The sequence below is a fragment of the Trachypithecus francoisi genome, unplaced genomic scaffold, assembly GCF_009764315.1.
Source record: "Trachypithecus francoisi isolate TF-2019V2 unplaced genomic scaffold, Tfra_2.0 Lachesis_group21, whole genome shotgun sequence".
Classification (NCBI taxonomy): domain Eukaryota; kingdom Metazoa; phylum Chordata; class Mammalia; order Primates; family Cercopithecidae; genus Trachypithecus; species Trachypithecus francoisi.
In genome coordinates this window covers 3,606,006-3,677,426 of record NW_022681467.1, presented here as the reverse complement: position 1 = coordinate 3,677,426, position 71,421 = coordinate 3,606,006, and the positions used below count along the sequence as shown (strand labels likewise).

Below are 71,421 nucleotides of genomic sequence, written 5' to 3'. Positions count from 1 at the left end.
TTTATTCATTGTTAGATTCAGTAACCTCAGACGAGCTTAAATGTCCATGGCAATGTGATTGTCACAGCTTCAGTTCTTACGGCAGGACAAATCCACACTTGCATATTTTAGGATCTTTGCACTGACAAATGTTAATGGCTGTTGGTCTATTGGTTCAGCAAGATTTTGCAACACCCGATGTTCATGTACCTCCTTCCCTTCTCCTGGGCTCTGTATTCACACACAGCATCATTTGGACTGGGACCATTGCCTCTTGATTAGCAAATCTGATGCTGTGTTCCATTCTTCAGTTTATATTTGTTGAAAACTCTGAGGAAAGCATCCAGAAGCAATCCGATGCAGTGTCATGGCCTTTGGGGAAATGCTTGGGAGGGTCAAATCTCAGCCTGGGGAGAAGCTCATGTGCTTTTAGTCACAGAAGACTCTTAGGACAATCAGTGTGCTTTCTTCGTCTCACCTTTTTGTTCCAGTAGCTGTAAATAAGCAAATCTAGAGAAAATGTAAGATGTGGTCAAGAAGAGTTATGCAGTCATTAGACTTTTGTTTGAAAAGGGAACACCGTCCTGAAGGCATGTTTTGAAAAGGTCCTATATTTTTATGATAGAAATGATGCCTTGAATGGCTACAGCTTTCAGCCTTGGTGAACCCCAGGCTTATTTGATCCATGTTTTAATTACTCTGTGATTCAAGTCTGCATCATAGGGAATCAGTACAGTGACATAAGAGCTTCAACCAGCATAAAGAACACTTTCAGGAGCTTTGTACCCCCTAAGTTCCCCAAAGAAAGACAACACACCGGAATAGGGTCTCACTATTTCCACAGAGAAACCTGCTCATGCTGGAAAATGTCTTGCTAAGTGGCCTCAGAACCATCTTCTTAGGCTGGAACAGTGCTCCACGCACATGCAGAATCCTGACACAGTGGAACGCAGCCCATGTTGATGAAATAAATATTTACTAAACAGGAGAAACTGAGTTTTTCAAAAAGGTATTTTTATAATATTTTTAGTGACCATGTCATAGTTGAACTATCTTGATGCCATTTCCTAGGGGAAGAAAAATGGACAGTAAGAAGTCCAGTAAATATATGTGATGCACACGTTTCAATAAATAAAATCAGATGAAAGTTGTCAACTTTTGCTAGCTCTAGCATTTTAAAAACTGTACATCAACAGTTCAGATCTTTAAAAAAAATAGATGAAGGGTATAAAATAATTTAAAGTCCAATATGTCCCTTCACACCAGGCTTGATTGAGAAATGAGAAACCCATTTTACAGGTGAACTAAAATGAGATAGGTATTTCATTTACCCTTTTACAGAGGCCAAATGGGAATGCTTTCCAACATTGTTTTTATATTGGAGGGAAAGAGTGGGAACAGGAATTGGGTGAAACATAGTGCTCAATCAGAATCTCTTGCAACTCTTCTAGAAGCATTCACTCGAGCTCAGTGAATGCCTCCCATGGCATTCCAGATTACTAACACAGATATCCGTTCAGAAGAGGATGAGATCTCAGAATGCGGCCAGAAGAGGACTTTGCCCTAAAGACACCGCAATCTTAATGTGTCCTTCAAGTGGTCCCTGATCAAGATATTTGTTTTTTAAAATGAAAAGAAACATGACTGTCATTTATCCATGATGACAACTTGAACAGTGAATTAAAATTGCATTTTGAAAGTATACTGTCACTGTGAAAAAATTCCTGAATTATAACACTACAGAATGCTATGAGAGACACTTATCATTTATTCTGTCTTATAGTCGATCTCAAATTGTTATAAAATGTTTTAAATGCAGAAAACTAAGTGAAAAATCTCTAAAACTAAATTAACATTTGCCTCATAAAACATTGCTTTTATCACAGGGGACATGCAAGAAGGTGGCTGGTCACTCCTCTCATACATATCCCTGTTTTTCATGACTTGAAAATGTCTCAAATATATTTCTTAAATATGTCTTCATTATTTAACAATGAGAACTATGTATCCTTACTCCATTTCTCTTACCATGTTACAGAACTCAAAAGCACATGATACCAGGGAGGGAAACAGATTTCTTTTAGAGAAATAGGAAAACAGTTGTTCTATTACACAACTGGGGTAATAACAGTATTATGGCAATTCCCTTTAAATGGCATTTGATACACTTTGACAGAGGGAGTGTCAGGCATTCTGCTTTGTACAACTTCCGGCTGCACCAGCACCAGTTGTGTCAAACATGTTGATATAACGTGGGGTTCATAAAAGTCAAGTTAGGTGTTCAAATGTACTTTATTTTCCTTTTCCAGAAATTCTACAAGATAGAGATGTGGATTCACAGCCAAACACAGAAAGGATACATAGTTCTCAATGAAGCCCAGGGGAAGGGGGTAGTTTATGAGAGCGTCCTTCTAAAAGGAACTGTCTGCTCCCTGCAGAAATGACCATTCCTTGTCCCAAGCATCACTCAAAGTTCAAAAGAAGCATCTGCAGCTCAGCACAAGAAAGTGCTTTGCTCCCAACCTCCTAATGCCACTCGCACTTTAAAAGTGGTTAATACCTGCTGTGGACTGACTCAGATAAACCAGGAACAGCATCCCAGAATCTCTGCACACTGACCTGTGAATTGCTGAAGCCAAAGAACACCAGTGAAGTCCATTTCTCTCCCTTCGCTTTCCTCCAAGAAAAAGTAAAAGAAGAGTAGAAAACACACTGGGAGTTTTTTGTGGTTGTTTTCTTTTATTTTTTCTTTTCTTTGAAGAAGAAGAAGAAAAAAACAATAAGCATCCATTTCCAAGTAATTTGAAGAGAGATAATTCTAGTTAGTGAAGAATTTCAATAACGGCTTTAGTAGAAACTCAAGACTGATTCAAACGCAAATATTGAGATGTGGTTCCATCCCAATTTATGAGATTTTCTTTTTCTTTTTTGAGTAAGTAAATAATTTTAAAGAGCCACAAAAGAAAGGAGGCAAATTATTAGATATTTTGCTTGACATCAAAGTAATTTTACATTTATAAAGGCATACTGGCTTTCAAAACTTTTAATGTTCCAGTCCTAGCTAAAAAGTCATGTCATGTCCCCCAAAATGAGCCTGAATTGATGTGAGGTTTTATGCAGATTTTAGGTCTGGTGAAGGCAATTTTGTGGAGCTGTGTGTCATGGTTTGGGGTGAAATTAAACCCTATGCTTGATTCCAGTGTCCATTTTGAGCTGGTTATGATTGCATGTGTTTTTCCTGTTTGTACCCGCCTTCTTCAGCCCTCTATGCACATACAGATGGTTACATTCTCATACTGGGTACTGGGAGAAGGTCACATGCTTTGCATCAATGGCAATTAGTTCCCTTTTTAAAATGGAAAATGTCATTAAGTTCTTGAATAATTCAAGAGTAGGGGTCACAATACAGTGTCCCTTTTGGGGGTCTTTATGGTGCAAATGGCAAAACAAGGCGATCCTATCAGTAAGAGTAGATCTAAGGTTTACAATGTAGCTCTATTTAGTGTGACAGGAAAATTAAATTACAGGAGGTACTCACTCATTGTCACCCGTTAACAGGCTTGGGAAAATTGTGAATCCCTGGGGGCAAATCACTGACGACGTGCGAGGGGAATAAAAATATTGCATTTTAATTGGCTGTTGTTTCCTTTTCTTGATTTTGAAAACAACAAACATAAACATGTGCCCCACAGCTCTCCTTGGAAATGGGGTCCCGACTCTCCCAAACACGACCCCAATTACAGTCTCTGCCCAGAGGCGGGCGGGTTAACCGCTCTGGGGAGCCTGGGTCTGTTTTCTCAGCCATGGCTGAGCTGGTCTTTTTCCAGGGGTTCCTGGAAAGGAAAATATAGGGACAGGTTTCAAATAAAATGGGCTTCCACTACTCGGCCTCCCGCCCCCATCGGAGTCAGCTGGAGTGCAGTTATTATGTTTCTTGAACAAGGGCAGCCTTTCGATTCTATCAGGACTGAGGAGGAGGAAGGGAAGACAGAATGACGCGGAGGCCACCCACTCTTTCTCCTCCCTAGAGGAAAAAGAGTTCGAACTCCTTTTGACATATTGGGTCGGAGATAGTGCAGCTTGGGCTGGAGCAGGGTGGACGAGGGCTCGAAGAAGAGAAAGTGCAGGCTAGGGGAGCGAAACGAAAATCCTGAGGTCACTAAATGGGATGAAAGTGCCAGCACATCCTAGCCCCCTCTGGTGTCCCCAACTAAGACTGATGGGCGTGGCTGCCTGGGTCCCGCTCCCACCGCAGGGGTCGCGCTTCCAGTCTTGTCCCAAGGCCGTCTGCCTGTTCGCCCGGCCCTCCTCTGCGCGGTGCCCAACGGGCTCTCCCGGACGGGGCCGACCTTGGCACCTGCAGGAGAAACCCCGGACTCGCCAGTGCTCCCGGAGGCGGGAGAGCGATGGGGAGGGCGGGAGAGGAATACGGCTGACAGAGTCCACGGAGACTGGGGTGGGATAGGCCGGGTCGGGTGGGGACTGGCTGCCTAGGGTCGGTTCCCCGTGCTCTCTAGAACTCGTGGGGAAAAAGCGAGAATGACAGTCCGTCTGCCTCATGCTCTTTTCGACCTCTCCTCCGACCCCCAGTGACATTTAGCAGGCATTTTCCTTTCGTGGTCTCCTCCACTAAGACCCTTGGAAGTCCTATGTCAGCGAAGTGAGCGTTGGGAGGGGGCGAGGAGAACCCCCCGGAGGGCCAACCCGGGTTCCGCGTTTGGCGCATCTCGGCAGCAGGAGCTCGCCAAACCCGGACAGCCCCACGGACCCGCGAGGACTTGGGGGCTCGGCCGGCTGCTCTGCCGACCCCAGCGCGCCCGATCCGCCCCGGCTGCCTGGCCCCGGGTACCCGGGCGCCCGCCGCCCTCCCGGAGCCCGAGCACCCGCTCCCGCTCCCGCTCCTGCAGCCGGAGCCCGAGGACGGCTGCTCCGAAGGTCCCCGGGCCACTCGCAGGGAGCCTGAGCCAGGCCGCCAGCCCGCGGCTAGGGGCTCACCCAGGAATGAGGAAAGCAGGTGCTGCTTTATTTCGGAAGCTGGTCCGACTCTGTGAACACCTAGATAGAGGGCGGCATTTAATTTTTATATACACACGTATATATATTCCAACATTATTTGTCCTAGAGCGAGTTATTTGTGCCTCAACTTTGATACATTTCCTACTAGAATTAGAGAACAAGGTTCGTGCCTGGGGTGGGGGCGGAAGAGAAGAGTGAGGGGGCAGTTTAGATGTTTTTTCTTTTCTAAATGATTCAATTTAAGCAAACACTTGGGGGCTCCAGGCCGCTGTAATTCCAAAGGCAATTTTCTCTGGTTTTAATTTGATTTGCATTTTTTCAACTTTGATAATATTCAATTTCATGGCTGAATACACATGTAAACACCGTTAGGTCGTGTTTTTCGCCCCTTGCACCAAACAGAATGTCTGTTGTCTCGGTGCCATGGGAGGTTACACCCCGCGTCCTCAAGATATCTGCAAGTTTCTCCTAAATTATTTTTCAAAACTTAGCGCGGCAATTTGCCTGAGCTTCAGAGGTGGCGAACTAAAATATATCTAAACCGAATGTATTTACTGAACTAGCCAAGGTATGGGAAGACCTGCACAGACATTGCCAAAGGGAAGGCAGTAAAGGAAACAAATTCCTATTTGATATAGAATCAATTCTATTTTTACCCAGCATTATTTTTCCATACTGTATTAATAGTTTTAAACAATCCAAAAATAACAAATAATCTTCTCCCAGAAATGTTTTTAATGTGGATTTCATTGCTAGAAAGACAAGCATTGAGAAATACAAAGATAAACCTTTGTGAGGAGAGGTTTAATTACTACTATTGAGCTATTTTATCAAACATAAAATTTAGAAGAAAATGCGAGGTGAAATTGGGAAATAAGCATTAATCACATCAAAATTCAACAAAACAGCACTGCCAATGACAATGAAAGTAGGATGATGTGACTTGCCTGTGAGCAGCCACCATAAAACTGTAATGCAAGAAAATGATACATCGTTTTGCCCTCAGGACACAAACTAGACAGACATTGTGCAAAGAAATACTTGGCACGTAATACATTTACCAAAACTCCAAATACATTTATATTCCATTTACAAAACTGTGCTGGAAAAAGAAAGGACATACTTTTTTGGTTTGTCCAAGAATACCTTATGTAATAAAATGGCTGTCTAATTTCCAGAGCTACCCCTCATTTAGAAATATATATATATTTACCTGCTCGCTATTCACTAATGTGGAATACTTGATACTGTGAGCAATATTTCTATCTCACATCCTAGGAATTTACAAATTACAATATTTGTTTTATTTTAAAAATCCTAAGAAATGAAAAGGATCCATAAACTTCTGAACCCTAAAAAATAAAATAGATCTCTGAGACTTCTTAAAATGCTTTATGCTCCAGGCTGGCTGATAATAGGTAACTGTATTTTAGGTTGAGGTGATCTAATTTGAAAAATATCTTTTATCATGTGAAAGGCATTTAGGCAAACAAGAAAAGAATTCCATTTGAAAGACAACAGACTTTGAAAGAGAAAGTCCCTTACTTTTTTTAAAAAACACAATCAAGGCAGGCTGACTGTCCAATGTCTGCAAGAAAACTATTCTTTATCACTTGGCTTTAAAAAAAAAGAATTATTAAATTTTAAATTATCATTGTTTAGGATTTGTACTAAGGTTTTCTATTGTTTTGGAAGGCTGGCAATTATGCCTACTTTATTTTACACAAATAGATGGCAGAGTACGCACGTTCCTCACAATTGCTTCACAGCAAACCCATTCTTAGAGACGGAGCTAATGAGGGGGGCTAATTGTAACACACAGTCTATTCAGAGAATGCAAATGGTGGACAATAGAGTACATCTTTCTCTTTTCCTATTAGTAATTGAGGAGTAAACGGAGATCTTGTTAAGGACCTTAGAAGTTTGATCATCACTGAATGAGTTTGCCATTTTAATTTGCTTTCACCTCCAAAACAGATCTGTATTGAGACATGGCTACCTCAGCTAGAAGCAGAGCTGCTGCACGGCAGGCAGAATCTGCCCTCCACCCTCAACTTCATTGAACTGGGTCTGAGCTGCAGCAGGAAACAGTGAGCGGGGCTGGGGTGGGGGAAGGGAGGCAAGGGAGGAATGGTCGGGAAAGTCTCTGGAAAGCATTCTAGACAGGTGGGGACTTCCATATGTGGCATGGTTGGGGGCTTGGGAACTTGAAAGGGTATGCACCTTGGGAGAGTCATGAGTCCTGGGAAGAAGTCACAGAACCCACCCCAAACCCTGCAAAACGTCCAGCAGCTGGGAGTGGTGAGGCCCTTAGCTAAGAGTGTTATACAGGGATAGTGATCTGCCTGTTCTTTTATGATGACCAGGAGCGCAGAGGCCTGGGCCTGAGAAAGGGAAGGTGTGCGTGTGTGTGTATCTCGCGTGGTGTGTGAGAGAGAGGAGGGAGGGAATGAGGAGAGAGATTGCGGAATGCAGGGGAGAAATCATGCAGTTACTTTTAGTTGTTTACTGAGCAAGGGCAAAATCTAAACAGCGCTTGCCACAATCAATGAAGGGATCGCCTCAGCTTCCAGAGTTGAGCTCCCTAAATGAGTCTGGCATTCTGATAACTGCAGGTGAGCACCCCTGAGATCAACTCTTTCCCACTGCTCGATGCTAGGAAGTGATAGGGATGCATTTGTTCCTGAGCTCTGGGAAGGGAGAGGCGCGAGGGGGATTTAATTGTGTGCCTGGGTGAATCGAAATGTCCTTTAAAGCAAAGAAATCAAGGGAGGTTGGCCTTTAATTGGTAAACTCTGCTGATTGGGGGAGGTGGTAATTAAAATGGAAAGAGGACAAAATATAGATTGGCTACTCCTCCGTCTGCTGTCTTACCCCCATAAACAGCCCCCAAAATTGGCATTCTCCTCTTCTCTGGCTGTGTTCACAATACTCAGCACACAACCTGATCGTGGGTAACTGTGTCATTCTTGTGCCCCCACCTTAGTCTAACACTCAGTTATCCAGTTTGGAGTGAGAATACAGTTTTATCTAGAACTCTGTTCACTTCCAATAGTTGGCCATACACATGCCAATGCATGAGGAGCTGGTCTTAGAATCCAATTGTCTGCCTGTCTCTGAAATGCCGAAATGAAAGACGCAAAGTCTGCAGGGAATCTCACACCACTAAAAATGGACAGGACAGAGAACTTAGCTTCCCGGATATCAAAAAGTAAAGGAGACCTCCAAGCCAAGCCTGAGCCCTGATTTGAGGAGGGCTAGTGCTCGTTTCCACTCTGTGTCCCCAGAGCCTGGCACAAGCTAGCCACTGTACTCTCCTGGAGTGGCACTCTTCTAGTCGACAGGCCTACTGGGTGCTGGGCAGCATCCTCCCTCCCTGAGGGCTGCAGGCTGATGTGCCTAGGCCAGCATCCTATTCAGGGGCAAAGCCCAGAGGCAGGTGTTTATGGAGATCTGCACTGGTATATATGTGAGGAGTGGGAGGAGGAGGCTTGTCATTGGGGCTGGGGCCAGGGCGTGCTGGGGACTAGCTGTGGGCAGCGTGTGCATTCCAGCTATGCTGTCACCTGTGTTGTCAGGCCACCAGGTGCAGGTCAGGGGGAGGTCAGAGGCAAGAGCCTCTTAGGACATTCCTAGCCCTTGCTCCCAGAATCCCCCAGTAGGGAATAAGGCAGATAGGCTGTAGCTCAGAAACGATTTGGCTATGTGGATTGTTTTAAACTTATATGTCAGCCCTTAGTCTCTGCCCATGGCATTTCTCTCTTCTCTGGCATTTTTTCCTTCTAATCACAATGTAAGAGCCTGCTTGCTGCCTCCCCGTTTCCAGCACTGGCTAGCTGGCCCTGGAAGCATCAGTGGGAGAAAAGCATGGTCCAGGCCTGAATGAACTTCTGGTGAACTTCGAGGGACCATGGCCACATAAGAATTCTGACTGTGTTACCCCAGTAGAGAAAATGAGAATCCAGCCTGATACCAAACATCACCCATCCTTGTCTCTTCTAGGACAGTCCCTCGGGTTTGTGCCATGCTTCCAGGGGGTACCGAAGCCTGGCTCTTCTGAGATCTTCCAGTTTCTTTCCAGACTTTCCCTAACACTTCAGATGTCCCTGCTCATTTTCCAGATTCCGGAGTTCTGGTGAAGGCCGGCCTCCTACTTCATTGAAATAGGAATTTTCTGTGGCCCAGAGTCCTGGGAAGCCAGAATAAGTTGAGGGAATATGAGTTGAAAGACTCCAGCTCAAAGCTGCGCTGTGAAATTGGAGCAAGTTCCCTAACTTCCCTCAGTCCCAAGACCATTACCTGTAAATTATGATTTCCACCAACAGGACATGGAGAAGCTTAAAAGAGATCCTGTTCAGGAAGATACTTTGCATGGTTCCTGGCACCTAGAAGAACCCCACTCAATGGTCATTGGATTGATTAGTGTTTCCATTCAAAATAAGAGAGGGCAGGACGTGGATGGGGGCATGAAGGCCACTGAAAACACTAAAATGGTAAAACAAAATTTCTGCCAAGAAATAGACTAACTTTTCTGGAGAAAAAATCTCTCTTTTCTAGAGAGAGAATGTTCTTAGCTAGCAGGGGATAGATTTGTTGAAGTTACATCTTCTTCCTGTGTGTGAACTGCCCCAATTAACGTAGCTCAGAATCACAGAACAAATGAAAAATATATAGTGAAATTGATCTCCTTTATTTGAAACTTAAAATGGGTTTGTGGAAGTAAAGCAAGCAAAAGGCTTGAGCAAAGCTGTATATTTTATACCGAAGGGCACACATGCTGATATCCTGACGTTTCTGCTAAAGATGCTTCTGACTTCCATATGAAGCTCTGTATAACCCAGCTCCTGCCCTGGAACCTCACCCCGTTCCTTCACAGAAAATGTCATGCAATCATCATCTGTCCTTTTCGATTATCTAGCTATCTACCTCAGGCCTTAGTGCCTTCCAAGCCCTCTCCTCCAAATACTTCCAAAGATTGTTTTATGTTTTCAAATAAAGCACTTTTAACATTCATGAATTCAAGTTAGGAATTATATATATGCTTTCCTTTCAGCAAGCAACAATTTCCAAACACAATTCAATATATAATTACTTCTGCTTTGTAAAAATAGAAGGAATAATAAATTGAGATATTTTTCATGAAATACCAAGTCAAAATGTACATGCATGCAATCTTATTTTTATTTGCTCAGATCATTACCAATCCTAGTTCAAAAATATCCCTGCTTAGTTTTGGACCTGTGTCTTATTATTTTCAAATAAATGAAACAATGGGAAAGTTGATTTACTTATTAAAAAATAAATTAGGACCCAACCATTTAAGGAAGCAGAACTAAAAATCAGCAAACAATTCTCGTTACAAAGTTATAATTGTGCATTACATGCCAGTATTTTTCTGTTGCACTTACTTTTGTGAAGCTGAAGTATTCTCTCTCAATAAATTTAATGATGTTTAAGTCAAGAAAGTATAGTATTGCCAGCATCATCTCCTGACACTGCTGGGAATATTGCTGCCTCTAATTAACAAGAGAGGGTTAAACCCCAGGCACTTGCCCTGGTGGGAAGTGAGACCTCTAGTTTTGCATGAATGAATGTAACTTAATTTGTGGCTTCTTTTAGCACTCCCAGCTATCAGTTGTGTTATCTAACAGTGAAATATCACCCCTTCTTTAGAGAGAGAGAGAGAGAACAAGTAAGTCAATGCTTTTTAATGTGAACCTGTGGGGGGCGGGGGGGAGTGGTGACAATGACATCTGACCAGTCCATGTGAATGTTGGCAGTGAGCTCAGAGCTCTGACAAATAGCAACTAATGTAAAAAGTAAGCACACTTTTGTGAAGGTGTGCTTGTAAAAACTCCCTGTCCTCTCTACCTTTATATGAGTGGTACTTTAGCACAAGGTGGCAGCTTCTTCTGCAGAGGATACAAACGATCTGGACTAGGCCCCAAGGGTGCAGGGGCTGAGGGGGAGGGGAGAATAGGCATCACCTCCAGTCTAGCAAGAGGGACTGCGACGGAATTACAGCTTGTAAAATAAGCCTCCATCAGTCTCCCAGGAGACAGCCGGCCTCAACTTGGGTGTTCCCTGCTTGTTAGCCTCAGTCATAATTGGTCTCTCCTCCCATCCCACGTTGTTGGTTTTCTGTGTGTGGCTTTTGGTGTGAGCGTGTTAGGTCATCAACAAATACAATAGCGGGAGGGGGCAACTGGGGACACACATGATTGTTTTAGAGAAGAAAGGAGAAAAGGGATAAGAGAGTGGGCAGGAAGGCTGTGAACAGAATAAGGAAGATGGCCCAGGATTTAGGCTTCCGAGGCACCCCCTGGAGTGCTCCAGGGTAGGGAACTCCCTGGGAGTTTTGTTAAAGGGAGAAGAGGCCTGCTGGGAGCTGGAGACCCTGCTGAGATCTGCTGAGGACATTCATCCATTCTACCTTATTTTTGTTTGCTTGTCTCTAGGGGTGCCTGTAACATCCTGCCCACATCCGGTGCCTCTCATCAAAAAAAGAATTTTTCAAAAATCCCAATCAGGATGATTTGCTCTAGAAAGGCTGCGTGTGTGGAGCTGAAGACCGAAAGAACAGCCCAGGACCCTGGTGGGGGTGGGGTGCGGGTCACAGGCCTTCATCCTTTTTCCATCCATTGTTAAAATAGATTCCCACTATCTTGTCTCTCCACCCCCATCTCCTTTTACCTCTTCTCAGAGGAAAGCCCGTCCTGGGGATGGAAGCTACAGTAAATTTCTGATCTAAAGTTAGCTATAAAGCCTAGAGTGGAGAAGTCTTCACATTTAAGGAAGGCTGAAGATACAGTGCATTGTTTTCGCTCAGAAGGGGACAGATAAAGATAAGATCCCTAGACCCTTGAATCTTTATTTAATGTAAAAAGAACATTTGACCAGGGAAGGAAACAGCAAGAAGTGTGATTAAGTCAAGTTGCAAACTTTGGGGATTGATTTTTTTTTCTGTGTATGTGTTTTAAAGTTTTACATTTTACTGGACAACCCCTGGCTGGCCTGGTTGCCATGGTGCCGCCGCCGCCAGGGTTGGTGTCCATGCTGTCACCCACCCAGCAAAGGATTTCAGGTCTAAAACCTTGTTCTTTTGCTACAGCAGGGACAACAAACTAGAGCTAATGGCACTAGGGTGTGCGTGGGAGTGGAGGTGGTCTATTCTGTATGGCAGGACTTGATGTGCACTACTTTGCTAACATCAGCCAGAACCAACTGCTTGCAGCAACTCCAGGTTCCTGGTGTTTGGGAGAAAAATGTTTCCTTTCCTGCCCTCTCTCGCAGGGTGAAGGTACATAGTCAGAAAAGGCCTTACTGCTTTTTTGAAACATTAACTGCATTCCAGATATCATCTCGGCCACCCCTCCCTCCAAGCCAGGGCCACCTCCAGACCCCCGGATGTGTAGAAGCATGCACTGCACGGAAGAAAACGTGTTGCCCCCAGGTAACTTCAGGTACCTCCTCGGGCTAACGCCTCCTCCTTTGCCCTATTGAGCCTTATCTCTTGCTTCTCCCCGCCCCACTCCCACATTAAAAGGCCCCCAAAGCATTGAGGAGCGGCTTCTCTTTATGAAGCCGGGGAGAAGGCGGGCGATAAAGATCTGGCGTTTAAATTGGCCATTTGGAAGATTACATCTCTTCAGCGAGGGTCTTTCTTTCAAAACTCGCACTGAATTAAGGGTCATGGCTACTCCGTACCCGGCTCTCAAAGGCACGGCACCTTTGAATTCGGCCGTGGAGTGGCCTGGGCGAGGGGACCCGGGGCCATCAAAGGCCCGAGGGAAGGCCGTGGGGCGACACCCGTCTAATGACAAGTAATTGACGGATTCGACGCCGCGCATTACCAGCGGAACGGGAGGCATTAATTATTTAAAAACGATTAGCCTTGTCGTGTGTCCTGCAGGCGTTCCATCATGTTCAGTGAAGATAACCAGCCACGCGAGGCGAGCCGGGGCTGGGAGGGCTGCGGGCGCGCTCCCCAGCAGGCTTCGGGTGCGGTGGACACGGGCGCACAGCCCAAGGCACCAGGGAAAGAGGAGGGGCCACCCAGGGTCCCCACACAGGAAGGTGACTACATAACACTGACCCTGCTTAACAACGAAACAGATTTCTGCCCACTTGGGCTCGAAGTCTGGTGACTGCGGCGCACATGGGAAAAGCTTTCCGGTCGGGGTGGTGGGCAATTTCCATGTGCCAGTTCCCTGTCGCGTCAGACCAAAGACCCAGAGTAACCGAGTCAGGCACCGGCCTGTCACAGTGCCTACTACCCAGGCGTTAAAATAAAGACCCCAGGCAGAATGTAGATCTGGCGTGGGGGCGGGGATGGGGGGTGCTGGTAGACACCTAGAGAAACACACCTTTATCATGCCCTGCTCTCGAAAACCGAGAGTCCTGAGGTTTCAAGGGGCAGCAGCAGAACTATTTTTCCGAGGTCCACGCCTTTCCGCAGGTGGAGGAAAGACGCGGCTGGTTCTGTTGTGTCCTACGAACTGGCGTCGTCCGGAACCGCAGAGGGCAAGCCCGGCACGCGCGAGCGTGCTCCTACCCGTGGAAGGGGGGAAATCGGCGACTGGGTTGCAGGGAGAATGGGATGATGAATGGCCCCGCGTCTGCTTTCTGACTTTCTCTCCTGGACCCAGCCCATGACCCCACAGGCTCCCCAACCTGCTTGCAGCCAAGCACACCGGTGCGCAAAGGCCACCAGCCGCTTCCTGCAGTCAGAGCTGAGGTTCACTCGCTTCTTGGAAAGGCGCGGCCCCACCCCTGCTGCTGTTTGATGCTGACCCCCACCGTCTCCTCGGCCTGCCAGTGTCCTAGAAAGAGTTGAGACTGGACTCAAACCCCTGCGCGCCAAGGGGAGGGTGTCACCACGCTCGGGCCTCAGCCTCTTCAGACTCCCATGCACCACGCACATCGTTTTCTGCTGACCCCCACCCTAGATTCTGAGGCCAAGGGGGTTCCCCACACTCCACCCTCCACTGTTCCCCGGAAACACGCTGCTCTCAGATCAAATCCCCAGACCCGAGCTTTTCGAGGGGCCTGTGTGGCTTCCTCTGGGCCCTACCAAACTGCTCTGAGCTCAGAGCCTAAAGCGGTCTGAGTTCGCAACTCTATGACCCCTCATCCTTCCAAGTCATGCACGTTCCGAACCCCCTGCAAAAAAAACCCAACCCCTTGAGTCTCCGTTGGCTGAGCTTACCACCAGCCAAGCCCGCCCCGACGTCTGAGCCCAGGAAGGGAGAAGGACTGGCTGGGGGAGGGGCAGAGCGCGGACAGGAGTGGGGTGCGGACGGTGAGGAGGGGAGCCGGGCGCGGCCCTCGGGTGGGCGCGCTCCCTACCTGCGGCGGCCGGCGGGCAGGCAGGCGGGCGGGCGGGCGGCGGAGCGTCCAGCGCGCGGAGGGAGGAGGAAGACTGCTCCGAGCCGAGGCATCCCCGCATTTATTTGAGCTCAAACCAAGCGACTGTTGACTTTAGCACACAAAGCAAAGATTTCACTGCCCGCTAGTTTAAAAATGAATATTTTACCAAGATATCGATCAGCGTTATAAAATTCAGTTAAGTACAATGGGATCCTGGCAAAAAAAAAAAAAAAAGAATAATAAAGGAGGGGGAGGCAATATAATATCTGTGCAAATTTGCTGAAGTGTGACGTGGCATGGAAAGTTTACCCTCCTGGAATTCGGATCTAGAATGTTTTTTTCGGTTGTTTACAGACTTTGTTTATTCACAGATCATGGTTGCTTAAACCAGCGCGCGGAAGGCGTGGGGAAAAAAGGAAAAAAAGGAGGGGGGGAGAGCCTCTGCACCCCACAATGCGCAGAGTTGGGGAAAGCGCGCAGAGGCGATTTGTGAGCTCCTAAGCTCGGAACCCGGGCTAGGGGAGGGATTTAAGCGGGAGGGGGACGTGAAAGACACAAGAAGCCCAGAAAAGCCTCCGAAAGCGCCTGCTCCCCGACATCCTTTTTATGTATTCGGACAGAACTATATCTTATCGACCGGGATCAGTGAAGGGGGGCGCGCTAAGTAGTTTAAAACGACCCTCGCACAATGGGCGTGCCATACGAAACATAGCAGGTTAGGGCAGCGCTTTCAGCCTCCATTGTCCCCCACTCGGCCCCCGGCCCTGCCTCTCGGCTCCTTCGCCACGGGAGCCTTTTATGTGATAATGAAACACATTTCAGGCCGGGCTCACGACGTGTGTGTCCTTGCTAGGGGGAGAGACGGCCTGATTGCTGGCTGTGGCCTCCGGATCCCCCCCTCCCCAATTTCTCTTCCTTGTGTTCTTTGGGACAATGTGGCAAGTTAAGAAAGGGATTTGGAGGCGGGAGGGGGACAGTGGGGTGGGGGGAAGCAGAGGCGATGCCAAACCCCCCTCAAGCGCGTGGGAAGGCCAGGCTTGTGGGGATGACGGCGAGGTGGGGGATGGGGTAGCACAGACCCCAGCAAGGTAGCAAGCAAAGCCAGTCTCCGGGTCTGGGGCGTAGCTGGGACACTCCAGGTTTGGATGGTCAAGAAGCCCAAAGATCTACTCTTGAAGAAAGGAGCCTGAACTTAGAAACCTGAGGCAAAAAGTCCTCCAGGCTTTCAGAGTGTTTTTACCCACCGCAAGCTAACTGCGCACGGGAGTGGCTCCCGAGTCTGCCGAACCTGCGACGACACTGATCCTGCCCTCGCCCAGCCAGCAGATGTCCTGGGCAAAATCAACACCAGGCTCCTCTTTGCGCTCTCGGGCTTGGTTTTCACTGCCGTTGGCCGCCCTTTTAGGCCAGCGAGGTCGTCTGTGGGGAGAGGCAGCATGGTGTATAAGAATTCATTCTGGGATTTTTCGTTATATTTTAGAGAGTCCTTGAAGGCTCACAAAATACCTGCATATCCCCTGGGCCCTGCAAACCTGGATTGCCAACCTTACCTAACTTACAAGAAGCTTTGCAAGGGCGAGTTTTGGAGGGAGATGGGGAGCAAATTTGCCAACAGTGGCATCTCCACTACTGTCATGGTCGATTCGACAGACACCCCTTACCTCCTCCTCACTCCCAAATATACCCTATTTTTAATAAAACAGACTTGGATTGTTACCCTGATTTATCCTTTCAAACCAATTCCAGGATAAGGTCTTCTAAATGTTTCCCTACACCAAATGTCTTGCCATTTCTGGGTTAGCAAGGTCTTTCTGGGTTAGCAAGGTCTGCCATGGTTGTGCGCAATACCTGCTTGAGGGAGAAGGGTAGGAAAGGGTGGCGGCCTGTATAAAGAGGAGATTGGAAGATCCAGGCAGAGTCCCAATTCCACCACTATTCACAGTGGTGAACAGGCAAAGCGCTGCACCACAAATTTGCAAGTTTGATCCAGGCTCACTGACCTGAAGGGAGGCCCAAGACCAGAAGTACAGCAAAATCATGAAATCCAGGCTTCCCCCAAGAGAAGCCAGCTGTGGGGCCCAAGAGACCACAACAACAGGGCACATTCAAACAGCCAAGGTGGAAAATTGTGATATGTGGAGAGTTATCTTCTACTGGCGTTAAAAATAAACCTGCTGAAATGGTCTGCCTGGGATCTGTGTATTTCATTGTGTGTAAAGTTAACCCACAAATTCAAAAAGTAACCATAAACCATATGAATTCCATTTAATAATGTGCTTGCTTTAGTGTTTAGGGGGATGTATACTGGTATCTGCAAATTTGAAGTGGATTTAGAGAAATAAGATGGATTGACCAATAGAGGGGAGAATGGACAAGTATGTGATAAAGCAAATATAATGAAATGTTAATTGCAGAATTTCAGGAGCGGGGTCCCTGTGTGCCTACTGTAAGATTCATTCAATTTTGGTATGTCTGAAAATTTTAATAATAAAATGTTGGGAAAACAGCAACACTCCCTGGACCAAAATAAAATACAACCTGCAACCAGTCAGGGTATCCCTCCTTCCTTCTTGAAATAATTTCCAAGCTTGTATATTTTTTAAGCCAAGTGAAGAAAAGAAAAATCTGGAAGAAAAAGATTCAAGGGATAAAACCGGGTATAACACTTTAATATAGATTTGTGGAACTCTGGCCCTTGCAGCCAGAATACACATTTATAAGCCATAAATAAAGCACGCAGAAACCATAAATTAATCAGACCCGAGACCTGGATTTCACCGTGTCAAGATTGGGAATGCATTTTTTTTTTCTTTTTCTTGGTCATTTACAACAGACCCTCACATTATTTTTTTCCTGTTTTTAAACAATAGTACAACCCTCTGGTTCTGTTAAAACTACATGGTTTTACACCGAGTCACTCACAAAAGTTTTTTTTTCTTTTTTCTTTTTTTTTTTAAGTAAGACTTCCCTGCAACAACAGCAATGGAGGAGAACAACAACAAAAAAAATCAGAATCTGCAGGTGCTTGAAGAAGCAGGAGTCTTTACACAGTAGTGGCAACCGGAGGCTTTTTTTTTTTCTTTTACTTTATATTCTTTCCCGTTTTCCTCGTTATATAGAACGTGGGGTATCAGTGTGACCCTCTGTTTGGGACCAAAGGGCTGCAGCGGGTGAGGGGAGACTGCTGTCTTGGGGGTGTTGGGGTGGGGTTGTTATTGATTTCTTCTCCCTTTCGTCTCTGCAACATCGTCTCCCCAAAGTCTCGACCCCCACTTGCTCTCTCGCTTATCCTGGATCCGGGCTGCCAGAGTTATCCGGGCCTGAAGCCGTCGTCTTCTTAAGAGGAGTTCATAATGGGCCGGGAGTACACCCCCTGGTAGTAAGAGGTATCTGCGGCCAGGGGCGAAGCGTCCAGGCCCGTTTTGTTCGTGACCGGGCCCATGGCCAAGCTGCCAGGCATGGGGGAACCGTAGCCGGGGTAGTGCATCACCTGTTCGTAGGCCTTGAGGTCCATTTTGTGGGGTTGGTGGTGGTGGTGACTGTGGTGGTGCTGCTGCTCCGAGGACATGAGGTTGTTGATGGAGAACGGGTGGTTGAAGGCGTAGTGGTGCTCCGGCTTCAGGTGGGCCTCAGGCGGCAGGCCCGGGTGGTGGGGCGGGCCCAGCAGGTGGGCCGCGGCCTGCTGCTGCTGCCCGGGAGAGGGCGCAGGCTCTGGGGGGCTCAGTGCTGCAGCAGGCGTCCCCTTCAGCTCTCCCAGGCCCCCTCGCTTGTGCTCCTGGCACGGGGAGGCGCTCGAGTGAGGCGACTCGGTGCCCGCCGGAGTCTCGGAGGCCGGCCCGGCAGCCTCCCCAAGTTGAGCCTGCGAGGCCTGGGCCCCGGCGGCCGCCTTCTTGCCGCTGCCCGCGGCACCTGCGGCCTCCTTCAACGCCAGCTGCTTCTCGCACTTGAAGCGCTTCTGGCGGCGCAGGTAGCAGCCGTTCTCGAACATGTTGCCCGAGTCAGGATGCAGGGTCCAGAAGGAGCCCTTGCCGGGCTTGTCCGGAGAGCGGGGCACCTTCAGGAAGCAGTCGTTGAAGGAGAGCGAGTGGCGGATGGAGTTCTGCCAGCGCTGCTGGTTCTGCCGGTAGAAGGGGAAGAGGTCCATGATCCACTGGTAGATCTCGCTCAGTGTCAGCATCTTGTTGGGGCTCTGCTGGATGGCCATGGTGATGAGCGAGATGTACGAGTAGGGAGGCTTTGCGTGCGTGTAGCTGCGCCGGTAGGTCTTGGGGTCGCGCGCGCGGCTCAGGCCCGCCTGCCCGTACATGGGGCTCATGGAGTTCATGTTGGCGTAGGGGGCTAGGCCGCCCATGGCCCCGGCCGCCTGCCCCCCGAGCGGGCTCAGGCTGGGACTCAAGTGCGGCCCCATGCCCGCCACGCCGGCCGCCCCGGCCGAGCCGCCCATGCCCGCCATGGCGCCCGCGCCGGGGGACATGCCCGCCAGGGACGGGCTCATGCCTGCGCCCACGTACGACGACATGTTCATGGAGCCCGCGCTCATGTTGCCCGAGCCGCTGCCCATGGCGGCCGCCGACATGCTCATGTACGTGTTCATGCCGTTCATCCCCAGGCCGGCGTTCATGTTGCTCACGGAGGAGTAGCCCTGCGGACAGAGCCCCGGGAGGGAGGCGACAGCGTTAGCACCGCGGCTACAGGGTGCCCAGATCTCCCACCCACCGCCCAGGCCTCCGCCTCCGGGGAGGCCTCCGGGGAGCCCTTTCCTCCCTTGTGGCCCAGTTTCCGGACTCCTTGTCTGTTTCATCCAGGGAGAGCCATGATCGATCACCCTTGGGAAAGTGTAGAGCGGATTGCTGCTTGGGCATGTGGTCCGTTCCTAGCCCTTCTCCACCTCGCCCAGATTCTAGAACAGGGGTCTCATGGAGTACTCCCAAGCCAGAACCCCAAATGCATTCCCCTGCCCCAGAGTCTCCCCAAACTCTCCTACCAACATACTGAGCTGGCGCCGAGGCCCGAAGTCCCCGGACGCCACCTCCGGTCGCAGCAAACAACCTGCGGGACACCTCGCGGGGCGCCTCGGGCTGCCTCCAGTGAAGACTGTCCCTGGTCCCCTCTGTGCCGTCTCCCTCCCGGGACCCCCTTCCTTGTTCCAGGGAATCCGAAAGGCAGTGCCTGTGTGGGGTGCGGGGGCTGCCGGAAGCACTGAATGGGGCAATAGGGAAGGAACCGAGACCTAAACTACACGCGGCTGAGCTTTGCAGGCACAAACTTTCTTTCTCTTTGTCCACTAGTCTTTGACTCTACCTCCACTTCAGCCCCCAAATCCTACCCATCTTCTCCTCCTCAGCTCCCCACCCCCTCGCCGGCGACCTCCTACCCCTCCCCAGCCGCGCGCTGCCAAACATAACTCTGTTAGGATAGTGCGTGGCTCGGCCACGAAGAGGATTTGGAGGCGCCGCAAGTCAATATTTGATCACAAAGTTAATATTATCTCAAGGCTAACAGTGTGTCGTATAAAAAAGAGACCCATTTGATTCCAAGGAGGGCGGAAAAGGCGGCTGCCCAGAAAGGCTGGGGTTGTGGGGCGGGGGTGGGGGGGGTGTCAGCGAGGGAAGCGGTCCTGAGGTTGGGGAAGGAGCGAGCGCCGCCGCTCCACTTCCCCCTTGAAAAGACAAGCGCTTACCTCGGGCTCGGCATAGTAGCTGCTCCAGTCGGACGGCTCGTGCCCTTCCATCTTCACCGCTCCCAGCATACTGGAAGCCGAGTGCATGGCAGTTTAAAATTTAACAGCCACAACAAACGACCAGTAATCACCCCCCACCCCCACCCTCTTTTAAAAAAAGTCAGCCAAGGCACGGTCCCCTCCTCCCTCCCTCTCTCGCGCTCCCTCTCCCTGGGCTCCACTCCCTCTCTCTCCCTGGGCCGGCCGGAGGCGGTAGTTGGAAGTGGGCGGGAGTGGGGGGGGCGAGGAGCAGAGGAGGCCCCGGCCAGCGCCCCGCGTCAAGGAGCGCCCGCCGCAGCCGCCGCGCTCACGGGCTGCCGGGTGGCGGCTGAGGTTGGCAGTGCAGAGCTGCCCCGAGGCGGCGGGGAAGCGCGCGGCGCGGGGGCTGGTTGGGGGGGTGGGGAGGAGGAGGAGGAGGAAGGAGGAGGAGGAGGTGGTGGTGGTGGTGTAAGAGTAGGAGGAGGAGGAGGAGGAGGAGGAGGAGGAGGAGGAGGAGGAGGTGTGGACCGCGGAGCCGACAAGTGCCGCAGTGACGTGGGCGGCTGGTGATATAGCGCGGCGCGCTGGCGCGGGCCTCCAATCCCCAGACCCGGGGCAGCCCATTTGAATAATCAGCTCACACCTAGGTGAGAGGGAGCCGCAGCCGGCGCTCCGCACCTGCCCCTCCGCGCCTGCCGCCCGCCCCACCACCGCGGCGCCCCGCACTCCTGGGCGGGCCAGGGGAGCGGGACGGGCGGGCAATCGGGCACACGAGATCCCTGGTCGAGCCCCCTTTCCTCCCAGGTCTACGGCGAGTCCCCTGAGGAAGGAGGGACCTGGGAGGAGACCACCCTTGGGGGCGGCTCTGGCCTCAGGCCCCCTCCCTGTTCTAACGCGCCGTGGCGCCCGGTGCGCCTGTCGGAGAGCGCGTCCGGCCTCAGTGCCCCGCAGATCCCTATGAAAGCCGGATTTATTTATGCCGGGTTTCTTCACTCTCAGTGCTCATTCTCTGTCAAAACAGCAAGTCCACGACAGCCAATTTGCAAAGTGCTGTCCTATTTAGAAAAACTGTGTACACACCTTTAACTCGCCCGCCGCTGCTCCTGTGAGGCCCCTCCTTGTTAGAGTTCAGACCCGGAACGGCCTCGGGAGACGCGCTGGGCGCACGGTTCGGCCGCTTGGGCTCTCGGCCTCCTCAGAGCCCGGCCGCCAGCGACCCGCAGTGGGGCGGCCGGCGCCTGGCGCAAACAGCCCCTCCAGCAGCGGCCGACGGTTGGGAGGCTGAGATTTGTCTCTGATATTCAGGCCGGCGTGTTTCAAGGTTACTTTTCAGTCACAACCGAGGTGCCCACAGCATTTCGTAACTAAAACAAACAGGGCAGGAGGTGGGGAGGGAGGGGTAAGGAAAGAAGAATCCAGGAATCAATGATGGGGCATATGGAGTTGACTTCAAGAGGGTCTCTGTCCTCTCTGTCTTCCAGAGGGACTGCTTTATAAAAATTAGAAACTCCAAAAATCGTATGCTTTTATTTCCCCTGCAGCTCTTGGGTTCAAAAATTGTCTTCCGTTCTGGGTTAGCCTGTGAGCCCAGATTTGAAGTGGGGGGATATTGCAGGTGTTTGGATGTGGAGGCTCTTTCTTGGTTCTGAAAAACTGGCTGGGCCTTGGGGATCCAGCCCTGTACCCACACCCTCAAACACAGAGAACGCATAGGAACTAGTGGGCATCCAGCCCACCTGTGCAAAATTGGGGGCGATGGTGGCAGAAGACAGACGAGATGGCAGACACGGAGCTTCGCATTGAAGCTTGAGTAAGGGTGAGGCTGGAAGGCAAGACGGGGGAGCAGTAGGCACAGGAGAACCACCTCCCCAACCCGAGGACTCTCAGGTCCGCCGGGTTTGGGACACAGGAGGAAGCCGCCAGCAGCACCCTTTGCTGCTGAAATGCAGACGGTTTGGACAATTCATAATGAGGACATTAATAAGCCTGCTGAACCAGGATTCTCTCCCAAATTCAAGGTCTGCATCTCCGCGGAAGCCGTGCCCATCGGTCCCCAGAGTGCTGAAGGCTCCCACGAGGGGCAGGTCAGCCCGGTGCGCCAGGGAAGGGGCTTGATGGTGTGTACGGCTACGTAGTGAACGTGGAGGTGTGCGCAGAGGAGTCAGAGGGGCTAGATCCCTAGCATTTCCCACGGGATCCCACTTAGCGCGTGGATGGGAGCAACTTCATCACTCCACCGAGGACAGGGAAAGAGAAGTACGCATTGGAGCTCAAAGAATGAGCAATTTTTCAAAGAATGAGCAATTTTTCAAACCTTCTCCACAGGCCAGGGCAGATACACGCGCGCGCGCGCGCACGCACACACACACACACACACACACACACCACCCCCAAAACTCAATGTTATGTTTGATCTAGTCTGTGCGTGTGCTGTATGAGGGTGTTTGTGAGCTTATGTGGGTACCCGCTCCCCTTTCTATTTTTGCTCCTGATTGAAAATTTGGTCCCAGAAATTATTCCAGGAACAGAAGGAGCGAGCTGGAGAGCCGCAGGAGGAGGGGGCGCTACCCTTCCAAGGAGCTGACTTTGCAAGCCTCCACCTCCACCCCAGCTCTATCGGTGGCCAGGGTCAGGGACACCAGAGAGCGCTCGGCGGGGCTTCCACAGTGACAGGGCGCCCCCTGTCGGCCGCCAGGCCTGCGGGACCGACCCGAGTCCTCGTTTACCCCCGCGATCCTAACCCCGCCGCTCTGGCACCCAAGCACCTTCTCCCCTGCTCTCCCAGTCGCTCCGAAAATACCTTCTGGGGGACTCGGCCTTTTTGGAGCCCCAACCCCTAAGTTCTGCGCGAACCCAAACCGGCCTCCTGCACCCTGGCGAGGTTCTGGGAGCTCCGGTAGGGTAGGGCTGGGTGACGCCGCCTAGAGTCTCGGAGCAGTCACTCCCGCACCCTCCCGGCACGCACCCCATGGGAATGCGAGCAGGGTCTACGGTTAGCTTTAGGCAGCGGGGAGCGGGACACCAACGGGCTGCGAAGAAAGCAGGGACGTTCAGACAGCCTGGGGTTCTCATTCCCTTCCAGCTCAGCGGTCTTTGGTGCTCCTCCTTCCCGGAGCTCCGATTTCTTAAGGGTTATCCAGAGTTCTGGCTCAGGCTTGAATGCTGAAGATTGCTCCCGGAGTTTCTCCCCAGAAAAAAGTTCGCGAGGACCTAGGGCTGCAGATGTTTCTCCCGATCCCTCTTTAGTCTACCCTCATGTAGGGCCGAGACCTACAAAGCCCTTTCCTTTCCATTTTGTTAGGCCACCGCTGGCTTCTATAATAAAAAGCTGCTTTATAACTGAGGACTGTGTTTGGGGTTAGCACGCTGTTTTTATTTTGGATGTTGCCTCAATGGCAAAGTCATAAGACTCAAGTTCAAATCCAGGCCTCCTCTGCTCTCCCTGGGAAGAAAACACCCAGGCCATCCAGGTCTTCTAGGCCTTCATCTTGCTGGAACAATCCTGCATTCCCCTAGCGAAAGTCCTCCCTAGAGCTCTCTTGGTCACATGAAACTAACCACTGCAGAAGGAGCATCACTGAACAGAACTCAATTTTCCTAAGTGAGAACCCATGAAATACCTAAGGAGAAAAACAATAAAAGTCCCATTAATACTCCAATTCCTAAAACCTTTCAGAGACTAAATACTCAGGCAAGGCCTTGCTCAAAGTTCCCTAAGATGTTTAGAGCAACATAAGGCAGATATGTAGGCAAGATGAAGGCAGAGGGGATGGAAAAGTGACAACACAGTCTTGGGAAAATATGCATTTTTACTTTCATATAAGCTTTTTAATTGATAAAAAAGCAGATGACCAAACACCCCTTATTCATTCTATGGATGAATCTCAAGTCTCAATAAAGAAAAGGCATATCATGTGTCAAGGATTATAATCAACATTTAACTTTTTTTGGGGTGGGCTGTTATTTCTGAAATGTACTAAAAAATCAGCCCAGCGCGGTGGCTCACGCCTGTTATCCCAGCACTTTGGGAGGCCGAGGTGGGCGGATCACCTTAGGTCAGGAGTTCAAGACCAGCCTGACCAACATGGTGAAAACCCGTCTTTACTAAAAATACAAAACCCATCTTTACTAAAAATACAAAATTTGCAGGACATGGTGGCCCATGCCTGTAATCCCAGCTACTTCGGTGGCTGAGGCAGGAGAATCACTTGAACCCGGGAGGCAGAGGTCCCAGTGAGCTGAGATCATGCCATTGCACTCTAGCCTGGGCAACAAGAGCAAAACTCCATCTCAAAAAAAAAAAAAAAAAAGAAAAAATTAGACCATCAAAATTTGTCTACTTGGCACTGAGCACACCTTCAAACACTTATGTTGGTTTTCATAGTTCTTGGATGGTCAAAACACCAGTTGTTTATGGAGAGGGCAATTGAAAAGGTCATTAGCTAAGAACACCTTATCAGAGGGTATTTATGTAAAAGAATAAAAAAAATTCAGCATGTTGCAGCCATCAGCAAAAGCTCAGGAAAATGCTGATAAAGGGGGAGGCGAGGAGCAGCATTTTAAGTTTAATACTCTGTGCACCTGCTCTCCACCACAAGATCCACAGGAAAAGATGAAACATACATTTTTAAAATGACAAAATAAAATGAATTAAATAAATAAGATGTTAGTAACCTTGTTTTTGTTTGGGTGGTAGAATTATATCTTCAATCTATATTTTTTGCAGTGTGGATTGTATCATTTTATATCGTTACTTTATTATTACATTCTCTTTTACTATTTTATGGTGAAATATGTAATAAGGATATTGGATCTGATGTTAAGGAAACTTTGGCAAAATAACTTGTGCAAATATTCATTCAGTTATCATCCTTGAAAGGAGATCAGAGAAGCCACCATACAAACTGCCGACAGGTTTGAGTTCTGATAAACAAGCCATTATTATTTTGTCTTACTGGTATCAGGGGATGAACTGTGATCTTCCCTGAGTTGAGAGAGGAGGGGAAGAAATATTCATGTCAACTACAGGTATTGACTTACCAGGGTGGTTTCTGCACATTGCTTAGGGGAAGGAAACAGACTCTGTCTTCTGGGTGGGGTGGCTTTAAGATGGGTCTGGCACACAGAGCTCTTGCTTTATGCATGTAGAATTTGATCGTTGTGCCGAAGTTTGGGTTTCAGTTACGGATTGTCCGTCTTTTATGGGATTTCTCAGTGGATGGATTGAGCAGTTGCAGATTCCACTCCCATCTGTGTAGGTCTGTGAAGAAAGCCAGTGCTCTGCCCATTCTGGGTCAGGGTTTGACAAATATTTCTGGTATATACTTGACATCCTGTTCACCATTCTTGCGTTTTTAGCACATTTCTGGTATGTGGGACTATTATAGCAGGTAATTAAAATAATTGGAAGAGATAAAAATAAAAAATGACAACTTTGAGTAGCAATAACAACATGCCAACATGAGTGAGAATAAACTCTTTGAGGGATGCTTAAATTAGACGCATCTGCATTTGTGGCCCTGGGAGCTTTTTCATACATTTGGATGTTATTCTTGGGAGAAATCTCAGTTATTCCTGCCCAACAGGAAAGCAGTAAGCTTTATGAAGGACAGGAGTCACGGGGCGTCAGTCACAGACTACCCGGAGAATCCAACCCCAGGCATTCTTTCTTAGGAACCCTCTGTGTTACACAGGGGGGTAATTTAGAAGTGACACCATTAGGCCTATGAGCTGCCGATTACTTAGTTGGATAAACAAATGCACTTTCAACAAGTATGCAATAAAGAAGCATATGAGAGACATGGAGATCAGAAAGAAGCCACTAAGTCCTGAGTTTCCTGGTTGATGCTTAGGAAGCAGTTGTTTGCTTCTCGTTTCCATCTCAAATGGTACACAGGCTCTGAATCAACACAAAAGAGCTATATATAACTTGCTCTAATATTAAGCAATGACAAGGATGGGGAGTTTATATGTTTTGGATTCATTCAGCAAATATTTAATGAGCACTTACTATATTCCAGATGGTGGACAAATAGGCAAAGCCATGGGCTTCTAGAGACTAAGTCTGTTTTCCTCTTTTACTTCCTCCTTTTCTCCCTTTTTCTGCCACAGGTCCCAGCCTCTTTACTTTCAAGCCTTCTTCCAATCATGACCCTGGAATTTCCAAGTGCTAAAATCCTATTCTAAAGGGAAAATTATACATTTCACCATTCTAAAATAGTCTGGCTGCTGGCAGAGATGGACTAAAACCCAAGGTGAAATGCCTATTTTGACCCGGAATCAATAGGAAAACCAAGGGCTCAGCTATCAGGGAAACAAGCAGCCCTGTGGCAGCCCAATTCTGTCCCGTCGCCATTGGCAATTCCTCTACAATATCAGTTTCCTATCAAAGGGATAACTAGGGGTTTTTGGCTTCCAGGAGGAAGAAGGATGAAGGTGGCCAGAGGTGCTGCTGTACTTGGTGGGTGCGGCTTGGGAGCCTCGTCCTGTGTCAAACATAGCTCCTAATGCTTTGTAATACCTACATCTGCATTATTTAGCTCTTTGTTAATTTTATTCCCAAGAGTAATTCCAGAGGAAGGATTGTAGAGTTCTCTGCAAAAAGGAGAGCTTCAAGGAGGAGTACCATATGACAGAAACAGTGACCCACCGGGACTGGGCCAATGAACCAGGATTGGGATGGCCCCTCACACCCTTATGTGCATAGGACTCCCTTGGCGATCTTGTTAAAATGCAGATTCTGATTCTGCGGGGAGGGCTTGAGTTCTGCATTCCTAACAAGCTTCCAAGGGATGCTGATGCTGTCAGTCTGGTCCGCAGGTGGAATAGCACAGCTTTAAAGACCTGTTTCTCTCATGGATCCTGTAGTCTGTCCCTAGCTTGGTGGTGATATGTGACTTGATAAAATGAGAAGTACAGGTTCCTTTTCAGTTTCTGCAGGTTCCCTAGCACATCTACGTCCGTCCCCTCTCAGCTGCTGTGAGCCACACCGTCTCTTCTCACAGCCACGGTTCATGGCCCCCAGCCCACAGAAGTCAGAACTTGTCCGTGCAGCCCAAGCAATGTAGGAGTCCTCCCGCAAAGCAGAGTTGCCCACCCCCCATGCCCCCTATGGTGCATTGTTAGCTCACCCCACACTCCCCTTTCTATGCTGTGTTTTCCAGAGACAGGGACCTCCCTGGTTGACTGGGTAGGAAAGGGGACCTGTGGCAATTATCAGTTTGCAATGTGGAAACATCATTTTTAAAGTATATATATAAAAACACCAGACTGAGTAGTGTCAGCTGCAACCTCACTGCATCAGCAAACACTCACTAAGACTCTTTTAAATTTTCTCCTTAAGGAAGAGGCCCCAGAGAACACAGACTGATCGCACTCAGTTGCCCACCTCTGGGGCTGGGCTGGTCCTGAAGGCCATGCAGGGCTTCCTACTCAAAAGAAAAAAGGGATAGGACTGACCTCTCCCAAACATACCCCTGAACCTCTTCCTTGATCCAAATATGCATTTAAGAAACGAAATAGAAAGATCAAAAAGAAGGGAGAGTGAGGAAGAAATTCCTGCTTACTGAGTTTCAAATGAGATTTTCATGGTCCTCTTGGAAAAGACTTGAGTCTCTTGTGATGGCAACTGGAAGTGGGAATTCTCCTCCACAAAATTTGGACTGACATTGAGTCGGCACTGCCTACCCATACATGATAAAATAACATTATTAGGAAAAATTAAAACTGAACCCATAGACTTCACAGTTAACCCCTCTGTTAAGAAATACAACTGTTCTCCGTAGTGTACCACTCAATTTTTTCCAACATATATAACAGAAAATGCTCAGAAATTAACATTTGTGTCTCAAAGATGAGAAGAATTTTTCAAATTGGGCCATTCCCTTAATGCTTATTTGATTTGCAACATGCATTCATAATTAGTGATAAGATAATTTTTCTTTTGGGGAAATTTGAATGAAGCATACATTCTATAAAGGTTCCTTTCACATATGAACTGCGAAAAGAGAGGGAAAATATTTCTTTCTGTGGGCAAATTTTTTAAAATCCTACCATATTTATAAAGGCACATAAATAATTAACGTAGAAACACTAAAAAATTTAGACCAAGAATTAATCAATGTGTGCTTTTAAGGCAATGTGGATTGGGGATAATAAAACTGGTGAAAAATTACACTAAGCGGCTTTGAGATTCCTGGATGGAACCGGATATAACACGCAAACTTATTTTTCATTTGTCCCTTTCACACCTGGCTACTAAATCACCCCATAGGTTGCCTCTTTTTGTCTAGAAGATTGGAATATGTGATGCTGCTTGGGAATGAATTATACTATGCTATATGAAAAATTATCATGTAAGTGACACGTAATATTCTCCGGAGGAGTCTACCTGAATAAGTCTATACCTTTCAAAAGTTTAGGAGTTTAGATGCTCCCTTTAAGTGTGAAATCTGGCAAATTGATTCTTCTAATTCTTCAAAATAAACTGCTAAGTAGATGCTAATGTTGAGAAACACGGATCAGAGACCCTTGGGATGGGAGCTCTGATCTGACACCCACTACTCCCATTCTCACAGTTAAGGAGAAACGAAAAGAGACTATTTTGTCTCTACTCACCTGTTTTCTTTCATTCTTTTCTCCCTCTTAACATATTAAATTTAGAAATACACAATTCTTTCTTCATGTACGTTACCCAAGAGTTTCCTCTACCTACCCTCCTCCAAATGACTGAGCTCTCAAAGACTAGAGAGAAGTCAGGGTAGAGGCTAATATTTTCTTCAAACCTGATGATTCATGCAAACCTTTTACATGAGGGAGCTCACTCTGTTTTGGGGAAAACTGGGGTGAGAGACATTGATGGCTCACCCAACCCTTCTGATCACAACGTGGACCCTCTGACCCAAATCTTTACCTGTTTTCATTTTACAACTTTCTTTTTTTCCCAAAAGGCATTCCTTTAGTGAGATGGAGAAATTATCAGAAACCTGGGAGAAAAGAAAATACTCAGAGGTAAAGTTTCCCAGTTATTGGAATAGTGTGCATCTGTACATGTGTGTATCCATATATGTGTATATATTTAATGTGTGTGTGTGCACAGTTTATCTACAACAGACCCAAGATCTTATTGCTAGTGAAATATAGTTAAACAATAACCCAACTTTATTACAGAGTATCATCTAGCTATTATAAGCAGTGATATCTCTATGAAATAATATAAAAAGTGTGATGATTTTATAATGAAGAGCTAAATAGTTGCAGGATATGAGTAATTTGATTTAAGTTTTATAAAAATAAACCCTGATTCTGTCACTGCATGGAAAACGGTTGAAGTTTACACATCAAACGATTAATAATGATACACCTAGAGAGTGGGACTTAGGAGGATTGTGAGAGGATTTCCACATTTTACTTTATATCTTCCTTACATTGTACAATAATCTCTTTTGTTTTTGTCATAAAGTAATTCTAAACAAACACTGAGAAGTGCGGTCTTGGCCACCGGCTAGCTGACATGCTGCACATAAATATTTCTGGTTCTTACTAATCAAAACATATGCTTTTCTGCTTCGTCTTTTAGAGAAAATGAGCAGGCCCCCTCTGCTGCAGGAAAATAGTTCCTATTTATAAGAGGAGAAATGAAATTGGGAATACCCACAGGCCAAGAGAAGTTATGTAGGAAAAAGAAACCACTAAGACTTAATAAATCTGACTTAATTTAAAAAAGAAAAGTGGTTGTCACGAGGCAGACCTAAAGAACCAGCTAGTACTTAAATTGCTGTGGCTCTTAATTGCTTATGGTCCTCAGGAAGTGAAAGGATTGAAATGCAGGCTCTATGTGGCTTCACTTAATTAATATTTATGACTGCAGAAGAAAATTAAATAAGGCAAATGGTGTAATTTTAAACAGCCTGTGGTCATGGTTAGCAGGACTCACAACAAATTCAGAAGCAAGAAATGCAAGCACACTACACTTTGGGCATGTGTGGCTTCAGTTTTCATTTTTTATGCCGAGTGATGCCTCCAATACCATCTTAGAACATGATGGTGATCGTTTTCACTCATCATGCATGTTTCTTTGTCTTTGTGATTGGTTGTCTGAAGGAAGAGTTTCTTTTTCTGGGGGTGGAGAGATAGAGGGATGCACAAAGATGTTAGCTTTGGAAGCATCTATAATTTCTCAACGAATTTTTTAGGATGTATATCTGCCATTTACTGACTTTTTTGCATGGTTTGATGATTTGAGTTTTTCCATTTTGGGAGCAGAGAGTTGATGCGATCGCATCAGTTCCTGTAATGAGGAATCTGGACTATAAGTCTGTGTGATAATCAGTGTTTATTGAATGGATGGATGGGTAGACGTGTGAGTGGATAGATGGGTGGATGGGAGAATAGAGCACAGATTCTATGTTACTTGTATTTAAAAACCCAGTTTACCTGTGAGCACTGGTTTCGGAGAAATAGAATCAGATAATAACAAATCCTAGACGGAAGATTTTCAAACTTCCATTCGTGACCCATTAATGTATGTGACAGCAATTTACTTCATTACAAGTATTGGAAAAGAAACTAATGGAATAAAAGTTCTCAGTGCATCTCACATAGTAAACAGAGTCTTGGAAAACCTCTGTTTCTGTTATAAATGTGTGTATATCTGCATCAGGATGGAAAATGCATTCCTTACTATGGGTTCTCACCTAGAAAGTCTGAGCGACCGTATACACGGGGCGCTGAGGGCCCATTAGCTCTCCTTGCAAGGAAGCTTCAGTTTTCTCATATGGAAAAGGGGGATAATAGCAGAAGTCACCTCTTCAGACTAAGTAAGGATGACACGCGTGGAGGCTCATGGTGACGGGTTAGCCCAGCGTCTGGCATATTGAGAACAGTTAATCAATGTTTGGTTATTTTTCTTTTCTCTCCTGTATCCACTGCAGCTTCTCAGCATTATAGCTGAGAAAGGTCTCAACATTTTACACAGAGAGATGCATTATACCACGTTTTATAATTTGTCCTCTCAACTCTTACTTAAAACAGCCCTCTTAAAAAAATAAACACATTTGCTCAAAATGACACCACACATTGGAAAAGATTATTTCTCATCTCTATACATGATATAGTAGCTGTGCTGAGCTCTGGGCCAAAGACTGCTCCAGAATTAGAAAACATGTCCTACCCACTTGTGATTCTCCCCAGCCAAGAACCAGACCTTGTCTTCAATTCCATGGCTTTCCCTTCGTTTGAAGGTTAAAGTCAGCATTTCATTTTTACTGCTGTTGATAACGCCCAACTTTTCCATTCTTCCGTTTTTTTTCTAAACTCTTTACTACATGCTAACACTGCCTCCCTATTTTCTCTGCCCTCTTCCTGAGGTCGCTTGGTCCTGGAAGCCGTAGCTTCCAAATGTTTTCGCAGCCTCCCCTTTACCCTCCCCAGTAACATGCTGTTCACCATTCCACTTTCTGATTTCCTTTTCTGTTCCTTTAATAGTCTCTGCACTTCCCCTGCTTTCCCATCTGTAAAGCCATGTTTCATCCAGGTGATGTTCTCCAGGTGACAGGAATCTGGCAGAAGCCTCCTCCATCCATCTTTCTAGAGGGACCCTCAGTTGCCAGAGCGAGTCTGACACCCCTCTTCCATGCCAGCTGCTTCAGGCCAGCCCACTGGGGGAACTACTCTGGGGGTGGAACCATTGTCAGGTTTCACCCATTAGCTAAAAAAAAGTCACTTGGATTCATTGCAGGTAACCAAGAAAGTCATACTGTTTAAGCTCACCAACACAGTTACACAGTTCATAAAAAATATTGCTCCCTTTCCCAAGGGACTTTCTGAGTTGATGAGTGGGAGCAGAGGTCCCCATGATCAGCAGCTGGTTTGCTCGTTGCTGGGAAACACAGAAGACAGGTTGGTCACAGGACAGGGGATGCAGAGCCCAGGGCTGCAGTGCACAGGGGTGGGTGTTCAGAACGAAAATGCACTTTTTTATATATATATATACTTTAGGTTCTAGGGTACATGTGCACAACGTGCAGGTTTGTTACATATGTATACATATGCCATGTTGGTGTGCTACACCCATTAACTCATCATTTACACTCGGTGTATCTCCTAATGCTATCTCTCTCTCCTCCCCTCACCCCACAATAGGCCTCAGTGTATGATGTTCCCCTTCCTGTGTCCAAGTGTTCTTATTGTTCAATTCCCACCTATGAGTGAGAACATGCGGTGTTTAGTTTTCTGTTCTTGCGATAGTTTGCTCAGAATGATGGTTTCCAGCTTCATCCATGTCTCTACAAAGGACATGAATTCATCCTTTTTTATGACTGCATAATATTCCATGGTGTATATGTGCCACATTTTCTTAATCCAGTCTGTCATTGATGGACATTTCGGTTGGTTCCAAGTCTTTGCTATTGTGAATAGTGCTGCAATAAACATACGCGTGCATGTGTCTTTATAGCAGCATGATTTATAATCCTTTGGGTATATACCCAGTAATGGGATGGCTGGGTCAAATGGTATTTCTAGTTCTAGATCCTTGAGGAATCACCACACTGTTTTCCACAATGGTTGAACTAGTTTACAGTCCCACCAACGGTGTAAAAGTGTTCCTATTTCTCTACATCCTCTCCAGCACCTGTTGTTTCCTGACTTTTTAATGATTGCCATTCTAACTGGTGTGAGATGGTATCTCGTTGTGGTTTTGATTTGCATTTCTCTGATGGCCAGTGATGCTGAGCATTTTTTCATGTGTCTGTTGACTGCATAAATGTCTTCTTTTAAGAAGTGTCTATTCATATCCTTTGCCCACTTTCTGATGCGGTTGTTTGTTTCTTTCTTGTAAATTTGCTTGAGTTCTTTGTAGATTCTGGATATTAAACCTTTGTCAGATGAGTAAATTGCAAAAATTTTCTCCCATTCTGTAGGTTGCCTGTTCACTCTGATGGTAGTTTCTTTTGCTGAGGAGAATGCACTTCTTAACTTTGCAATAACATTACTCATTATTTTCTTTTCCTTAAACAGTACTTTAACTCACTTATCAGATTTCAACTTGCTTTTCCACACAAAAGTATGACTTGAGGTCTTCCCAGGTTCACACGTATAGAACGACCTCTTCTTTTTAACTGCAGTGCAATGTGTATACTCCATAGTTCTTTAGTCAGTCTATTACTATTGGTGTCTCAGATGAGTTCCCCAGAAGCAGAGCCTGAGGAGAGGACTCCTGTGCATGAGAATTACCAAGTCAGTGTGCTTCCCAGAGAGGTCTAAAAGAGAGTGGGGAAGGCAGGGAAGCCCAGTATGGGCCATCTCAGGCCATGCCCGGCAGAGAGGAGCTTCAGACTGGTCCTGAAGGGGACTCAGGTGTGTGAGTAAGGCTCAGTGCTGCACCCATCATTGGTTTAAGGGCCCTCCTGGGGGCAGGGGTCTCACACATCCAGGCACATGAAGCTATCTATGAGAGTATACCAGGTGGCTCTGGGCACCCAAGGGCAGTCTATGATGAAGAGCTGCAGGTGCAGAAACTTGCTGAAAGCCCCACAGCAGATGGCCCTCTCCTTTTTAATTTCAGCCACAGTTGTGACAGGGGTGTGACCTAATGTTGGCCTTAGCTCTTATTTGAAGGCGTGTTTGTTTGTTTCCCAGAGAAGCTCAGCCAAGATTCATTTGACAAACTCCAAATCTCTAGGATGTCCCATGAGCTCACATCACAGCTCATGAGGCAGCAGGAATGTCCTCCAGGAGTTCACACGGCTGGGAGTACACCAGAAATAGGTATGATCACAACAAAATTCATTATTGCAGCAGCAGGACTGTGTATCCCTGAGATAATAGCAATTCACTCTTCCTTGGCTGGAAGGGAGGGGTGCTTCTTGCCTGAGGGGCTGATATTTAAGCCAAACCCTGGAGAAAAAGAAAGAGTTTGCCAGGCCGAAAGTGACACAGGGCTCCTGGAGTTGGGGTTGGGGGGCAATGCCAGCACAAAGACAGGGCAACTGGGCAGTGGGTGTTAGGGCAGGAGCTTCCTGGGAAGGGCAGCGAGAACAGCTCAGAGAAGAGAGAAAATTGGTCTGAGGAGCTTTCAGGCTAGGGAGTTTGGCCTCTTCTCTCAGGAATGGAGAGTCACAGAGTGTTCCAAGCAGGAGAGAAATGGCCAGGATGGGTTTGCAATAGCTCCTCTCTCAGTAAGGTGGAGGGAAGTGAGATTGAAACCAGGATCATGACTCAGTGGACACTGAAGTGTCACTGGGCTTGTGGGTCTGCTGCTGAGAGGACAGACCACAAGCTGCCTTCAATGGTCAGCCCTTTCAGGGGTCAACTCAACTGCAGAGAGCACTTCTCTTGAGGTCATGGTCTTTTCTAGGGTGGCCCAAATCCAGTCCTGATGGATGAGAGTCTACAGGGGCCTGGCCATCTCAGCCAAACTCAGACAGCTCTGAGAACTATACAAGCTCTGGAGCTCACCATACGGTTGGGCCAAAGTTGCTCTGGGGACCAGATTCTCCCTCTGCTCACTCCTGCCTTCTTTCCATCTCCCCAACCCCTGCCAATTGATCCCACTGTAAACATGCCTCATACTAAACTCCAACTGAGAGGCTGCCTTTTTGGAGCCCAGCTTAGACAACCACTCAAGAGGTTGTAACACTAACTCCAGTAGAGAGGATGGGTGTGGGGACATCCCTTCCAGTTTCTGCACACATTGGACACAGCTCAGTTCTGGAAGGAGAGATATACCTCTCTGGGAGATCAGGCCTCTGATGATTTCTCCAGACTCCAAACCCACACAGACAGGAAAGTGTCAGGTAAAATGAAAACTTAAAACCTGGGCTCAAAAGTTCTGTGTCTTACTTTTGGCTCTCTCAGAAATCCACCCTGATGCAAAGATTTGAGTGCAAGCAGGATATTTGGCCAGGAAATGCTGGAAGGGGAGGGAGGAGGTGAGAGAGGAAAGGGAAGGCAGCGAGGCAGGGGCCTGCCATCAGGCAGGTTACTACTGTGGACACTAGTGCTTAACCCTGCTGGGACCTCTGGGAGCCAGAGTAGAATATGTGCCTCAGAGTTGTCCCTTGCAAGGGTAGGATAGCTGAGGTATTTATGCACCAACTCCTGTCAGTCACTGACTGACAGTGACTGCTCAGGTGTCTTAATTCTCCAGGTACTTCCAGTCCTTTGTGGGTAGGATAGAGTTCTGCTGCTAGAAATTACCCTGAAGCACAAAGGTGCAGATGCTGGCAGGTGGAAGGTTGGCATGGGGGATATACTCGGGGCTCGGATATTATCTAAATTTTAGTGTCTCCATTTCCTAATGGCAAGAACTTAGAGGCCTCATCCATGCAGAGCTTCAGCTCTTTAGTCATCAAACAAGGATAACGATACCTGTGTTTTGATTGTTGTGAGGTTTAAATTTGAATAATATTCTTAAGAATGGTTGAAGAGAGAGATCAGTGGACATATAACGTTAATCACATTTCCTGAACCCCCAAACTGCATTCTCAAGTGTGGAGATGCCACGAGTCCCCTTCAACTCATTGAAGGTAGAATCAACTTGACTGGGCCTGATGGCTCACGCCTGTAATCCCAGCACTTTGAGAGGCCAAGGCGGGTGGAACACGAGGTCAAGAGATCGAGACCATCCTAGCTAACACGGTAAAACCACGTCTCTACTAAAACTACAAAAAATTTGCCTGGCGTGGTGGCTGACACCTGTACTCCCAGCTACTTGGGGGGCTGAGGCAGGAGAATGGCGTGAACCTAGGAGGCAGAGCTTGCAGGGAGCCAAGATCACGCCACTGCACTCCAGTCTGGGTGACAGAGCGAGATTCTGTCTCAAAAAAAAAAGGTAGAATCAACTTTTCAAACTTGAATCTTCAGACTCATGGGTGGTGAGTCACCTGCATTCAGCAAAAGTGATATTCTGCCAGTGACATCTGGACCTATTCAATGAGGTATTGGAAAGATATCTCAGCATTCAGAAATGTTACTGCCCCGTTTTTTAGGGATAACATTTAGGAACAGTGAGGTCAGTGCCACCTGGAGGATCAGCAGCTGAATGCAGGATGGAGAACCCTTCTTCCTTCCTCAAGATGCTCACTGAGACCAAGCCGTTATTTTTATTTATTTATTTATTTTTTTGAGATGGAGTTTTTCTCTGTCACCTAGGCTGGAGTGCAGTGGCAAGATCTTGGCTCACTGCAACCTCCACCTCTTAGGTTCAAATGATTCTCTTGCCTCAGTCTCTCGAGTAGCTGGGATTATAGGTGTCCCACAACGCCTGGTTAATTATTTATTCATTTATTTATTTATTATTATTATCTTTTGAGATGGAGTTTCACTCTTGTTGCCCAGGCTGGAGTGCAATAGCACGATCTCGGCTCACCACAACCTCTGATTCCTGGGTTCAAGCGATTCTTCTGCCTCAGCTTCCTGAGTAGCTGAGATTACAGGCATGTGCCACCAAGCTCGGCTAATTTTTTTTGTATTTTTAGTAGAGACGGGGTTTCTCCATGTTGGTCAGGCTGATCTCGAACTCCCAACCTCAGGTGATCTGCCCACCTCGGCCTCCCAAAGTGCTGGTATTACAGGCATGAGCCATCGCACCCAGCCCCTAATATTTGTGTTTTTAGTAGAGATGGAGTTTCACTCACCATGTTGGCCAGGATGATCTCGAACTTTTGACCTCAGGTGATCTGCCTGCCTTGGCCTCCCAAAGTGCTGGGATTATAGGTATGAGCCATCATGCCCGGACAAGGCTTTTTTTTAACTTAATTTAATTTTATTATTATTATCATTATTTGAAGGAGGCAGATGGAAATGCCCAGTTTGAACAGAAACTTTCTAGAACTATGCATTTCCAATGCTCAGTGGTGAAAGAGTCAGCTAGAGTATTGAGTAATGGTGAACTGTGTTCCCTATTAAATAGAAGGTAAATGATTGCCCTGCTTTGAGTTTCCTGGTGTGGTGATTCACTTGCAGCGAATAGGGACTCCTGATAAGATACTACCATCATGGAAAATCTTCATGGAAAGGCTGCATATCTAGCTCTTCCCTGAACACCAGAGGCAAGAAAGGGGACTATCAGGTATAGTCCCCTTCGGGGGCACAAATAGACTGCAGAGGAAAGCGCTTATAATTTGAGCAGAAGCACTTTTGTGCAAAATACCAGGACTGTGATAATTCCCACCATGTGTGAGAAGAGTCGTCCAGTTTTCAGGGCCATTGCTACAAAGTACTGGTGGAATTTCTCCCGTCCTTGTAAGAACTCTCACTCCTGAGTCTCAGATTTACTTTTAGCGGAAAGCCTTTGATTTGATCCCCATGAGGTTAATGGGACCGTAAATCCATCACCAGACTCTTCAGAATTTATCTGGAGATTCCACCCTCTCTGCATTTTTATCACTGTCCCAATGGCCTTTTCTATAATAGAGTTTTATGTTCTAGACATTAATCATTTTAATTTTTAAAAATAGATAACATTTGAAGTACTACTTCCCCTTTCCTAAGCTTCTTTTGGACAGCACTGAGTAAGTAAAGCCTTAACTATGCCCTCTTGTTAAAAAAAAAACCCATTCATAAACCTGATATGTTTCAGACTTTATGATCTGAGCATAAAAACAACGGAGCCTTTGATTCATATTCTGTTCCATCCCGAGTACAGCAGTACTGAAGGGATTTGCATGTTTAAAGGAGTGTTCAGAACAACCCACATAATGAATTCTCAAGGGTCTTCGCAGAGGAATTGCTATTCATCTCCACCATTGATGTCTGTGGCGGGCCCTGCGTTCTCTGGGGACGTTGAGTGGATGACAGTGCTCAGCAGCAGCAGAGCAGAGGCCTCCATCTTGCTTGGACTTGGGAGGGTAGAGAGGGTAGATTGCATGGCTTGCAGGCTGCACTAGCTGGTGGACAGGTGGTGTTTGCAGGTGTTGAGAGATGGCTGGTGAAGTTGGTTCCTCCCCTTAAACAATTTGTTACAGAGCGCCCCCTTTCCTAGGAGTTCAAAACCCAAAGGGATTCAATTTCCTGATTTTAAGTCTGCAATTGCATGGTTCATCACATTTTCTTGTGAGAAAAAATGTGAAGGTAACTGGCCTGGGAAGGATACCTTTGGCCACCAGATTGGTAGGAAGTTCTACATTACAATGTTCGAAGGTCTGTCTTTATTAAAATTGCAGCATATCCCAAGTAGGGTTATGGTTGGGTTTACTTAAAATTTGACAAGAAAAGGTGAAGGCACACCAGTCCTGCACATTGAATGTACTGTTTCTCAAAGGGTTGTGTGAGAAGGAACTGGGACTGGGCTGGGAAAAAGCTCAGCTTTGCTTTAGCTTGGTCTTACTCATCAACATCACCTTTTCCTTGCAACTGTGTCAACACAGTGGGCAGGACCTTCTCTGTTAGTCACTACCTTTGATGTCTGAGGAGCTCTGCTTCCCTATCCCCAAGGGTCTCTTATCAGCCTCCTGCCAGGCATTCTTTTTCCTCAGGGTTCTGTTAGTAATTGCTCCTCCCTGAGACTTCTCATCTAGCCTAACAGGTGGTCTAAACCAACAGTATTCACTGGTTGAAGAGAGAAATTGATGGATGGTAGTGGAAAAGAACATGACTTTTAGACTCAAGACCTTGATTTGAGTCTGATTCTGTCATTTATGAACTGAGTAGCATTGGGCAGGTAATTAACCTCCCTAGGCCTCAGTTTCTTCATCTTCCTCAAACAAGCTCATGCTTTCTCCTTCCTCCAGGCATCATGGAGATCAGACCTGCAATGCACACGGTGGTGACTCAGAATGGGCCTGCTGTAGATATTAACCAGTAACCAGAACACTCCATAGGGTTTCTCTGTATGTTGGCTATTTCATGGTGTAGAGTAGCTGAATGATTCTTCACTTGGTTTGGAAGTGGTCTGACTTACCCCACACGCTGTGTGGTGCCTGAGAAGCTCCCTTAGGGAGGGTCATGAAACAGATGTCACCCACGGCAGCTACAGGCCTTGCCTTGAAACTCCGGAGCACTCTCCTGTGCTGCCAGATGCCTGCTCCAGGAGGAGAAAAGGGTGCCAAGGGTGTATTTATTTTGAGGGTGGTTAATGTTTCCTCCAGTAAAACTGGATCCTTAACTAGTTGTTGTCATCAACGTCATCATTATATGAAGGAAAATCCTAACATTTTCAGTTGATATCTTAGAGGGCAATCATATTCTCCCACAGAAAATGCTGAGTTACACAGAAGATGAACTGTTCTAACTCAAGGCAAGCATTTCTTTTCTTCTTCTTCTTCTTCTTTTTTTAGTGGTTATTTATAAAGAAAGAGAAACAAGCTCACTCTAGGCATTCTCCTTCTCAACAGCTTGGGAAAGACATTGGACATAGACTCTAATGACCCAGCTTTGCCCTAGCTCTGTCTCTTGGCAGCTAGGTGACTCTGAGCGAATTGGTTAATTTTACTGAGGCTCAGAAGCTTAACCTTTTAAAATAGAGTGAACATATTCGGCTGTCCAGAGACTGTAAAGGTGGCATGAGATCAGGAAAGGGTAGGAGCTTTGTCAGGCTCTGGTTGTCCCACAGCTTGGGGGCCATGGACACAGGGAAGTGCATGCTGAACAGGTCTCAGAACTCATCTCAAAAATCATAAACCTTTCTGGACGTGGAAAGGGTTTGGTTCTTCCCAGAGCTTTGGTTTTTGCAGAGATACACATCTGCTGATGATGAATAGGAGAGCAAATTTTTATTATTGAAAATATTGAACCAGTGTCTTTGTCGCCTCATCAGCCATATTCTCTTTCAACCCATCCACTATAAAAGTGAAAGGGAATCCATTAGGGACAGGTTGAGTTTTTCCTAGATCAGTGCATGAGTGCCCAGGAGCCACCCAGAGGTCTTATTACACATTCTGAATCAGAAGGTCTGGAGTGAGGAGGGGAGAGCCTAGAGTCAGCATTTTTTATAAGCCCCCAGGCGATGCTAATCTCCTATTCCAGGGGCCACTCTTTGAGAGTCTAAGGCTAAGAACAAAATGCCTTTGACTTACTTGGAGGTTTGGTTTTCTCCTTCTTGAGCCCACAGCAGAGAATTAATCTTAAAACCAGGTTTTGGGGAAAGAGAAAAAAATTTTAAACTCCCAATTCCTCCCTTACATATCCAGAATGAGGACTGACAGACTCAGACCCTAGAGGTTTTCCATGAACCATGGCAAGGGGAGGTTACAGGAGGCCATGTGAAAGCATGCATGCAACAAGAAGCAGATAGGAACATCTCCCTGATTTTTGAGAGGGGGGCCAGAGGAAGAAGGAGAGGAGTAGTTGGGGCCCAGGCCAACCTTCCTTAGGGCCGATCTCAGGAAGAGGGAGGGTGTGGAAACATCTAGGAGGTGTTTTGTGAGACTCCAGAGACACTTGACCACATGCTCCTGTTTCCCTCCCCAGCACAACTCCCCAACACGGCAGCTCTACAACAGCAAGGACAGTCATGGGTTTGGGATGCGGGTCTTTGACACAGTGTGTTGAGTCTTCCTCACCTCCTCCATGGTGAGGAAGAGAGCCAGGCATTGCTATGGGTGCTGTGGCTGTGAGTGCAGTCCCTGAGGGATGAGGCCATCGTGCCTGCTGTGGGTTGCATCCGCAGTCCCCCTAAAGTGAGAGGGAGCCATGTGTGTGGCCCCTCCCCCCAACAGTCCTGAACCAGGCCCATGCTCGACAGACACTTCAGCAAAGGGAGCTCACATAGTTGCCCCCAAAGAACCAGACAGAACCGGCACTCTGCAGTGGCACCAGAAGATAATGTCTCAACCAGGGGAGAGGAGATGCCTTTTACCTGGGAGCCACAAATACAAGAGCTCTGCACAGGGACCAGGCCTCCCTAACACCTGAAGGTACATAAGCATTTCCTGGAGGCACCTTGAAGAGGCACAAGAAGGAAAACAGCTGTAGTGGAAAGTGGCTTTAGATTAGATAGGCTAAGAGGCTGACAGATGCGTCTTACACAGAGGAGGCTGTTTCTCTCCACAAGCCAGCTTGTGCAGCCTCCCCCAGGCATTAGAGGGAAAAAAGTGGGAGGAACTTCAAAGCCGAGTCCGATGATAGGAAATAAAGAACTCATTTGTTCTTGGCACATGGAAACAGTGGTGTGGAATGTCAGTCCTGCTAATCAATGTCAGTCCATTTAATCAAGACACAAATAAAACTAAATCTTACCATGCTAAAATAAAATTATTTAATTCATATGCTTTATACTATGTATTTTACCTAATAACCATGACAGTAAATGAGATATTTATCGTCTTTTAAAACTGAACATTGTGTTACACATATTTCCATATATTGTCTAGATTTCTTACTCTTTATTTTGGTATATTCAACCTTGCTAACATTTAGTGTGAAAAATGGCAAATATGTGTTTATGCGTGAATGTGTATATGCACTTTGTGTGTGTGGTATATATGCTGTTATGTGATGAGTTGTGTCCACCTAAAATTGATATGTTAAAGTCCTAACCTCCAGTACCCAAAAAAGTGACTATATTTGGAGATAGATAGAATCTTCAAAGAGGTAACTAAGTTTAAATGAGGTCATTTAATGGATGGGGCCTATTTAATATTAGGATGCAGACAACACAGAGAGAAGAACATGTAAGACGTCCATCTGCAAGCCAAGGAGAGAGGCTTCAGGAGAAAGCAACCCTGCTGACACCTTGATCACAGACTTGTGGCCTCCAGAATGGTAAGAAAATAAATTTCTGTTGTTTAAGCCTCCTAGGCTATGGTACTTTGTTATGGCAGCCCTGGCAATTGAATACAGAGAGTAATATACCTGTTAGACACACATGTCAATGTTCTCTTTGCAGGAAGTGATGAACTCAGCAGTAATTTGAAAAGAGAGGGCTTAGAATATGGTACATTCTTGCTGACTCATACGATGAATATTGATTGAGGCCCTTCTGTGGATGAGCCGTGGTGCACATGATCTGCTCCCTCACACGTACACCTATAAATTCACCCAACACATGGCGGTTCGGGATGCCAGATGAGAGGCAAGCAAATTGCTTTTGAGAGGGGAAGCTCAGCGAAGTGGCATTTAAGCTGGGTTTGGATGGGAGGGACAGAAGAACATCCCATTTGGGACGAATGCAGGAGAAATAATACGGAGCAGAGATGTAGACATGTTCTGGAAATAGTGACTGGATAGTAGGGTGGGAATATGGGCAGAGCATAAGGGGAGGGTGAGAGATCGTCAGGGAGGTCATTGACTGGCCAGATTGTACTGGACCTTGAAAGCCAGGCTCAAAATCCTGGATTCTTTTTTAACAGGAAATGAGGAGTAATGGAATTTTTCAAAGCTTTGAAGTCACATGATTAAAGTGGTAGATTAACATGCTAGAAACATCTAGAATGTAGAGCGAGGGTGCCCTGGAAATAGGCAAATAGATGGACTTTGCAGTAACCCAGATGCAAGGCAACTGAGAAGAGGGCAGGAATGGGTGGCGTCCAGGGGCCGGAGAAGAGAGGATGCTTGGGACCTGGCAGCTTCCTTTTCATCTCTAGGTAAATTAAATACTTTCCCATAGTTTGGCGCCCTTCATGGTGCTGCTACCTGCCAGGCTTTGGAGAGTGAAAAGCTGGAGGTTTCTGCCATTTCTGTGGCTGCCCAGGACAAGCCTCATTGGTTCTGCTGAATGAGCATCATTAGCATATTTATACTAGAACTCAGTTCCAGATAGCAGCACTTGAGAATCAAGATAGAGAGTGTTATTGTTAGGGGGAAATCAGTGGGTCAGTAGAAGAGCTAGAATAGTGAGTGACAATTGTCTTGCTGGTTACTTTCAGCACTGGCACAAAAGGATGTGGTGTTGGGCTAACTGAATTTGCACTCAAAGATTTTGTCCTCCCACTGGCTGAAGTTCCACTTTATAGAGATTATGCTTTGGGTCATGTGACTCTTGTGAGGTGAATGCCTTCTATGAGGAACGAGAACTAAGGCTGCAGGACTGGCTGGGATAAGGCCTTGGACGTGGTGTCTACCTGGTTCTAGCCCCTTGAGATGGATCCATCTATTCCATATTAACCTGTTCAAATAGGGCCTCCAGCATGCTGTCTTGGCTGTCTTGGATTTCTGTGTTTCTTACTCTAAAATTCTAATTTCTTGATGAAGATTTTGGTGACTATAAATTGCTGTTCTTCCTCTAGGCACTGGAATGGATGGGTGTCCTGGTTTGGATTTTCTAGTTCAGCCCTAAAGAAGATTTCTGCTAAAGAAGAAGGCTTTGCCTGGAGTTTCTGGTGCTGGCAAGTGTCTTGGGCCCACGCTTGAACTAATGGGTTCAACTTTATCCCCTGGCCACAGGTATAAACTCAAGAGTGAACTCTTTATGTAAGCCACACAGGCTGCAGGTATTAGAAAAACAGCTGCAGTACTCTTCTGAAAAGTCATCTCTGCTCTCCCTTCCTGAAGGTGGTGGAAGAAACTTATAATCATGAGAGCTGCTGGGATCCATTTGCAACCCTGCACGATGCTGACCACACAGAAAGAAGACGAGAAAAACAGAATCCAGAGGCCTTGACGTTCTTCCTGGGCCCCAGTATCAAACAAACTCAAAACCTTCCCTACCTCTGGACTTCCAGTTATGTGATCCCTGAAAGGCATCCACATGTGACCTTTCCCAGTAAGATTTTAGTTAGGTTGGCTAAAGTGTTAGCAAAGTCTAATCTTGTTGGCATAAAAAAAAATTACCTTGTACTATGTTTGTACCTTTTAAAGACCTCATAGCCCAGCAGACTTCATAAATGCTGGTGAATTTCTTTCAAACCATTGTCAAATAAAACATCCCATCTCCAATTAGCAGAATGTCTCCATTCTGAAAGTCCAGGAGCCTTCTTTATTTTTTTATTCTAAAAATATCTATACCAGGATTGCAACAATTATGAGGATTACTAACAAGAAAAACTCCTGAAACTTTTGAGAATGGGATTTGCATTTGCAAAATGATTTGCAACCAGACCTGCCAGGTAGCACTTCACGGAAATCAAAAAGTGGGTTTTGAATATCTAGATTATATTTTTTGGCATCCAAATTCATAGTAAAATCATCTTTCTAGCTGTCTGCAGTAAATGTGGCTAAACTCTCAGAACAGCCTCCACAAGTGCTGAATACTTTTGATAAAAGTCGATTTGGCTGGAACACAGTCACATTTGATTGACTTACCTTAATTCTCTAATCAGCTTACTGCCCAAATAGCTCCTCAATTCGGGTGTCCCCATGCTGCGGCCACCTTCTCTAGTTGCCAGAGCCCGCTCCTCCACCCTAAATAACTGCGACTGCGGCAGAGGCGTTTGGGTTGGTTTAAGATGGCAGTATATCCCCCTGTTTCTTCATTCAGGATTTCTTTCCTTCAAAGGAGACTTTGTGTTTCCCAAGTTTCCTTCTTCTGCTTGTATGAATCTAAAATGAATCTGAACTAAAAGTACTTGTTGAGTGGTTATGCTCCCAACTGTAATTTGGAGTCAAGGTATGAATATTTTATACTCAAAGAGTCACTGAAGATTTGTAGGAGGTTTTTAAAAATAAAATGAATACACTCATTTTGTTGGCTCAGGTAGACTATAGCTGGGGGAAAACAAAAATACAGGACGAGCCCTCAATCATGAGTCTTTAAAAAATGAATCAGGATTTGTGTTTTTGGATAATCAAGAGTCCCTGTGGTGAGTACACAGTGTCCTTTGGAGGAAAGAAATACCAGCCTGAAGGAGAACCGGGAAACAAAAACAAAAGCCACCCAAATGCTCCAATCTCATTTTAAACCAACCCAAATTCCAGAGGTGCCGTTTCAGAAGGGAGCTCTTCATGCCCTGGCAGAAATTAGGTGTCAAGCTAGAGAGCCAGTATTCAGATGCCTGTGGCTTCCTTTCACTGCAAAAATAGATTTAAAAAATAATCCAGTCTTTGGCACATTTTCTCCGAGACGGAGAGACCTGAGTAGCCCCTTTGCTTTCGCTGTATGTTTGTGTTGCACTGAGCTGAGGGCTTTGTGAGCTCATAGGCTACTTCAAAAGCTGTTGAAAACAGTCAAAACAGAAACCGAATGCATGTGAATTAAGCATTTCCTTTTTTATATAAATCTCTGAGTTTTTAATTTTTTAATAACATCTATTTGTTTACATAGAGGGACCCCGTTAAGCAATTTTCACTGGGTGGAGTTTTAGCTTGAAAGAACAAAAAGTTGAAGAAAAGTGTCTAGGCTCTTTTAACCTTCAAGCACGGCCACACTTAGGAGGATGATCACCTGAGAATCATAAGTTCTTTCCTGAAGACTCTGTAGGAGGACATTTTGATTACAAATCATTTTTGACATTCATCAAGTACTCAAATATATGTTTTAATTGTGCCTGATGCATATTGCTTCTTTCATAATGCACTAATCTTACTCTAAGCAAAGTATGTAGCAATTTTGAGATAAGGAAGAAAGTTTCTGAGCTTTCCTGAGGTGGCTGCCAAGATCATGACCACCCGTGGGGTGCTAGGTACATTACCCTTGAGAAGATGCTCTGAAATGATACTGTTTCTTCTTTCCCTTTATCAGAAAGCATTTCATTCTTTAATTTTTTTGTTTTTTTTCAGTTGGAGTATCACTCTGTTGCCCAGGCTGAACTGCAGTGGTATGATCATAGCTCACTGCAGCCTCAAACTCCTGGCCTCAAGCGATCCTCCCACCTCAGCCTCCTGAGTTGCTCAGAGTACAAGCGCATGCCACCACGCTGGGATAATTTTTTTTTTTTTTTTTTGGTTGTGGGGAGACGGTCTTCCTATGTTGCCCAGGCTGGTCTCAAACTGCTGGTCTTGAGTGACCCTTCCCCTTTGGCATCACAATGTGTTGAGATTGCAGGTGTAGGCCACCGCACCTGGCCAAAGCCTTATTCTTAGTGTCTAACTTCTGTCCTGGATTCTGGATCCTTTGAATAGATTCCAACTGTGAGAAGCTTGAAAACATCAGATGCATGCAAATTAAAACCCTAGGTACTAGTTTTACCTGTTAAATTGGCAGATTCTAAAATTTGTTAACATGCAGTATTGGCCAAAGTTTTGCTAAAATATATGCCCTTGTAGAGGTGTGGGAATAAAATCAGTACAGCTTTTGTGGATAGATTGGTAACCCATGCTTTCTCTTACAATTCTGCTTCTAGTTCTTCATCCTACAACTGTAGAAGTGAACAAAGATTTACATGTCACATTTATTGTCCTAGTGAAAACATGGAAACATCATGCTAATCAGCAGGAGACTAGTTACATAAAGCATACTCATACAAAGGAATTTTAGCAGCCATGAAAAAGGATGACTAATTGGAATGTGCAGGCACTGAGGGGTCTCCAAAACACAGTGCCATGAGAAAAGGAAAGGGCAGATATAGTTTATTCCTCTTTGCAGACAAAGGCACACATATGCATAGATACATGCAGAAAATTTCTGGGAGGATAGAGAAGAAATTATAACAACTCGTAATCTTTCAGGTGTGGAACTGACAATCCGAGGGGAAAGGAGGAAGAATTTGCTTTTTATTTTATACCCTTTTGTACGACTTTGTTTTAAAAAAAAATCACAGTTGCATGTTATCTTATTATAATCAGAGTTGTTTATTTATTTATTTAAAATGGAGTCTCGATCTATCACCCAGGGTAGAGGGCAGTGACATGATCTCAGCTCACTGCAACCTCTGCCTCGTGGGTTTAAGTAATTCTCCTGCCTCAGCCTCTCAAGTAGTTGGGATTACAGGAGTCCACCATCACGCCTGGCTAATTTTTGTATTTTTAGTAGAGACAGGGTTTCACCACACTGGCCAGACTGGTCTGGAACTCCTGACCACAAGTAGATCCACCCCCTCAGCCTCCCAAAGTGCTGGGATTACAGGCGTGAGCCACTGCACCCGGCCTATTTTTTTTTTTTTAAATAAGTAAAAAATTCCGTCTGTGGCCTTGACTCTACATTTCCTGAATTATTCCACACTACTTCTTGTTTACCACCTGGTCACCTCAGTCTCTCTGACAATCTCTTAAGCAAGAGTGAGAAGTCTAAATTCTTAGCATTGCTGTGCTCAGGTCTTTCCTGTCATATCAAAAACAATGCGTTATGTTCTGTGAAATCCCCTGGGCTCCAGACCTCGTCCTTCCCGGTGATGCTCCCCTGGTTCTCTGAACACTTTAGCAGCTGTATCAACCTTCGTGAATGCCATCGTATTCGTTTTCTATTGCTATATAACGAATTGCCATAAACTCAGAGGCTTGAAACACACATTTTATTTTTATTTTTAATTTTTTCTGTCACAGTTTCTGTGGTCAGGAATCCTGGCACAGCTTAGTAGTCCCTCTGCCTCAGGACCCACAACAGGCTGAATTCAAGGTGTTGTCTGGGGCTGGGATCTCATCGCAAGGCTCAGCCAGGGGAGGATCCACTTCCAAGCTCATGCGGCTGTTAGCAGAATTCAGTCCCTTGCCTCCTGTTGAATTGAAGGCCTCAGTCTCTAGCTGAGTTCTAGCTGGGTGAGGCCATCTCAGTTCCTTTCCACGTGGGCCTCCCAATATGGCCCCCAACATACTCCTTGCTAGTTTACCAATGCCAGCAAAGCAGAGTTGACCAGCCAGAGGGATGTTCCAATTGTCTATAATCTTGCGTGACTCATCTACCAGTTAGAAGCAAGTCAGGAGTCTCACCCACACTCAAGGGGAGAGGATTATGTAAGGGCGTAAATACCAGGAGGTGGGAATAATTAGGGGTCACCTTAGAATCAGCCATTGTCAGGAAGTTGTATGATTGACATTCGGGTAGCCTAAAAGGAATGCCATCAGGAAAGTCTAATAATCATGAATGATTTTCCCTAAGGGTCTCCTCCTCTCGTCACTTATTTAGAACTTCCCTGGGGTCTTTCCAGACCACTCTTCACCCACCCTGTGCTCATTCCTATATCTCCTTTTCTTCTGGGCTTCATCTGATGATGCCAACCTGTGTTGAAAGATTAATTCCAGCCTTTCCTCCTTTTGTCCTTCACCTGTATCCTGAGGGTTGGGGGAAGTGGCTTGGGAGTAAGGAGAGGTGGGATTACATGGCAATCAGTGGGCTCCTTCTGGGTCTGGTTCCCGGTATCACCTTCCTGCCAGTCGAGTTCAGCTTGCCTACTGCACCCCTGCACTGCTACTCACTATATGTTACGTTTCCTCTTTTCTTTTCTTGTAAGAGTGATCACCCTCTTAAGTTCCCTGGTGAACTTCTCTGGGAAGGTGAGTCTGGAATCCAGCGGGTGTTCCACAGAACGTAACTGAATGCTTTTGCTATGACAGGGAAGACCATCACCCTCTGAAATTTATTGTCTTGTTTTTATCTGCTTTCCCTCTAGAGGGTTAAGATGAAGGGATCTTGTTTTACCTTGTCCACTGCAATGTTTCCAGGACCTGGAGTGGCTCCTAGCACATGATAAACATCTAATAAGTACATGTGAAATAAATAATTGGATTAGTCATTGAGTAATCAATGTGTCCTGCGAATCCAGTAGGTGGAGGAAGCACCATTGCTGCCCTGGTCCTAAGGGTCATTTCTCACAACTATTGCTTAGGTAGCTATATGGCTATGAACCTAAACCTTGCAATCCTAGTGTTACTGACTTTTGTCTTGTTAATATCTAAGCATTCCTTATCCCTCCCTCTCTTCTCACTAATCATTGAGGATTACAATGGCTAGACTAAGACATACTCCAGGAAATCAGCCCACGGGGTGGGATGGGACCCTGGAAGTGGCTTCCCATCTTCTGTCTCTGCATTGGTCAGTGACTAGAAATGTCTGGCTGTAACTAAGAAATAGCTGCAAAATTTGGAGCCTGACAACTGCCCCTGTTTACTTGCATATTTGTTGCCACAGACGGAGGCAACAAATCTCCGTCTATAATTATAGACGGAGATTGAGAATGGCAGTAATGATGTGTCAGCCTCATAAGGTGCTCAGTGTGTGCCAGGCTGTGAACACTGTTCTTCCTCTGTGGCAGTGTCTCCCTTAATCCTCACACCAGCCCTTCCTGGATGGGAGGTGGGGTTGGTTCCCACTGAGGCATCACTAATTCTAAAAACAACTACCTGGTCAAATGTAAATGCAATTTCTAAGCCAGCTTATTAGGCGAATGTCAGTGAAAATAATTTTAATAGCATTCTTGCATTAGGAAGAAGCCTTAATGAAAACACAATTTTAACATAATTAGATTGAAATAGTTCAGCACTGCATACATAATCTGAAATGATCTTACTTAAGCTCACCTAGCACATTGACAAGTCACCATTGTAAGCTTTTAAGAAATGGATTTCTAATATTTGATTTTTCTTAGTGTTTATTCAAAATTTAATTTTACTATTAAAATTTGCATTATATGGCTCATTAAGGCAACACCTTTCTCATTACTGTAACAAGAAGACACGTTCAAACAAAGACACTTCAGAGTGCTTGGGCCTTTCTGAAGGTCCACACCTCACAGGCCTTCTTTGAGCTGGCCAGTTTTCTTGCTCTTAGTCACAGATATCTTCTCTCACATTGATAAGAAAGGACATTTTCCATCAAATTTTAAGTCTTTAAAAAATACCATACATTTTCATTGACCTCCTTCTTTTTAGAGTCTATTTCTGAAAAGCAATGGTTTCTTTCAGTAGCGTGTCCCTGCTATCTCCTCTTCACTGTTTGTGGGTAGGGAGTGAGGGTAGAATTGAGGGTGACAGTCTGCTAGAAGCCTTCTAAAGAAGGAGAGGGCATCACTGTCCAGCGTCATCCCCACACAGATGGTCCCATAGTGCTGGGAGACAGGGATGGCAAGTTCACAGCAGGAATATTTTTTCCACTGGACTGGTATGTCTCAAATAGTTATATAGAGGGGGTAATTAGGTGCTGTTTTCAGTGAACGAAACATTCCCATGGGCTTGGTGAGGTCTTGGAGACAGCATATGCTGTGTGCTAGAACAACCCACAGTGAGAGACGACACAGGCTTGCATCTGGTTGTCCCACTTCTGGATTGTGTCACTTTGGGCTACTTTCTTCACTTCTTTGAACTCCAATTTCCTTATCTATGAATTGAGGGTAAAGGGAAGTGATAACCTCCCAAGGTCTTTGGAGGCTTATTATTTAATGAACAAATTCTCACCTAGTACCCTCTCAGACAGGAGGTAAGAAGTCAAGTTGTAGTACTTCCAGCCTCACCCTCAGGATATCCCACCAGTTTCTAAGGTAGACCAGTGTCTCCCTAGGACTCGTACAAACTTGGGAATCGGTTAGCAAGGAAGAGGCGTGGAGACATTGCCCAGTGTGTAGAAAACCACCTTGTCCGCCACAACATGCAACACCGGAAGAGAGAAGAAGAACCCATGTGGAGAGAAACCTCATCCAGCGAACTGAAGAAAATCCCCACAGTGAGCCCTCCTGGCTGCTTCTTCCTCACTTGTGCTTAAGAGAACTCCTGTTTTTCATTCCACCCACCCACTGCCCAATCTTCCTTTTTCCCCAATGTTCATTTTTACTAAATGTCATCTCCACTCATGCAGGGGCTTAGACCCCAAACCCAAGTTTTATTCTTACTTTCCCACATAGTCCGTGTCCAATCCACGAGCAAGAGTTGTTAATGCAAACCTCAAACACCTCTCATCCCCCCAACCGATTCCCTAAAGGTCCAAACCATCTGTTGTTTCTTTGTAGTTCTTGAGACCACTGGAACTGCTAAGTAAGCATTCTTCTTCCATGCTTGCCTCGTGGCAGACAGGAATCTTTAAAAATGTAAATCTGATCATATCGCTTCCATCCTTAAAGCTCTCCAATAACTTCCCATTGAACAAAATGAAATCTCTGCAGAAATAAATCTCTGAAGAAATATAGATTGACCACAATCCTCAGCCCCTAAATTATACTGCAGAGGGGAGGACACTTAGGATTCAAACAAAATGGGAAGAAAGTCAGTGACAGTGTAGTCACAGTACGCCAGAGGTAGAAAGTCCAGACAGAACCACTCACTCATGAGCATGCTGAAAAGTGGAAAAGCAACTATGCAAATAAACTTCAGGAAAAAAGAAGAGACATAGTGTACTCTGTCCATTAGGATGATTCCAGCTGCAACTATCAGAACATCTGGCAAGCAATGTCTTAGACAAACAGGGATTGTTTTCCCTTATATAACAAGTCCGGAGGTGGGCAGCTGATTGACCCCAGTGCTCCAGGTCAGCAGCTCTGCAGTTCTCTCAGAACTGGCCTCCTGATCACTAAATGACTGCAGTAGCTCAGTGCATCACATCCCCATGGCACCGTCACTGGAAGGAGTAGGGGCAATGTGGGGCTGTGCTCCTCTGCTCACTTCCTATTCTCTCGTTGCAGAGAATCAGTCCTTCCCAGAATCTTCCCAGCAGAGCTCAGAATTTGCCTTAAGTCACTTTGGCCAGGACAGTGTCACAAATCACTATAGCCCACTGGTCTGGCACATCTTATCTGAGATCAAGGATCTCCTCTAAAGGCCTGAATAAGGTTGGGGTTCTGTAAGTAAAAAAAGCAGGAATATTGCCCAAATAAGCAACACAAGGGCAAACACAATGGCTGCACCATGTGCAGGAAAGGGAGAGGAAGAAGCCAGACTGGAATAGGCATAATGCGGGGAGCAGAAGAAAGTTCCCCACCAGCAAAGGCTTTGTATGGAATAGTTTTTTTTCCTTTTTTTTTAAGGTAAGAGCATAAATTGAGAAACTACTTCTATCCATAACTTATAAATATAACAAGAATTACAAATTCTAATGATTTATCATGCTTTACTTCAACATATTTTTCTTTTGTTAAAGTAAACATACTTAACTCAATTAAAACGGCATAAATACAGTGATGCAATTTTCTGAGGTCATCTGTGTATCTCTATCTAGCTGTCTTTCTGTGTGTCTGCCTATCTATTTATCTATCTTTCTGTCTGTCTATATGCTAAGATGGATGTTTTAGATAGAGAATATATAAAGAATATACCTAACAGGGCTAAAAGCTGTGTAAGTGACCCAGAAAAAGCCTGAGATAATGACAATTAATTATAATTAGACAATTAACGGAAACATCATAGATATAGAAGGCAAATAACTTACGTTTAAACACTTTGTTTGCTAATGTCCTCATTTTTCACAGCCAGAGTCAGATATTGTGAAAAGTTGAAATGTATGCTCAGCAATAATGACTATAATCTTATAAAGGTTTTTCTTCTTTCCTTTTCTTTGTTTGTTTCTTTCTCTCTCTCTTTTTTTAGAGATGGGGTCTTGCTATGTTGCCCAGGCTAAAGTGCAGAGGCTATGCTCCAGCACAATCATAGCACACTGCAGTCTCAAACTCCTGGCCTCAAGCGATCTTCCTGCCTCAACCTCTTGAGTAGTTGAAACTACAGGTGCACTGCACCATGCCAAACTTTCATAAAGGTTTTCTTTTTTTCTTTTTGAGACAGAATCTCGCTGTGTCACACAGGCTAGAGTGCAGTGGTGTGATCTCCACTCAGTGCAACCTTTGCCTCCTGAGCTCAAGTGATCTTCCCACCTCAGCCTCCCAGGTAACTGGGACTACAGGCTCGCACCACCACGCCTGGTTAATTTTTTGTTGAGAGGTTTTGCCATGTTGCCCAGGCTTGTCTCGAACTGCTGAGCTCAAGCGATCCACCCACCTTGGCTTCCCAAAGTACTGAGATTGCAAATGTGAATCACCGCACCTAGCCTCATAAAGGTTTTTATACTCATTTTATTTTAACTTTAAGGAATTGTTTAGAAATGATCACTTCCTGCAGTGGGAAAATGCTATCTGAATTCTAGCGATTTATCATGTTTTCAACGTATTTTTCTTTTGTTAAAGTAAAAATACTTCCGTTAATTCAATTAAAATGGCATAAATACAGTGATGTAATTTTCTGAGGTCATCTGTGTATCTCTCTCTAGCTGTCTTTCTGTTTGTCTGCCTATCTGTTTATCAATCTTTCTGTCTATATGCAAACATGGATGTTTTAGATAGTATTTACCAACTTCTAACACTGGTTGTTTTAGTTTACATAATTTTGGGTGATTTCTCTTGCTTTCTTTATACTGCTCTGAATTTTAAAAATTCAGAAATCTTCGAGGGAGCATGTGTTTTATTATTTTAAAAAGTTAAAAGAACGGATGATTTAAAAAACAACATAACTTACATAGATTGAGATGGGATCAATGACATTGCTATGTGTTGCATGTTTCAGCGTGAATAAAACCAGCATTCAAAATAGTGATTATTCCTCCTGTTCCCTGCCTGGAATGCCTTCTTATTGCTTCTCATACTATCTCACTCTCCTCTTTGTTTAGCCTTCTTTCAAGACCTAGTTTAGGCAAAGACCACTCTTTCTCTCTTCTGTCACATTTCATTCTATTAACTCTCTGTGTGGTTGAGGCAGAATCTATCTATGACCCATCCAGGGCGGGGGCCAGGCTTGTCTCTTTGTAATCTTCATGCCCATCACAATGCTTCATGCATGTTATAAGATTCAAAAACGATAAACCCTGGGTTTGAGCAGGTTCTCAGAAGGCAAGGGAACATCACTGAGTGGGAAAGGTGATGCAGAGATGAATCTGAATAGAAACACCAATAAATATAAACACTTGGAGTTTATGGAATGCTTGTGGCAGAAGGTGCCTTACATGCCAAGAGGCAATTACTCCAAGTCTGCAATACATAACAACTAGCTACTATTCACATCTTAAGGGAAATTTTCAGCCCCCAAATTAATACCACTGACTGGTTCTAAGTTTTTCTATGGTTTCTTTTCCTTCAGGTTACATTTCTTAATTCTTCTGTTCCCTTGTTTCTCCAGTTGTAAACTTAAGATGATGACGTCTTCTGTAGATATCAGTTGTCAAGTGTGCACAAATAACCTGTACCAGGAAGCTAAAATCTGCTCCCAGGCCACTCAGCTGACACCTGACCGAGATGCTGACCTCCTCTATGGAGTTCTATTTCCTTATCCCCGCACCGGGCAGCCCTGAGTTGGCCTTCCTCTGCAGGGCTGCTTCTTGGCACAGGTCCTAGCCAGTGATAAAGGACTTGACAAACACTGCGTGCTGAACCATATCTGCCGGGGGAGGGTGAACCAGAGGCAAGGCATTGATATGGAGAAGGAAGGCGACATATTTCTGATACCTACTGTAGGTGCCTACGAACAAAAGTCTTTCCTGGATGTAGTTATACAGCACCACACACTAACACTATTCATCATCATCATCATAGCTACCATGGATTTGGGGGCTTTCTCTGTCCCAGGTAGAGGAATGCTTGGCAGATTTGACACCTCAAGCTGGTCGTTTTTTAACCATGGACCTTATGATACAATTATTTTCAGTACCAATCATGAAATAAATCAAGTAATAATAGTGGTTAGAGAAGAAACATGAACATGGAACACTTTTTAATGAACTTTGCACATTTAATCATGCCAACAAATAATAATAGCAAAGTGCAAAAAAGCGAACAAGAAGTAGATTAATTCTTTTAAAAGGAATGAATGTATATTTTGGAAAAAAATACAGAAGAATGGATTCTGCAAGTTTCAGAGAATGATTTGTGCATAAACGACAAAATTGAAATAATTTAAATTCTGGTTTTTCAACTTTATTATCAGTTTGTAATCATTTCTTCTGGCTCCAAACCACTGTTCAAATGCAGAAGTCAGAGACTCCAATTGCACCCAAAGTAGCTCAAAAAATTCTGAACCCTAATGATCTTACTCTAGACATCAGTGCACATAGCTAAGTCCATGTATGTTATGTCTATGGCTGATTGTATGATTGACCGAGACTCACGTAAATAAAATGTTTACTAAAGGATGGATAACAAAAATGTGCTAATTTGACATTTACCTAAGTATTATGCTGTTAAAACTCAACAGTAATCACAGTAATTGTTTAGAACTTGTTTTAGATCAGCAATTCTTTCTCCCCAGGTAGGCATATTTTATCACAAATAATGTCTGGAATTTTCAATGCGTGATGATATTTTGAGTTATTGTTGCTTTTAACTTTTGTACGGACCATGAATCCCCTGATTGCTGACTCCCTGGTCCCAGCACTGTGCTGATGAATTCCTGATGTCCACGGAGCTACTGCAGGAGCTGAGATTTATAGCTCTCAAAGTTCAGAAGATAATTGAGAAGATACCTTTGGATAAAGAACCTGAATGTACCAACTAGACTGTTTGAAAAAACACATTTTAATAAATAACCTGAATATATAAGCCAGATTGTTTCAAGGGCTGTAGAAGAAACATTTTAAATCCTTTCTCTGAAAAGACTATTAAAAATACAGAAAACGGGATACTAATAGAAACATTCCAGAAAGGCTTAGCACAACAACTCAGCAAAACAACACATCACTGACCACTTTTGACAGCCTGTGGAAGTCTTTTGCCTGTAAGGGAAGCCATTGGGTTGTCCTTGATGCTTTTGCTTTTACTCCTGTAACCTAGTCATTAAAACCTCCCACGGAACTTTTGCTCGGTGGCACCTCGGGCTGGGAGAAGACAACAGTCTTCTTGTCCGTCACCCACACATGTCAACGGTTGAAAGTTATAAATCAATACATTCAAAAAAATTGCTGTTTCCTTGATGTAATCCCAAACATATCTATCATACAAACGAAATTAGCTTCCTACAATTTAGTAGTCTTCTTCACATACCTCAAGATAAGCTTCCTCCAAGATGCCATTTCCAAAGAAGAAAAATTAGAAGATCAAGAAGGAGCAGATTCAGTTTTGCCTAAGCCTCTTTATATCATCACAATCATTGTCTCTTGACCAAGTGTGTAAGGCACTTCAAGAGATAATGCCAGCGGGTTGATTCTGGTGCTCATATAATACATCACAAATGCATGAGATAGATTGGATAAGTATAACTACGTATCAGTTAGTTGAAAATCACTGATGTTCGGGTGCATTTTTATTCAATTCAACTATTCTGATACAAAACAATTTTTTTTTTTTTTTTTTTTTTGAGACGGAGTCTTGCTCTTTCGCCCGGGCTGGAGTGCAGTGGCCGGATCTCAGCTCACTGCAAGCTCCGCCTCCCGGGTTTTACGCCATTCTCCTGCCTCAGCCTCCGGAGTAGCTGGGACTACAGGCGCCCGCCACCTCGCCCGGCTAGTTTTTTGTATTTTTTTTTTTAATAGAGACGGGGTTTCACCGTGTTAGCCAGGATGGTCTCGATCTCCTGACCTCGTGATCCGCCCGTCTCGGCCTCCCAAAGTGCTGGGATTACAGGCTTGAGCCACCGCGCCCGGCCACAAAACAATTTTTTAAAAATTCAGCCAAAAATGTTAGGTTCCTCAGTCATATAAAATAATTGGCTAACTTCATTTCACTGTTTAATGGTTTTCCTGGGCTCCGTAGAGAGCTACAGTCAGCAAAGGTGACACATGCCTGAGACCTGGAGCCATTACTCACTCAGCAAATAATCCTATCACTGGGCTCACGGAAGAATTATCTTTCATGTCTGCACCTTCAACAGGCCTGTCCCACATCCCAAGCAAAAAACAGAAAATAAACACAAGTGAAGCATCTAAGGCATTAGTTCTTTGACATATGTCATTTTTTACCTGTCAGTTTTTTGCAACAAGTGCCAAGTTCTGCCTTGAGTTAAACATAGCATCTAGGTAGTAGGAGCACAAGAAAGATGAGAGAAAGATACGGGCACAGTGAAGAGCTAGAGTTTATCTTGAATTAAGGACAAAATCAACTTTTAAGGTGCCAGGTTGGTGAATTAACGTGTGTGTGTGTGTCTGTCTGTCTGTCTGTCCGTCTGTCTGAATTTCAATACAAGCAAAAAGTATTAGGTTTTTCTTTATTTCCACTAAAGACAAAACAATAAGGAATTGACAAATCATTTCTCAAAGGATTAAGGTTAAACACAAAGAGGTCATCCTGACAGCAGTGATGGGGCAGACACTGGGGATCGTTACCTAGGAGAGTTGGGGAATTTCTCTTCCTGGGGTGGGTTGGGGGAGGGGAATGGGAAGGGAGGGACTCACCTCTAGACGATTTCGGGGCAGTCTTGGCCTTGGGGGTGTGACAACGTGTTCAATCTTCCAAGATCCATTCCATCTTAGGATTCCAGGATAATAAAGACTGAACAAACCGCTGGTGTCAAGATAGGTCACATTTTGTCTGAACTTTCTCAACAAGAGTGTTTGCATTTCCAGAAGACCTCTAGCTGATATTGTGATCAGGACAGGGTTGAAGCAATATAAAGTTCTATTCAAATGATGTTACATTTAGTATTCATCTGGTGTCATTCTTCAGAGAAGCACATTTTGCCCTTCAAAAGGAACTCATTCATCTTGACAACGTTCTTGGTCAGCAGGTATTATTATGATAATACCTTCAGTTTATTTAGCATCCCTCATCCCCTTTCAGGCGAGGTCAAAGCCAGTCAGGCAGTCAGTCAACAACATTGATTGAAGTCTCTTAGTGTGTAGAGCTGTGTATTAAATCACCGTCAAACACCAGCCAGCCCAGACCTCACCGCATACGGAGCACACCTTTGAGGCTGGCAGGCCACGGGCTGAATCTCGCCCTGAGAGGCCCTGCACTCCAGCCTGTTGGAGCCTCAGTCATCAGCTTGTATTTACTCACATTTAGCTCGGGTTGCAGCAAACCTCTCTACATACAAACTTTTGGAGATTTCTCCTCTGCAGATTCTGTCTGTGCCTGACAAGCCACAAGCATCCTCTCCATGGTTCAGGCAGCTTAAGCTGCCCACGTAGTTAAAAGCAGGAAGCACACAGTTGCCCAGAAATGGAAAGAGCAGACTGACAAACAAAATTAGCTGAACTTTTTTAACCTAAGAAAAAGGGAAGGTGGTTTTCTGAGAGGTGGTGAGCGCAGGTTCTTTCCCCAAATCTGTTTGCCGTCCGGTTGGAGTATACCTTGGACTCTGGCCCAGCTGCTCAATTCCCTGCATCTTACAGAGGAAGACAAGCAAGGGCTCAGTTGGGGAGAGGACATATGCTCAAATGACACAGGAAATACAAGCCGATTGTCCAAAAACTAGAAGATAGAGCTGGGAAAAAGGAAAAATAATTAAATGTCACCATTAATGACACACCCCCAGGTGCCATCCCTTTTCACTGAGATAAATGTCCACTCAAGTCATTGTCCTGTGTGTTTCTTTGTGTAACAGAAACTTCATTATTCAAAATAGGTCTATTTTACATACGTGTCATCACATGAAGCACATTGTCCCCTTTTAGAGTGCCCTTTGAACTGCTGTATTTTCCCACATATGCCATGCATAGCACGCCTGTTAGATTTCCAAAACTGCTCCCTGAGAAACACTGGTGTTTACTTAAGAGACCCTCAAGTAACAAGTTGAAGAACAAATCCAGTTTTACAAAAAGTTATGAAATGCCAAAATATAAATTTAATTTAATTTAAAAGAAATAAATTACATGTACTTTTATAAGCAGTTTTCTATTCAGTTTTTTACATAAAGAATATTGTACTTTTGTGTTCTAAGTTTAATCTGTTAGTAATTTCTATGATCTGTGAGTACAAACACTCCTTAAAAGTAGCCTAAATGTCAATGTTTTAAGTGGTATGGGAATGTCAAAAATCTTCCTGGAGCCAAGTGTGGTGGTATGCGCCTGCAGTCCCAGCTACTTAGGAGGCTGAGTTGGGAAGATTGCTTGAGGCTAGGAGTTTGAGGCTGCAGTAGGCTATAATTGAGCCTGTGAGTAACCACCTTACTCCAGCTTGGGTGACAGTGAGACTGCCTCTAAAACAAAATGAAATAAAACAAAGCTCTTTCAGGACCCAGGTTCTTCTAGCTCTCCAAGCCACCATCCCCAGTGGGTCGTCTTGCCTTCATCATCCAAGATGATGCTCTTTGTTCATTTTAGGCAGCAAGAAGGGGAAGGAGGCCTCACTGCTCATGTGGTATTTCCGTTCACACTTTACTAACTTAAACTAGTCCATGGCCACTGTCGGCTGTTAAGGACTACAGAGCATGTCACTTTTGACTAAGTGACAATGTGTACAGATACGAATTTGATTCTGTTACTAAGGAAGGTCAGTAAATGAATGTTAGAGATGACTATTAGAGGAATAACCTACAGTCTCTGCCTCATTGGGTGTCCGAAAGTTTAAGAAATTTTAAGTTAGCATGTCACTAAATATTGGTCCCCGTGGAATTTGATTTAAAGATCACTCTAAACTGAAATCCATAGAAAATACCGAGACCTCACTTTAATGAATCGGCATTTATTTTCCTGTCCTCCACTAACAGGCTAATCCAGGATGGTGGTGCTCCAGCTCTGTGCCTCCGGATTTGAAAGCTTGGAGTATAGGAGGCTCCATGGAGGTTGGAGAGACAGCCACGAGCTCCAGGCTGGGGCCGTCCAGTACAAGAACCCCAGCTGATCTCATGAGAGCTTGGCTACCTAAGAATTCCCCTCTATCTTTGGCACCAGAACATGGCAAGAAAAAAAGTAGTTCCTGGAAATAGTTTTCCCCAAATAAAGCCAACATGCAAATAGTTTTCGATGTTCATTAACATTAACCTAGCTTCTCCAGTTTGGGATATTTGGGACTTAATGTGGAGTATTAATAGCTTCAACTTTTATTCATCCTACACAAGCTTCTAAAGAGATCTAAAACACTAAAGATCTGAGAGTATTTCCTAGTGTTAGAAATAAGTACTCAGCAAACCCGAGTTGTGATTTTACTCTTTTATATTCAGCTCTCTCTTTGGCATGACGAAAATCCCAGGCTCACTTCATTTATTTATTTCTTTGTTTATTCATTTGACAGGCATTTGTATTGGGCACCTTCTATGGGATGCAGGTAGGCTTCTTCAGGAAAGAGACGTGAGGTAGAGTTTATAAAGAATGGTGTTTATTAAGGATCACCTTCAGGACCAATGCTATGTGGAGGGGAGGGGAAGGAAGCAGGAGTAGGCACAGGAAGCAGCTGCCAGCTCAGCAGCATGGGAACTGCTGGGGCCAGAACAGTCTTTTGAATTGCTCAGATCAAGGTGGCCAGGCCAGGCCATTGTCAGATCAAGGATGCCCACCACCATCAGTCCTGGGATGTGAGTCTCCCTGGAAATGGCCCTGACCTTGGATGAGGCAGCTTTCTGGAAGCAAGGTACCCCTGAAGGGCTCAGCAGCTGTAGACTGCCTGCGGCCAGCACATCCAGCAGCTAGGCAACAAAACTTTTACTGAAGAGGGATCAGGGCAGAGCATCCAACTAAAAGGTCCACCTTAGGGTTTCATGGCAGTGTTTGTTATAGTGGCTTAGCTAACCATAAGCGCTAACCTGCAGTGCATTTCTCTTTCGCGTCACAGTTCCTGTGTGACTCACCTAGGTGGCAAGAGTCCAGGGTTCTTTCCAGGTTGTTCCTCTGCTAGGCACAAGGACATCATCAACAGCCCCACGGCCAAGGCTCGATGGCTGCTGTGGTCAGGTTTCAGACAGTGAGAGAGGGAGACAGTGGAGAGGCGCAAGTCATTGTCCTAAGGACTGCTCCTGAAGGCATGCACTTCACCTCCACTCACATTCCACTCAGAACGTGTGGTCACATGGCTGCGTCTAACTGCAAGGGAATCTGGGAGATGTAACACAGTCGGGCACCCACGTGACCAGTTCAGATCCCTTACTGTGGAGGAAGGGACAAATAGATTACTCTGGGCAATAGCCATCTTTTTCACAATGGATCAGTAATTCCACTTCATGATAGCCTCTGCACACATTTTGCACGTACACTATAGGCATTTCCATCTTGCAGACTGTATGCTCCTCACATGCTACACGTCTTATGTATCTCTGCCTCCATCAAGCAAATGGCACAGTTATATGGCACTGTTCTGTGCCTGGAATCTTGCCTACATCTAGTATAACACTGTATTGCATCTTGGTAAGAACTGTAGAGGTTTAATCATGCCCTTGTCTGGTCCCGCCCTCAGAGCTTCTGATTTCATTGGTCTGGGTTACAGCCTAGATAACTGGGTTTTTGAAGTCTTCCCAAGTGATTCTCTTATGCCACCAAAGTTATTAATGGCTGGTTAAGAGGAAAAATGGGCCAGGTGCGGTGGCTCACATCTGCAATCTCAGCACTTTTGGAGGTGGAGGCAGGAGGATCATTTGAGACCAGGAGGTCAAGACCAGCCTTGTCAACATAGTGAGACCCCCGTCTCTACAAATAAGTTTTAAATTAACTGGGCATGGTGTTGCACACCTGTAGTCCCAGCTACACTGGAGGCTGAGGCAGGAGGATTGCTTGAACCCAGATATTCAGGGCTACAGTGAGCTATGATGGAGCCACTGCACTCCAGCCTGGGTAACAGAGAGACCCTATCCCTAAAAAAAAGAAAAAGAAAAAGAAAAAAAGAGAAAGAAATGAGCTTCTAGATCAATTAGGGGTCTGTATGTGTGTGTGTGTGTGTGTGTGTGTGTGACTAAAATTCTCATTATATTTTAGTTCAAGCAGATGAGGGAAGTTAATGGCTCACGTGACTGAAACTTCCAGTAAGGTAGATCTGGCTTTAGGCATGGCTTGAATCAGCAACTGAAATGAAGTCTCCAGAACACGGTCTATCTTCCTCAGTCTTTGTCTCTCTCTTGTCCCCTGCCCCCTCTCCCTACTTCCCTGTCTCTGCTGCACCTCCTCATGTCTTTCCCTACTCAATTTGACTAGGATACTAAGATGCTATCCAGATACTTTTCAGATTAAGTCCAACAGAAAAAAAGGCTTCCATTTTCCTTTTTGGTTTACTGTTTTTAATCAGATAAGTCATATGCACAAAAGGATGTGTGTCATGTCAATATATGCTTAAAAGAATGATAATAAAGTCCTATTTACCATGCAGATTTAAGACACAGAACATAATCCTACTTTAGAGATCCCCACTGCACCCTCCCAACCCAAGGTGCCACAGAAATGTCATTCATTTATCGCTTAGTTTGATGCTGTTTTTGACTTTATCTAGATGAAATCACACCATATATATTCTTCTGTAAGTGACTAACACAATGTGGTATTTCTCAAATTCATCTACATTGATGTGTCTATCTGTGTTTTATTTTCATAGCTGTTTAGTATTACATACCTTAATTTATTTATTTCTCTATGTCATGGACATTTGGGTTTCTGTTTTTTGTTGTTATGATGATGTTTACTACTGAAAACATTATTCCATAAGTTTCTCCAGGGTACTTAAGTAGGAGAGAATTTGCTGGGATGAAGAATATGAACGTCTTCAACAGTTTTACCGTCTGAGAACTAGCCAACCAATATCCAGATAGAGTAATACTATCAGTTTACATTCCCATAAGCAGAACATGAGAGAGCCCCTGCTCCTCCTCACTGCCAAGACTTGGAAATCTCAGATCTTTAAATATTTACCTATCTGTTGGGTATAAATCTGATTTTATTGTGGTTTTAACTTTATCTTCCTTCTCTTCTTCTTCTTCTTCTTCTTCTCCTTCTCCTCCTCCTCCTCCTCCTCCTCCTCCTCCTCCTCCTCCTCCTCTTCTTCTTCTTCTTCTCTTCTTCTTCTTCTTCTTCTTCTTCTTCTTCTTCTCTTCTTCTTCTTCTTCTTCTTCTTCTTCTTCTTCCTCTTCTTCGAGACAGGGTCTTGCTCTTTTGCTCAGGCTAGAATGAAGTGGCATGATCACAGCTCAGCTCACTGCAGCCTCCATCTCTGGGCTCAAGTGATCCTCCTGCTTCAGGCTCCTGAGTAACAAGGACTATAAGTGTGAGCCACCACACCTGGTTAATTTTTAAATTTTTTGTAGAGATGAGGTCTCCTATGTTGACCAGACTGGTCTCGAACTCCTGGCCTCAAGCAATCCTCCTGCCTTGGCCTCCTAAAATGCTGGAATTGCAGGCATGAGCCACAGTGCCTGACCATATTAGTAATTAAAGCATTTTTCTTTTGTATGCTTATTTTTTTTTTTTCTATTTCTTTTGAGAAAAGTCTGTTCATGTCTTTGGCCTCCTTTTTTATTGAGTTGTGTTTTATCTTATTAATTTACATATTCTGAATGCTTTCCTTTTGTCTGTTAAGTATGCTGCAAGTATCTTCTCTCAGTTGGAAGGTTTACTTTTGTTGTCTTTTGAAATACAGAGCCGTACTGAACTTTAATGTACTCGAATTCATCAAACTTTTATTTTAATAATTTATATTTTTTTATCAGTTTCAGTAATCCCATAGTCTGCGTTTATATCTCTTTCTATAGCTTCTTACCAAGAATTTAAAAGATGTATTATTTTCATTCAGGTATTTAATTCAACTGTAATTTACAAGTGGTATGTGGTAGGGAACAATTTATTTGACCTAAATGCATGCACAGATTTCCCAACCCATTTATTGAGTGGTCCTGTGGTCCTTGACCTTCATTATTTGGAAAATGAAGGTGATAACAGGAACTATCTGTGTTTGTTTTCCAGTGCCATGTAACAAATACCCCCAAACCTTGCAGCTTAAAACAATATGTATTATCTCACAGATTTTGTGGGTCAGGGATTTGGCTGTCTCTGGCTGAAGATATCTCACAACGCTGCAAAGCAAGGTCCTGATGGGGCTGCAGTGTCATCTGAAGAGTCACCTGGGGAGGATCCTCTTCTTAGCTTACTCATGTAGTTGTTGGCAGGATTTTGTTCTTATGGGCAATCAGGCTAAAAGCCTCAGTTTCTTACTAGCTGTTGGCCAGAAGTCTCCCTTAGTTCTTTGCTATGCAGGCCTCTCTGTAGGGCAGCGCACAACATAGCAGCTGGCTTTCCTCAAAGTGAGTGAACAAGAGAGTGAAAGAGGCGTCTCAGGTGTCATCCATAGCCCTTTTACATCCTCATCTTGAAAGTGATATCCCAGGACTGGACCTGTAATCCCAGCATTTTGGAGGCCAAGACCGGTGGATTACTTGAGTCCAGAAGTTTGACACCGGCCTTGACAGCACAGTCAGATCCCTTCTTTACAAAAAATTTTTAAAAAAATTAACCGGGCATGATGGCACACTCCTGTGGTCTCATCTACTCAGGAGGCTGAGGCAAGAGGATCACTTGAGCCTGGGTGGTTGAGACTGCAGTGAGCCATGATCGTGCCACTGCACTCCAGCCTGACAACAAGACTTTGTCTCAAAAAACAAACAACAAAACAACAACAAAACATTCTATCACGGATCAGTGTTAGAAACATCCTTGAACTGGAGTTGGAATTTTTTGCCTGAGAAAGAAAAACTCCAGATCCTATCTAAAAAAAAAAAATAAATAAAATAAAAAAATTTTTTTTAAAAGTAGGGAAGAAAGAGGCACATTCCACATTCCATTTCTTTTGCTATTCTCTATTTCTTAGAGGTTATATTCTCTTCCTAATAAGTCCAGCTCCCATTCAAAGAGTGAGGGTTATTCAGGGTGTGAACGCCAGGAGATGGGAACCCATGGGAGCCTCCTTACAGGCTGCCTTCCATACCAGTTCATAGGCTTTCTGTGAAGATTCAATGACTTACTGTGAGGAAAGTCCTGAGACTTCCATGGACTACAGAGGCACTTAGGTTAGCATTTGCTGCTAGCATTCTGAGTATCATCTCGCTGACTCTTGTTTCACACACCAGGTTTCCATATATGTGTGACCAATGTCTTGGCTCCATTAGACCTAGTCATTTATTTTTCTATTCCTGTAGTGTGAAGGTTAATTTTATATGTCAACTTAGTTGGGATAAAGGATGCCTGGATAGCTGGTAAGATATTTCTGGGAGTATTGGAGGCTGTTTGCAGAAGAGATGCTCATTTCAATTGGTAAACTGAGTCAAGAAGATGGCCCTTCCCAGTGTTGGCAGGCATTGTCCAATCCCTCCAGGGCTAGAACAGAACAAAATGGTGGTGGAAGGGAGAATTCACCCTCTTCTTGATCTGGGACATCCATTTCTCCTGCTCTTGGCCAGTGAAGCTCCTGGTTCTAATACATGTGGCAATATTTGGAATTTTGATTTATTAGTCTGTATAACATTAAAGTATCGATAACTGGTAAGGCAAGCCCTCCAGCGTCCATCTTGGCCTTGCTATTTCTTTTCATGAGATTTTGGCTAATCTTGGCCCTTTGGTCCTCCATTTAAATGTTGGAGTCTGACTGCCTGCAGCCCACATTGGGGTCACGTTCCTATGCCTTAGAGAGAGGAGAAGCTGGGCGCAAAGATGATGCCAGTTGCTTTGCTGGAAACATGGGGTGGCTCTGCTGACACAGGGCAGAGTGAAAGGAGGTGAAGCATCTTTTCCAGCCCCCACTACTAGTAGACCCCTGGGAACTACAGCAGCTGAAGGTTCAGGCATCTCAGCCTTGTTTTCCAGCAAAGCAGTGACAGAGAATGTGTAGGGGCCACTGTCGGGGAGTGGAAGTTGGTGCAAAGTATTAGCACTGTGCTGCTCCTCATTAGCACTGTGGGACTCCTCTGGCTTGTCTCCTGCTTGCTCCTTGTCCCATTGCCCAGTATTGTGGAGGCAAAATGGTTGGATGAGTGGAAAGAACAACACCTGGGGAATAAACTGACTCTAAAATTTCAGTGAATTTTACGATTCAAAAATCTGAAGTTGTTATAGATTCAACTGAACAAGTAGAATGTAGAATTTCCTTTCAAATTAAGAAGTGACCTTGAGGAGAACTGCAGTTTTACTGTGGCCACAAAGTCACAATGCGGTTGGGGAGCAGAAGGGTTGTTGCATCTCTTTTCAGATGTTTCTGATAAAACACAAATAGGAAAGTTGTTGACACAGTGCCTCAGATCTCTTTTGGAGGAATATAAAACTTCAAAGAAATGCAGAGTAATTTCTGGAAATCTGAGATTTTCAACAAGTGCATGTACCTTTTATGAGGAACTGAGTGGAGATTTGTGATGGAGGAGGCGGGGTTGCCCCAGTGGCCTGGCATCAGTAAATGGTATGGAAAGAAGAGATGCTCTTCGTTTTGCACAGCATCTTCCGGGTCCGTGAAGCTAGTTCCATAGTACTAACGATGTATGAGCAGGCATGATAGGGAATTAGCACAATTACACGCGGTAATATTTACTCAGCTATTTGAAGAACTCCAGAGCTGAGTCTTTGCTAATTAGATTCGCCACCTAATGGCTATTCTTAATTCATGAAAAACATTTTCAGAGGATTTAATGATCTGGATCAAGCAGAAGTGTGGTGTGTTGCACACACGTTTAAATGACTCCTCAAAAATTGCAGGGGCTGGGCCTGGGAGATTGTTATCACCTGAAACCCATTCGGCCTATTGAAATCAGAACTATTTCCTCAACTTCTGTAATGCTGCCCTACCAAGTTATAGGGACTCTTCTTGATAAAAATGATTTGGGAAGAAAAAGGGACAGAAAATTCTATTTATTATTTTCTGGTTACATGGCATTATACCAGACCAAATAATTCTCCCTTAATTAGGTTTGCTGGAGAAAAAACAAAGAAAGGAGAGTGATTAGAGATGAGAGAAATTTTTATACATAATTTAAAATTTTCATGAAGGCAGATTTCCCCTTGAGCTGTTAGAAACCTAACTGTCTTTGTTCTCACAGGGAATAATAAAGAAATCAGGGAATTTCAGACAGGAACAAAAACGTTCCAGCCTCCCTTTGGAGGGAGCTCAGCAGTTGTGTCGTGTGGTAGCTGAGTCTGCTAGGGCTGGGCAGAGACAGATATGGAGGCTCTGCTCAGTCAGGTCAATGACCAAAGGCTGCATTTGATGGCATCCTCACGCTCTGCAGAGGAGACAGAGTTCTTGTGTGCATTCAAGTTAAAAGGAGCCCAGAGAAATGGGTTTTAATTTGAGCAGAAGAGCTTTCATAGGGATAAACCTTTGCATTGGTTCAGGGACAGGACAACAAGATAGGTAGGTGGTGTAACTATAATGATTAATAATGTGGTGTGGGGCTCTCTGTCCATTAGTCTGGAGACCCTCAGGAAGGGAACAGTGTGTATCCTGGTGCTCCATGGGTTGTCCTGGATGAGGTAGCAGGGCTGCCTCTGCTGGTTTCTCCTGGTTTTTTTCCAGACTGTTTCATTGCATGAAGCATCTAAGAATGCACTGTGTGGATGGCATGAGCTCCTTATTGATTTCACTTTCAGAACTGATCAGATTTTCCTGTCCCTTAACCTTCTAAACACCATCAGTCTCCCGCTTCTTATGCATTTATAAAATGTGTCACCCGATGCATTTCTATGCTAATGCAGTTGTTAATGGCGCTAGACAGGAAGTAGTTCCTTCTCCTTTACAGACAATTTAGAGCTCTCCACAAGATAAGCACACACACACACACACACACACACAAAGAGAGAGAGAGAGAGAGATGTTTATTTTATATATATGCAGGTGCCTATGTGTGTGTATATGGCTTTTGATTTCTAGGACTGATGAGCTTATAGTTAGCAGACAGTAATTTAAGAGCCAACTGGGCTAAATATTATGATGGTCAATTCAAGTTTTTGTCCCTGACCATGAGAAAATTATTCCTTTTATCCTTTTCACAGTAGTTTGATGCACCACACACAATTAAACATGTCATATAAATGACTAAAATAATAAGTTAGCATTTGTCCCAATCTTGTCATCATCATGTCAAAGAAAATAACAAAACAGCATTATTCAGTGATCTGAACTGGTTACTTTAACAGGCTGAGTTGCTTACAGAGACTGAAGCTGAAAGGTAGCCTGTTCTGGGATTTTCTTTCTCACAAGTGTGAGACACACGCTCTAGTCCTGTGCATCTGTGCATTTAAGTGCGTGTGCATGTATGTGTAAATATATCAAAGAAAAGCTGAAGTCAACGTTTGGAGTCAGGTTTTGCATGTGAATCCAGGGCCTCCTTTAAGATAACATCCTTCGGAAGACAGCCCCCTGTCTTTCTGCCTTTTCCCCCCAACAAATCCTCATCGCAATTATTTGTTGTCCTGCACTTCTGCACGCTGGAATCAGTGTTGGCATGACATGATTAAACACAGAGCAGGCACATTTGGCAGGGGCTGAGTGTGGATACACACACTGCAGAAAGGCCAGCTGGGCCCTGCCACCTGCCACTCCTGGTGGTGGTGTTTGCTTGGTTCCCTCTCCCAGCTTTGGGAGGTGAATGGCAGTTGCTGGAGAGAAAACGAAGCCAGGCAAAATGCTTTGACATCTTGAAAGGTTCGGCAATTCACCTGGCTGTTTTACTTCTTGTGTGACTACACATTTTTGAATATTTACTTATTCTTGAACATTTATTTTCAACCCACCATAAACCTTGTAATTTTATACACATTATTAATCTTACTGTAAACCATTCAACCAAGATTCGTAGTAGGTTCTGCCGAATAGTACAAAGGAAACATCGGTTTAATAAAGGAAACATCGGTTTAATAAATGAAAAGGCAGAAAATAATGAGTTTGTGATTCTTCAAATATTGCTCACTTTTTTGTATAACTTGCTTGATTTTTAGTCATAATAAAATTTATGCTATGTACCTCTTCAATTTCTTTATTTTGTCTGGAAGTGCCTTTATCAGAGGGGATTAAAACTAAAAGCTAAAAAATGAGGTTTAAATACTGGAGCCATGGAAGTTTGAGGCTTGCTTGATGTGGCGTGTGTTCTCAGCTCCCTGGATAACTCAGATACAAGACAGCCAAAGGGAGTTTCAACCATAAGAACTTTCTATGAGGCCCACAACTCTACTGAACATTTTTCATTTTTGATTTAGGTAATACATGCAGTTGAAAACTACTTCTTTGGGAGGTCTACATACCAAATATCACTTCAGATCATTTCTTTTTGTATATATAGTACATTTTTATCAACATAATCGTATGCTTTTTTTTGACATAGGTTTAGAAAAACATTAAGCAGAGAAAAAAATCAAATATGCTTGGCACCTAAATATTCACATTTATGATTTTGAGTTTCCATTGTTTTATTTTCCTCTAGTCACTGAACAATTCTTGAATAAAACTTTTTTCTTTTTCTTTAGTTAACGTGAAAAAGGCCAAAAAGTGTATTTGAACCACCTGCACTGCAAGTGTGAGAAATAATTCCAGTTTTGATCAGAGTTTTAGAGTTTCAATTTAAAATTATTCACAGAGGGTTAAGTGATAATGTTTAACATTCTCCTTTTGTAAAGCTTGATGGCTTATTCCTCTAAAGGAAACAGAAGTGGAAAAGTGTCCAGTTTTAAAAATGGATGCAGCATTGCAGTCTGCACATTGATGGTGTACAACTCATCCAATTTCTGTTTAAATGTATCAAGGGAGAATCTTAAAAAGTTCTATGATCACAAATACAAAAGTATGATTTAAAACATTTATCCCTTGAGATATTTAAATACTTGACCAGGCGTGGTGGCTCACGCCTGTAATCCCAGCATTTTAGGAGGCTGAGGTGAGTGGGTCATGAGGTCAGGAGTTCAAGACTAGCCTGGTCAACATAGTGAACCCTCATCTCTACTAAAAATACAAAAATAAGCTGGGCATGGTGGCGAGCGCCTGTTATCCCAGCTACTTGGGAGGCTGAGGCAGGAGTATCACTTGAACCAGGGAGGTGGAGGTTGCAGTGGGCTGAGATCACGCCACTGCACTCCAGCTTGGGCAACAAAGTGAGACTCTGTCTCAATAAATAAATAAATAAAGCGATATTTAAACACTCACTACTTAAAAAAAGGGTTCTACGATTGAGAAAGCTTGGGAATCTTGGTGTCAGATAAGAGTAAAAGGGCCTCCTTCCTATACCATGACTGCTCAGAATCGGGAATGTGCTTATGTGTTTTGAAGGGGATTATGGGCCTCAATCGTCTCCAAACACAGGGGTCCAGATAATTGTTTTCCCCTTGGAGTACGCTGAGGGACAACTATTTTAGAGAACATGCCTTGGATGGAAAAATATGCATATATTTCCAAACCACTGTGCAAATGTATTTTTAAGAATAGGAGTTGCGTTTTACTTTGATTTTCACATTTTTACTTTGTCGTGGTCATTGTTTCATTTAAAGCTGAGTTCCCACAAAAATATTGGTGGGCGCGGGCAGTTGCATTAGCTTAGTTGGTCATACAGTGTACCCATGATGGTTAGCTTGGCAGGTCTTTGGAAGTTTGAATGATGGATCCAGGCATGGATCTGAAATTCTGAATATGAAGAAACCCTTAGTTGAAAAATCAACTCTTTCACTTAAGAACATTCCCTTTGAAAGTTTTCATTAAATTACTTGTTTCAATTGTTGAGTATATATACCATGTTATTTTTCAGATATTATTTTTAGGCTTTTGAACAGAGAGAAAAATAAAACAGAGACTATTTTACCTATAACCATGTGTGACTTTTAAAGCAACAGTTATATCTCCAGAGAGATTTCAGAAGGTGGTAATAACATGTTTGCCATGCTATAGTGTAGTGTACTAAGCAAGTCATAGTAGATGTTGGTGTGCACTGCTATCAAAGGATATGACATAGTTTAGATACTTGCCTGTAATAAGTGTACCTTGCCTTGCAGACCATATTGTCACCAGTTTAGGAAACATGCTTCAGTGAAGATTAATTTGGAATAACCTATAAGCAAAATGACTATGTGGTTTATGAAAAAATATGAAAAGACTAAAAAACAAAATAAATAGCATGCATCTGTTGACTGTTTGCTCTAGCTCACGTGATCTCCTCGGCTTTGATACCATCGCCTCACACATTTAGTTAGGTAAACATGATTCGCAGAGGGCTGAACGCATCTCCGGAAATAGACATTTGGCATTGAAAACCAAAGATCATGTAATTACCAAAGTGATCGGATCAGGCTCTGATTTCATTTTTAAGTGCTTGCTTGTTGTTTCTTAATAGTTTCATTGGCTATTTCACAAACATTTCCTCTTAATAGGTTAGTCTATATCCAGAGAGCACTTGTGGGCAGCACTGTTCAGTGAACCTCTGCCTCCCTCCCGCACACGGTCTTCAGTTGGCCCCCGGAGCAGTGTCTGAGATAGAGATAGACATTCTGCTGCCTGGGATTGACTGGGGAAGGGCTCTCCGGAGAGCAACGTTTGGGAGGAAGTGAAGCTGGCTGAGAATAGGGAAGGAGACAAGCAAGGGTGTGGTCTCAGGTGCCCTCCAAGACAAAGAATGAAGCAGGCTAAAGGGATGAAGGGAAAAAAGCTACGGGGAGGAATTTTAGAATCAGATCTTTCTGAGGGGTGAGATCCAGGCAGGATCCAGATGATGTGAATATATCTTGGCAGAAAGTACCCCAGGCAGAGGGAGCAGCATGTGCAAAGACCCTGAAGTGAGCACCTGTTTGGCATGTTCAAGGACCAGCAAGGAGATCATTGGGGCTGAAATAGAATGAACCAGAGAAGAGTGGAGGA

The 71,421-nt window shown here is 44.9% G+C and overlaps 1 protein-coding gene and 2 long non-coding RNA genes across 4 annotated transcripts in view; all 3 read right to left on the bottom strand.

Moving 5' to 3' along the window:
* Positions 1–3,193, bottom strand: part of LOC117068374 — a 6,871-nt gene extending 3,678 nt beyond the window's left edge. The window contains exons 1-2 of the long non-coding RNA XR_004431092.1: positions 2,540–3,193; positions 1–1,046 (exon numbers count right to left, since the gene is read on the bottom strand). The exon at positions 1–1,046 is cut by the window's left edge and continues 157 nt beyond it. This is a non-coding gene — a long non-coding RNA (uncharacterized LOC117068374). The remainder of the gene's footprint in view (positions 1,047–2,539) is intronic.
* Positions 3,194–17,003: 13,810 nt separating this feature from the next.
* FOXA2 (forkhead box A2) lies at positions 17,004–21,366 on the bottom strand. 2 transcript variants are annotated; one of them, XM_033185447.1, is made up of 3 exons: positions 21,143–21,366; positions 20,045–20,114; positions 17,004–19,006 (listed from the first exon to the last, which is right to left on the bottom strand). In XM_033185447.1, the coding sequence occupies exons 2-3, from the start codon at positions 20,111–20,113 to the stop codon at positions 17,702–17,704; spliced, it is 1,374 nt and encodes a 457-aa protein (XP_033041338.1). In that variant the 5' UTR covers position 20,114; positions 21,143–21,366; the 3' UTR covers positions 17,004–17,701. The 2 variants fall into 2 exon arrangements, with proteins under 2 accessions (XP_033041338.1, XP_033041337.1); XM_033185446.1 differs by lacking the exon at positions 21,143–21,366 and having other exon boundaries at positions 20,045–20,496.
* A 2,047-nt stretch (positions 21,367–23,413) lies between these two features.
* Positions 23,414–44,413, bottom strand: LOC117068235. The gene is made up of 3 exons (XR_004431037.1): positions 44,243–44,413; positions 25,103–25,322; positions 23,414–23,682 (listed from the first exon to the last, which is right to left on the bottom strand). It is a non-coding gene; the product is annotated as an uncharacterized LOC117068235 (long non-coding RNA).
* Between the last annotated feature and the right edge of the window lie 27,008 nt (positions 44,414–71,421).

Coding starts and splice junctions, on each gene's coding strand:
- FOXA2 (XM_033185446.1), bottom strand. CDS start 20,131: ATGCACTCGGCTTCCAGTATGCTGGGAGCGGTGAAGATGGAAGGGCAC. Junction 19,007..20,044: donor GCTACTATGCCGAGCCCGAG/GTAAGCGCTTGT, acceptor CTCTGTCCGCAG/GGCTACTCCTCCGTGAGCAA.